Below are 72,089 nucleotides of genomic sequence, written 5' to 3' on the forward strand. Positions count from 1 at the left end.
CGCTGGACTAGACGATGGGGACTTTGAACGTAATGTACAATCATGTGATTTTTATATAAATATAATGTAAAATCGTATTCAATTGTCAATCGTATTCAAACAAATGAACGCCAACTGAAATGTAAAGCTCATGATGTTCTTCCCAATGATTTTAGTGCTCCTCATACAATCCTCTGAGAAAAGGGAGAGAGTGACTCTTCAGCTAGACCTGAGTCACGATAAAGGAGGATGGTCCTCGAGTCCATTACAACTCTGAAAAGAGCAGCTGCAATCAAAGAAGGCTCAGTGGGTAATGGGATGGCTATGGGCCTGGGTCTCTCTGGAAAATGTTGTCTCATGACAGACTGGGCAATGTTCCCTGTAGCAGAGATCCAATTAGGACTGAGCCCGACGCACCTGGCCCCTCATCACGAGGGAAGTCATTAGCAAACCAATCTTATTCACTGTATCCCTTTAACATGGTAGATGGCACTACACGACGCTATACTCTCACTAAAAGCATGAACAGATGGAGAGAGAGATTGTATTTTCTTTTACAGTGTTATGTAAAGTGGGGAGAAGATGGTAATTGTGGGGCTAGCAGACATAACCCACTGGGCACAGACTTCAGTTCAATGTCTAGTTTTGATTTAAATTTGAAATCAACAAAAAGTGTCACCATGACGTTGGATTTAGATCAAAAGTTAGTTGAAAAAAAGACGAAACGCCCTTATGCTGATGACTTTTTGCAAATCCAATCAGTTTTCCACGTTGTTCCAACATCATCACATATATTTTTTGTGGTTGCAATTAAGTGGAAACAATGTTGATTTAACCAGTTTTTGACCCGTGGGAATATGGCTTTTAACATACTTTTCACCGTCTTAAAAGAATGTTTAATCTGTGGAAGAAACCATTTCTGATATAACTTTGCCTGAAACGTTCCAGCTAATGAAGGTGGTTTAATTAAACGTAGCTCCACTCACTAGCTCTATGTCATCGGGTGTATAAGAGGTGAAGTCAGGTGCAGGAGAGTAGCGTGAGGTAAACACGCACACTTTTATTTTAGTTCCAAAAACGAGAGCACTACATAAATCAAATGCGCTCAAAACACTGAACATAACAAAAGTAAAGCGCGTAATAAAACACCACAATAACATGAAACAATTACACACAAAACATGATGGGAAACAGAGGGTTAAATACAAGTAGATTGATTGGGGAAATGAAAACCAGGTGTGTATGGAAACAAGACAAAATAAGTGGATATACGAAAAATGGAGTGGCGATGGCTAGAAAGCCGGTGACGTCGATCGCAGAAAGTCGCCCGAACAAGGAGAGGAGCCAACCTCAGCGGAGATCGTGAACCTCTATTACAAAAGCCAATAGACTCACTTCCTAGAGTCTTTATTCTTAAGCCAAATGACTTATCAAAGAAATTGTAGAGTGCCGTCGGAAAGTATTCAGAACCCTTTACTTTAAAAAAAATGTTGTTACGTTACAGCTTTATTCTGAAACTGATTAAACAGTTCCCCCCCTTATCAATCTACACACAATACCCCATAATGACATCACAATACCCCATAATGACATCACAATACCCCATAATGACAAAGCAAAAACAGGTTTTTGCTCATTTATAATTAAAAATAACTGATATCACATTCACATCAGTATTCAGACTCTTTACTCAGTACTTTGTTGAAGCACACTTGGCAGCAATTACAGCATTGAGTCTTCTTGGGTATGAAGCTACAAGCTTGGCACATCTGTATTTAAAGAGTTTCTCCCATTCCGCTGTGCAGATCCTCTCAAGCTATGTCAGGTTGGATGGGGAGGGTCGCTGCACAACTATTGTCAGGTCTCTCCAGAGATGTTCGATCGGGTTCAAGTCCGTGCTCTGGCTAGGTCACTCTAGGACATTCAGAGACTTGTCCCAAAGCCACTCTTGCGTTGTCTTGGCTATGTGCTTAGGGTCATTGTCTTGTTGGAAGGTGAACCTTTTCCCTAGTCTGAGGTCCTGAGTGCTCTGGAGATCAAGGATCTCTCTGTACTTTGCTCTGTTCATCTATCCCTCGATCCTGACTAGCCTCCCAGTCCCTGCCGCTGAAAAACACCCCCACAGCATGATGCTGCCACCACCATGCTTCACCGTAGGGATGGTGCCAGGTTTCCTCCAGACGTGATGCCTGGCATTCAGGCCAAAGACTTCAATCTTGGTTACATCAGACCAGAGAATCTTGTTTCTCTTCTCTTGGTCAGAGATTTTTAGGTGCCTTTTGGCAAACTCCAAGTGGGCTGTCGTGCCTTTTACTGAGGAGTGGCTTCTGTCTGGCCACTCTACCATGAAGGTGGTTGTCCTTCTGGAAGGTTCTCCCATCTCCACAGAGGAACTCTGGAGCTCATTCAGAGTGACCATCGGATTCTTGGTCACCTCTCTGTTCAAGGGCCTTCTCCCCTGATTGCTCAGTTTGGCCGGGTGGCCAGCTCCTGGAAGAATCTGGGTGATTCCAAACTTCTTACATTTAAGAATGATGGAGGCCACTGTGTTCTTGCGGACCTTCAATACTCCAGACATTTTTTGGAACCATTCCCCAGATCTGTGCCTCAACACAATCCTGTCTCGGAGCTCTATGGACAATTCCTTCGACCTCATGGCTTGGTTTTTTCTCTGACATGCACTGTCAACTGTGGGACCTTATATAGACAGGTGTGTGCCTTTCCAAATCATGTCCAATGAATTGAATTTGCCACAGGTGGACTCCAATCAAGTTGTAGAAACATCTCAAGGATGATCAATGGAAACAGGATGCACCTGAGCTCAATTTAGAGTCTTATAGCAAAGGGCCTGAATACTTATGTAAATTAGGTATATTTGTTTTTCTAAAATTTCTAAAAATCTCTTCACTTTTTCATTATGGGGTATTGTGGTGTCATTATGGGGTATTGTGTGTAGATTGATGAGGAACATTTTGTTTTATCCATTTTATAATAAGGCTGTCACGTAACAAAATGTAGAAAAAGTCAAAGGGTCTGAATACTTTCCGAATGCGCTGTACAGTTGTGGTCAAAAGATTTGAAAATGACACAAATATACATTTTCACAAAGTCTGCTGCCTCAGTTTGTATGATGGCAATTTTCATATACTCCAGAATGTTATGAAGAGTGATCAGATGAATTGCAATTAATTGCAAAGTCCCTCTTTGCCATGCAAATGAACTGAATCCCCCAAAAACATTTACACTGCATTTCAGCCCTGCCACAAAAGGACCAGCTGACATCATGTCAGTGATTCTCTCGTTAACACGTGTGAGTGTTGACGAGGACAAGGCTGGAGATCACTCTGTCATGTTGAATGAGTTTCAATAACAGACTGGAAGCTTCAAAAGGAAGGTGGTACTTGGAATCATTGTTCTTCCTTTGTAAATCATAGGCACCTGCAAGGAAACACGTGCCGTCATCATTGCTTTGCACAAAAACAGCTTCACAGGCAAGGATATTGCTGCCAATAAGATTGTACCTAAATCAACCATTTATCGGATCATCAAGAACTTCAAGGAGAGCGGTTCAATTGTTGTGAAGAAGGCTTCAGGGCACCCAAGAAAGTCCAGCAAGCGCCAGGACTGTCTCCTAAAATGATTCAGCTGCGGGATCGGGGCACCACCAGTACAGAGCTTGCTCAGGAATGGCAGCAGGTGTGAGTGCATTAGCACGCACAGTGAGGCGAAGACTTTTAGAGGATGGCCTGGTGTCAAGAAGGGCAAAGAAGCCACTTCTCTCCAAGAAAAACATCAGTGACAGACTGATATTCTGCAAAAGGTACAGGAATTGGACTGCTGAGGACTGGGGTAAAGCCATTTTCTCTGATGAATCCCCTTTCAGATTGTTTGGGGCATCCGGAAAAAAGCTTGTCCGGAGAAGACAAGGTGAGCGCTACCATCAGTCCTGTGTCATGCCAACAGTAAAGCATCCTGAGACCATTCATGTGTGGGGTTGCTTCTCAGCCAAGGGAGTGGGCTCACTCACTATTTTGCCTAAGAACACAGCCATGAATAAAGAATGATACCAACACATCCCCCAAGTGCAACTTCTCCCAACCATCCAGGAACAGTTTGGTGATGAACAATGCCTTTTCCAGCATGATGGAGCACCTTGCCATAAGGCAAAAGGGATAACTAAGTGGCTCGGGGAACAAAACATCGATATTTTGGGTCCATGGCCAGGAAACTCCCCAGACCTTAATCCAATTGAGAACTTGTGGTCAATCCTCAAGAGGCGGGTGGACAAACAAAAACCCACAAATTCTGACAAACTCCAAGCATTGATTATGCAAGAATGGGCTGCTATCAGTCAGGACGTGGCCCAGAAGTTCATTGACATCCAGGGCGGATTGCAGAGGTCTTGAAAAAGAAGGGTCAACACTGTAAATATTGACTCTTTGCATCAACTTCATGTAATTGTCAATAAAAGCCTTTGACACTTATGAAATGCTTGTAATTATACTTCAGTATTTCATAGTAACATCTGACAAAAATATCTTTGTGGAAATTAATATTCGTGTCATTATCAAAACTTTTGGCCACGACTGTATGTGTGCCGTACGAACGCTGTAGGTTACATAATTGTGTGGCTGGTAGTGGCTGGTTTACTTCTGTATGGATCATGTAACTTTGCAAGATGAAGCCCTGTAACCCGAAGGTCCTGCCACAGTCCGTGTCCAGTCAGTGTCCAAATCTAAGGATTAGTGAGGTCTGTAACAGAGAACCAGTTAGGTGAGGTAGGGGCATGGGGTTAAGGGGATTCTCATTATTTCACCTCAACACAAAGCCCTGCTACACAAACTCACTTGATTCCAGCAAAATCTGTCGAAACAGGTTAAATCCTTGCGTGAATCCTGTCCATTTGTCCCTTCTTGCTCTGTAGAAGTAAACATAACGGTGGGCAAATGCCCTAACTCTAGCTTGGAGAACGAAAGAGCAAATGCCCTAACTCTAGCTTGGAGAACGAAAGAGCAAATGCCCTAACTCTAGCTTGGAGAACGAAAGAGCAAATGCCCTAACTCGAGCTTGGAGAACGAAAGAGCAAATGCCCTAACTCTAGCTTGGAGAACGAAAGAGCAAATGCCCTAACTCTAGCATGGAGAACGAAAGAGCAAATGCCCTAACTCTAGCATGGAGAACGAAAGAGCAAATGCCCTAACTCTAGCTTGGAGAACGAAAGAGCAAATGCCCTAACTCTAGCTTGGAGAACGAAAGAGCAAATGCCCTAACTCTAGCATGGAGAACGAAAGAGCAAATGCCCTAACTCTAGCATGGAGAACGAAAGAGCAAATGCCCTAACTCTAGCTTGGAGAACGAAAGAGCAAATGCCCTAACTCTAGCTTGGAGAACGAAAGAGCAAATGCCCTAACTCTAGCTTGGAGAACGAAAGAGCAAATGCCCTAACTCTAGCATGGAGAACGAAAGAGCAAATGCCCTAACTCTAGCTTGGAGAACGAAAGAGCAAATGCCCTAACTCTAGCTTGGAGAACGAAAGAGCAAATGCCCTAACTCTAGCTTGGAGAACGAAAGAGCAAATGCCCTAACTCTAGCTTGGAGAACGAAAGAGCAAATGCCCTAACTCTAGCATGGAGAACGAAAGAGCAAATGCCCTAACTCTAGCTTGGAGAACGAAAGAGCAAATGCCCTAACTCTAGCATGGAGAACGAAAGAGCAAATGCCCTAACTCTAGCATGGAGAACGAAAGAGCAAATGCCCTAACTCTAGCTTGGAGAACGAAAGAGCAAATGCCCTAACTCTAGCATGGAGAACGAAAGAGCAAATGCCCTAACTCTAGCTTGGAGAACGAAAGAGCAAATGCCCTAACTCTAGCTTGGAGAACGAAAGAGCAAATGCCCTAACTCTAGCTTGGAGAACGAAAGAGCAAATGCCCTAACTCTAGCTTGGAGAACGAAAGAGCAAATGCCCTAACTCTAGCTTGGAGAACGAAAGAGCAAATGCCCTAACTCTAGCATGGAGAACGAAAGAGCAAATGTGAGGCCTTATCCCAGACTATGCATCTCTCTGACTCAATGAGCTCTGACATTACTGCTGTGTGGGGTGAAGACAAAGCTGACATTACCGCTGTGTGGGGTGAAGACAAAGCTGACATTACTGCTGTGTTGGGTGGAGACAAAGCTGACATTACCACTGTGTTGGGTGGAGACAAAGCTGACATTACCACCGTCTCGGGTGAAGACAAAGCTGACATTACCACTGTGTTGGGTGGAGACAAATCTGACATTACCACCGTCTCGGGTGAAGACAAAGCAGACGTTACCACTGTGTTGGGTGGAGACAAATCTGACATTACCACCGTCTCGGGTGAAGACAAAGCTGACATTACCGCTGTGTGGGGTGAAGACAAAGCTGACATTACTGCTGTGTTGGGTGGAGACAAAGCTGACATTACCACTGTGTTGGGTGGAGACAAAGCTGACATTACCACCGTCTCGGGTGAAGACAAAGCTGACATTACCACTGTGTTGGGTGGAGACAAAGCTGACATTACCACCGTCTCGGGTGAAGACAAAGCTGACATTACCACTGTGTTGGGTGGAGACAAAGCTGACATTTCCACTGTGTTGGGTGGAGACAAAGCTGACATTACCACTGTGTTGGGTGGAGACAAAGCTGACGTTACCACTGTGTGGGGTGAAGACAAAGCTGACATTTCCACTGTGTTGGGTGGAGACAAAGCTGACATTACCACTGTGTTGGGTGAAGACAAAGCTGACATTACCACTGTGTTGGGTGGAGACAAAGCTGACATTACCACTGTGTTGGGTGGAGACAAAGCTGACATTTCCACTGTGTTGGGTGAAGACAAAGCTGACATTTCCACTGTGTTGGGTGGAGACAAAGCTGACATTACCACTGTGTTGGGTGGAGACAAAGCTGACGTTACCACTGTGTTGGGTGGAGACAAAGCTGACGTTACCACTGTGTTGGGTGGAGACAAAGCTGACATTACCACTGTGTTGGGTGGAGACAAAGCTGACGTTACCACTGTGTTGGGTGGAGACAAAGCTGACGTTACCACTGTGTTGGGTGGAGACAAAGCTGACGTTACCACTGTGTTGGGTGGAGACAAAGCTGACGTTACCACTGTGTTGGGTGGAGACAAAGCTGACGTTACCACTGTGTTGGGTGGAGACAAAGCTGACATTACCACTGTGTTGGGTGGAGACAAAGCTGACGTTACCACTGTGTGGGGTGAAGACAAAGCTGACATTTCCACTGTGTTGGGTGGAGACAAAGCTGACGTTACCACTGTGTTGGGTGGAGACAAAGCTGACATTACCACTGTGTTTGGTGGAGACAAAGCTGACGTTACCACTGTGTTGGGTGGAGACAAAGCTGACGTTACCACTGTGTTGGGTGGAGACAAAGCTGACATTTCCACTGTGTTGGGTGGAGACAAAGCTGACATTTCCACTGTGTTGGGTGAAGACAAAGCTGACATTACCACTGTGTTGGGTGAAGACAAAGCTGACATTACCACTGTGTTGGGTGGAGACAAAGCTGACATTTCCACTGTGTTGGGTGAAGACAAAGCTGACATTACCACTGTGTTGGGTGAAGACAAAGCTGACATTACCACTGTGTTGGGTGGAGACAAAGCTGACATTTCCACTGTGTTGGGTGAAGACAAAGCTGACGTTACCACTGTGTTGGGTGAAGACAAAGCTGACATTACCACTGTGTTGGGTGGAGACAAAGCTGACATTTCCACTGTGTTGGGTGAAGACAAAGCTGACGTTACCACTGTGTTGGGTGGAGACAAAGCTGACATTTCCACTGTGTTGGGTGGAGACAAAGCTGACATTTCCACTGTGTTGGGTGGAGACAAAGCTGACATTACCACTGTGTTGGGTGAAGACAAAATTCTCTGGGGATATATACCAGGACCTCACAGCAGCTGAGCAGGTCTGAGTAGACCGTCCATGTGATTCACTGATATGAAAGGAGAATGTTAATATAAATGTTTGTAAAGCAGGATAAATGATGTTGATGCTTAATACTACCTGGTGTCATTACGCATGAGATGCTATTGTCATTACAGTAGTAGCTGCCATACAATGTCACATTCTCTATAATTATGTAGCAGAATTTGAAGTGTCTCATCACTCTGAATAATAGTGTGACTACTTGTCTTAGCCTACTAAACCTGCTATTTCAGAATGTAATTTAATATCTGTGCTCTCGCATTGTCTTATATTTGAGTTTCTCATATGATATATTCATGGCTCATTTTCAAACTACACTACATGACCAAAAGTATGTGGACACCTGCTCGTTGAACATCTCATTCTTCTGTATGTTCTTCTGTGGTCCTTCTGTAGCTCAGTTGGTAGAGCATGGCGCTTGTAACGCCAGGGTAGTGGGTTCGATTCCCGGGACCACCCATACGTAGAATGTATGCACACATGACTGTAAGTCGCTTTGGATAAAAGCGTCAGCTAAATGGCATATATTATATTATTATTCTAAAATCATGGGCATTAATATGGAGGTCATCCTCCCCCTGGGCTGCTGTAACAGCCTCCACTCTTCTGGGAAACCTTTCTAATAAATGTTGGAACATTGCTGCGGGGAATTGTTTCCATTCTGTCAGAAGAGCATTAGTGAGGTCGGGCACTGATGTTGGGCGATTAGGCCTGGCTCAGAGTCAACGTCAGAGCTCTGTGCAGGCCAGTCAAGTTCTTCCACACCGATCTCAACAAACCATTGCTGTATGGACCTCGCTTTGTGCAAAAGTGATATTTTTATACTGAAACTATAAAGAGCTTTCCCCAATCTGTTGCCACAAAATTGGAAGCACAGAATCGTCTAGAATGTCATTGTTTGCTGTAGCGTTAAGATTTTCCTTTACTGGTGGTTCGGGCATGGCCCGAATGAAAAACAGCCCCAGACCATTATTCCTCCTCTACCAAACTTTACAGTTGGCACTCCTGGCATCTTCCAAACCCACATTCGTCCATCGGACTGCCAGATAGTGAAGTGTAAATCATCACATCGGATTACTCCAGAGTCCAATGGTGGCGAACTTTACATCACTCCAGCCGACGCTTGGCATTGCGCATGGTGATCTTAGGCTTGTGTGTGGCTGCTCGGCCATGGAAACCCATTTCATGAAGCTCCCGGCGAACAGTTCTTGTGCTGACGTTGTTTTCAGGGGCAGTTTGGACCTCAGTTGTGAGTGTTGCAACCAAGGACAGATAATTTTTACGCGCTTCAGCACTCGGCAGTCCCTTTCAGTGAGCTTGTGTGGCCTACCACTTCGCAGCTGAGCCGTTGTTGCTCCTTGAAGTTTCCACTTCACAATAACGGCACTTACAGTTGACCGGGGCAGCTCTAGTTGGGCAGAAATTTGACAAACTGACTTATTGGAAAGGTGGCATCCTGCCAAAAGCTTCCTTTCTGACCTTATTTCATGTCTACGAAAATAAATTAAAATGGCTGCCATAAGATATAGTCACCTGAGGGTTTTCTGTCTCGACTCATTCCTCCATGATGACCACTACAAAACCCTGTGACCCTCCATACCTGACTATTCCAGATATGAACAACAATATGACTATTCTCACTTGGTGCAACTTTGTTGAGCAATGATGAGATGGTGGTGAGTTCCATGTGTGAAGAAAAGTGTAGGGAAGACCTAGGAAAACATTGGGGGGGGTAATTGTTGCCTTGTGAATCTCCAGCTGTAATCCACATGTTGTTAGAGGAACATCAGCATGCATATAGTGATTATCTTGACATACTGCTATACAACATACAGTTACAATAACAGAACAGCCAGAATATGGAATATATTCATACATACCACCTTACCTTCTCCCACGTGGATTACTTTGTAATACCAGGGATTTGCTTTCTACTCCACTGATAGAATGAATCAAACCTGGCATGAAATTGCATATCTCTTTTCTTACCTTTCTTTTGCATAATTTGCTGTTTTTTTTTGTATTCATGCCCACGGCTGGTTGAATACCATAATACAGGAGTGAAATACAGTGGGGTATGTAAGAAGAACTGATCTGGTGATGTCAACATTTGTTCTTGCATCTTTCACTTCCATTCTCTGAAATCAGAATCTTTGTGACATTTCACAACACCTCTCCTCTCTCAAACAGGTGAATAGTACACAATAACAAGTTCCATTACAGACCCCAGTGCCTTTGCCAAGTTATACCAGTGAGACCTTGGATATAGTGACAGCCATCACTACAGACATGAATCAGACTCTTCTGTAGTTCTGTAGTTGGCCTGCTGTATGTCTTCAAGCCAAAACGTATCCCATCATTAGCCACTTCAAAACCACAAATCATGACTTCTTTGTTTCTCTAACAGAACAGATTAAAGGTTTGAGGGAACCAAAGGTTAGTCTCCTCTTGTATACTGAACAAAAATATAAACGCAACATGGAACAATTTCAGATTTTACTGAGTTACAGGTCATATAAATTGAAATGTATTAATTAGGCTCTAATCTATGGATTTCACATGACTGGGAATACAGATATCCATCTGTTGGTCACAGACACCTTAAAAAAAATAGGTAGGGGCATGGATCAGAAAACCAGTCAGTATCTGGTGTGACCACCATTTGCCTCATGCAGCGTGACACATCTCCTTCGCACAGAGATGATCAGGCTGTTGATTGTGGCCTGTGGAGTGTTGTCCCACTCCTCTTCAATGGCTGTGTGATGATTAGTCTCCTCTTGTAGGTGTAACTTTCTAGTGAGGCACGGAGAATTTCAGTTTCCAATGTTATTATTGACAGATTGCAGCTTTGCAGTTTTTTTTATACATTATTTAAATGAGTTTAGGGCATTACAAAAGCACAGGTACCAGAGACTAGAACGTTGTTCTATTTTCTCCTTCCTCTCTTATCATTTTAAGGAGGTCGTTAATTTCTTCCGCAGGTGAATAAAGAGGGCAATTATGACTTCGGGTCTGCTCTGATGCATACAAGAGCTTATTTGCCTTAGTTAAGGACTGCACGCATGCACATATACAGGTCTTCTTAAAAGGGAGGCTGAACAAATGTGACCTTCAAGTAAACATCTGTGCTGGGATTTGATCTCTGAAAGATGGAAAGCTACCTCCTTGTCCGACTCCTGTTAAATAATATATACATACAGAACAGTGACAATGAGATCAGCGGATCCTTTTACATTCAGACAAGGAGGCATTTTAGATGCTTTGTCATTTTACCGTATCTGGGTTGACCTTTAAGAATCATCCAGCCGTTGTTTTTCAGAACACCAGTTTGTATGTAGCCTACTCCCCGTTGAAATCATATGTCATTTTGAGCAAATGAAGTAAACAAAAACAAACATTTGGATATTCCAGAAAAGCAATCTGAGATGCACCAAACCATATAACAAGCTAAGGCTGTCTATGATTCTGGCCAATATACTGAGGATAGAGAGGAGTTATTGTTCTATATATTGAATTTAGACCAGGGTTGCAGGTCTGGTAATCAGACCTAAATGTTTTGTTGTGATATGCTGTATTGGGTGCCTCTAGCTAAAGGGTAGAAGCTATTGTTAATGGATTTCCCTCTAACCTTAATCCTATCTTTCTGTACGTGCTGTATTTTGTATTGAGGACCTACAAACCAGTGGTGGACCCTTGCTGTATTTGATCGTCCCTATGGCTCACGGGACTCCTGCAGTCAGTCATTGGTAGCTTTGCTTTAAGACTGGGTGGTAGGGTCTATAGCACATTCACAATCCTCTCCTCAACGAACCTCCTCCATCTACTGTGCGCCGGCCTCAGACTGAAGAAAGTGGGTGTTTACAGACAGCGGAACATGTGGACTGTGATTGATTTAGAGAGAAGAGTAACTCTTGCTTGAGATGACAGTTCATAATTGAGGCGTTTCATCAAAATTAGGTACACAGAACATTTGGCGGAGCGAGAAGTGCTTTAAAACTTGAATACTGTATATTGTGCTTGAACAAGTAGCTAGCTGTCTTTTATTTTCCCATATCATCCAATTCTCCCTGTGTTACAAAACAGACATGTTTTTTCAGACCAAGTCACAGTAGGGTCACATGAGGTCACATTGAGCTTCCAGATAAAAATGAGGTGCAAATCTGCATCCTACTCCTCCTCGGCTGTGAAAACATATATTTTGTCCAGGAAATGAACGACTGATAAATTGGATAATATATCTCTTCTCTTGGCAGGCCCATGCACCCCTCCTTCACTGTTGGGAGCAGATGCATTTTCAAGACCACAGTTGAGGATTTGGGAGAAAGGGACAGGCAGTGATTGTGATTCCCCCTATTGCCACCCCTATCCATCTGGCTTCACATGTTTCTGGTGATATAACTGTATGGCATGACAGTGGTCATGGCAGCACCTTTCTGAAATCAGCTAAAAGAGAGATGTTTTGTTTTAAGAGTCTCTGGGTCAATGAAAAGCTCTATATAAAATCCATGTATTGTGTATAATCGAACCACTTTCTCAATTTCTCAATCTTAAATCCTCTATGTGCTATTTTCACACTTTAACTAAGCTAGAGTAAACATGGTTGTTAATGGTTGAGAGATGGGGTGCCCTAGGAATAATGATGTGAGGGTGTGATGGGGAGAGGGAACAGTCAGGTGAAAAGGTTTAGTCCACAAAGCCCACTAGGCATTAACCTGTGGGTAACGTTATTCAACGCTACGAGGAAGTCAGAATACAGACAATGTTATGGAAGGCCACGCAAAAAAGGGGAAATGGTCAGTGATCATCACTCATGTCATTTTTTCCCTCTTTAGTATTAGTATAATCTGGTTGATGTATACATGTCAGGGTTATTACACTGGTTATTAGGCTTATAACAGGGTTATTACACTGGTTATTAGGCTTATAACAGGGTTATTACACTGGTTATTAGGCTTATAACAGGGTTATTACAACTGGTTATTAGGCTTATAACAGGGTTATTACACTGGTTATTAGGCTTATAACAGGGTTATTACAACTGGTTATTAGGCTTATAACAGGGTTATTACACTGGTTATTAGGCTTATAACAGGGTTATTACACTGGTTATTAGGCTTATAACAGGGTTATTACACTGGTTATTAGGCATATAACAGGGTTATTACAACTGGTCCGATGAATAAATCCTTGTTGTAACCTTTTCCTCTGCTGACACACTGACTAAAGTCTAGACTGACTATTAGCTACACACACATCTGAGGAGAGGTGGCCAGACCGGCTGGCGGTACATATTTGGCACAGTTGGGCTAATCATACGTGGTATAAATCACTAATTTTGATGTATTTATTTAACCTTTATTTAACTAGGCACTCATAAGGCTGTGTGAGTAGGATGTCAAGGCGTATGACCTTGCCTCCACACAGCTCAGGCTCTGACGGGCTTGACTTTATCACTCCAGAAATCCCATAGATTTTTCCAACCTCGTTAAATTTTAATGTCTGAAAATATTGAGTGAACGTCCTTTGAAAATAGCACTGCTAATCCATATATCAGAATGGATTAATTACTTTTCATTTTACCTTAATGAAAAAGTGAGGATTTATGTCATCAACCTCCACTCCCATAGCCTCATCCTATTAAATACCCCACCAAACTATGCCATAAATATCAAACCTATCCCAAAAATCACCATTTTGATTTTCCATCGCAGAAAAAACATCATAATAACCAATAACCTTGGTAACTTCCAGACACATCATGTTGTACAGCAAGTGACTCCTTATCAATAGTCACTATGCCTTGTACATGGGGTTCAACTTTAGTCTACTTGACCCCTCTGTCACTAGGGCTACATAAAACAGACATGGCCGTTTATGACATCTGCCATGTCATTATCATGATAGTTTTACATAGCTCAAGTTGTGTTACCCAACAAGACTAGGCTGACATGATTACATGAGGCTCAGATGTCAGACCGCACAACATTGACTACTCTTCTGTTCTGCCTTTATGGAGTTACCTTCAGCAGAGCACTGGGAAAATCTAGCACTAATTCTGCCTCAATTTAGCACTAGGGCTTTGAAGTGAGGTGGGATACAGAGAGAGAACAGGAAGCAAAAGAATCTTCCAGAACAGCAAGAGCTTCTTTCGAAAAATGGAAAGGAAACAACAGTTGAGTTTTCCATTGCTCACCTCTCCCAGAGCAGAGCTCTAGAACATGAGATCAACAGACATCGCTGTGGTTACTACTGAGTACAGGAAATTCCCCATCTAATTTGTACCTGTACAGTAGGTAGGGGTGAAATGACTATGTATAGATAATAAACAGTGAGTAGCAGCAGTGTACAAAACAAATGGAGGGGGGGGGGGGTAGAAGCTGTTAAGGAGCCTTTTGGTCCTAGACTTGGCGCTCCGGTACCGCTTGCCATGTGGTAGCAGAGAAAACAGTCTATGACTTGGGTGGCTGTAGTCTTTGACAATTTTATGGGCTTTCCTCTGACACCACCTATTATATAGGTCCTGGATGGCAGGAAGCTTGGCCCCAGTGATGTACTGAAAAGATTTGGCATGGGTCCCCAGATCCTCAAAAAGTTATACAGTTGCACCATCGAGAGCATCCTGACCAGTTGCATCACCGCCTGGTATGGCAACTGCTCGGCAGCAGCACTACGGAGGGTAGTGCGTATGGCCCAGTACATCACTGGGGCCAAGCTTCCTGCCATCCAGGACCTATATAATAGGTGGTGTCAGAGGAAAGCCCATAAAATTGTCAAAGACTACAGCCACCCAAGTCATAGACTGTTTTCTCTGCTACCACATGGCAAGCGGTACCGGAGAGCCAAGTCCAGGACCAAAAGGCCCCTTAAACAGCTTCTACCTCCAAGCCATAAGACTGCTGAACAATGAATCAAATGACCACTGGTCTATATTTGGTTTGTACACTGCTGCTACTCGTTGTTTATTATCTATGCATAGTCACTTCACCTACCTACATGTTCAAATTACCTCTAACCTGCACACTGACTCAGTACCAGTACCCCCTGTATATAGCCTCCACACTGACTCGGTACCGGTACCCCCTGGATATAGCCTCCACACTGACACGGTACCAGTACCCCTGTATATAGCCTCCACACTGACACGGTACCAGTACCCCTGTATATAGCCTCCACACTGACACGGTACCAGTACCCCCTGTATATAGCCTCCACACTGACACGGTACCAGTACCCCTGTATATAGCCTCCACACTGACACGGTACCAGTACCCCTGTATATAGCCTCCACACTGACACGGTACCAGTACCCCCTGTATATAGCCTCCACACTGACACGGTACCAGTACCCCCTGGATATAGCCTCCACACTGACACGGTACCAGTACCCCTGTATATAGCCTCCACACTGACACGGTACCAGTACCCCCTGGATATAGCCACCACACTGACACGGTACCAGTACCCCCTGGATATAGCCTCCACACTGACACGGTACCAGTACCCCTGTATATAGCCTCCACACTGACACGGTACCAGTACCCCCTGGATATAGCCTCCACACTGACACGGTACCAGTACCCCCTGGATATAGCCTCCACACTGACACGGTACCAGTACCCCTGTATATAGCCTCCACACTGACACGGTACCAGTACCCCCTGGATATAGCCTCCACACTGACACGCTACCAGTACCCCCTGGATATAGCCTCCACACTGACACGGTACCAGTACCCCTGTATATAGCCTCCACACTGACACGGTACCAGTACCCCCTGGATATAGCCTCCACACTGACACGATACCAGTACCCCCTGTATATAGCCTCCACACTGACACGGTACCAGTACCCCCTGGATATAGCCTCCACACTGACACGGTACCAGTACCCCTGTATATAGCCTCCACACTGACACGGTACCAGTACCCCCTGGATATAGCCTCCACACTGACACGGTACCAGTACCCCCTGTATATAGCCTCCACACCTGACACGGTACCAGTACCCCCTGGATATAGCCTCCACACTGACACGGTACCAGTACCCCCTGTATATAGCCTCCACACTGACACGGTACCAGTTCCCCTGTATATAGAGGCAGTCTACTGCAGAGATAGCCTGCAAAGTAATGTCATACTTTCCAGGTCCATACCCAAACAGTTTGAACTACTAATTTTGAAAATTACTCTCTCCAGAAACAAGTCTCTCACTGTTGCCGCCTGCTACCGACCCCCGTCAGCTCCCAGCTGTGCCCTGGACACCATTTGTGAATTGATCGCCCCCCATCTAGCTTCAGAGTTTGTTCTGTTAGGTGACCTAAACTGGGATATGCTTAACACCCCGGCAGTCCTACAATCTAAGCTAGATGCCCTCAATCTCACGCAAATCATCAAGGAACCCACCAGGTACAACCCTAACTCTGTAAACAAGGGCACCCTCATAGACGTCATCCTGACCAACTGGCCCTCCAAATATACCTCCGCTGTCTTCAACCAGGATCTCAGCGATCACTGCCTCATCGCCTGTATCCGCCACGGAGCCGCAGTCAAACGACCACCCCTCATCACTGTCAAACGCTCCCTAAAACACTTCTGTGAGCAGGCCTTTCTAATCGACCTGGCCCGTGTATCCTGGAAGGACATTGACCTCATCCCGTCAGTTGAGGATGCCTGGTCATTCTTTAAAAGTAACTTCCTCACCATTTTGGATAAGCATGCTCCGTTCAAAAAATGCAGAACCAAGAACAGATACAGCCCCTGGTTCACTCCAGACCTGACTGCCCTCGACCAGCACAAAAACATCCTGTGGCGGACTGCAATAGCATCGAATAGCCCCGTGATATGCAACTGTTCAGGAAGTCAGGAACCAATACACGCAGTCAGTCAGGAAAGCTAAGGCCAGCTTCTTCAGGCAGAAGTTTGCATCCTGTAGCTCCAACTCCAAAAAGTTCTGGGACACTGTGAAGTCCATGGAGAACAAGAGCACCTCCTCCCAGCTGCTCACTGCACTGAGGCTAGGAAACACGGTCTCCACCGATAAATCCATGATTATCGAAAACTTCAATAAGCACTTCTCAACGGCTGGCCATGACTTCCGCCTGGCTACTCCAACCTCGGCCAACAGCTCCGCCCCCCGTAGTTCCTCACCCAAGCCTCTCCAGGTTCTCCTTTACCCAAATCCAGATAGCAGATGTTCTGAAAGAGCTGCAAAACCTGGACCCGTACAAATCAGCTGGGCTTGACAATCTGGACCCGCTATTTCTGAAACTATCTGCCGCCATTGTCGCAACCCCTATTACCAGCCTGTTCAACCTCTCTTTCATATCGTCTGAGATCCCCAAGGATTGGAAAGCTGCCGCAGTCATCCCCCTCTTCAAAGGGGGAGACACCCTGGACCCAAACTGCTATAGACCTATATCCATCCTGCCCTGCCTATCTAAGGTCTTGAAAGCCAAGTCAACAAACAGGTCACTGACCATCTCGAATCCCACCGTACCTTCTCCGCTGTGCAATCTGGTTTCCGAGCCGGTCACGGGTGCACCTCAGCCACACTCAAGGTACTAAATGATATCATAACCGCCATCGATAAAAGACAGTACTGTGCAGCCGTCTTCATCGACCTCGCCAAGGCTTTCGACTCTGTCAATCACCAAATTCTTATCGGCAGACTCAACAGCCTCGGTTTTTCGGATGACTGCCTTGCCTGGTTCACCAATTACTTTGCAGACAGAGTTCAGTGTGTCAAATCAGAGGGCATGCTGTCCGGTCCTCTAGCAGTCTCTATGGGGGTGCCACAGGGTTCAATTCTCGGGCCGACTCTTTTCTCTGTATATATCAATGATGTTGCTCTTGCTGCGGGCGATTCCCTGATCCACCTCTACGCAGACGACACCATTCTATATACTTTCGGCCCGTCATTGGACACTGTGCTATCAAACCTCCAAACGAGCTTCAATGCCATACAGCACTCCTTCCGTGGCCTCCAACTGCTCTTAAACGCGAGTAAAACCAAATGCATGCTTTTCAACCGATCGCTGCCTGCACCCGCATGCCCGACTAGCATCACCACCCTGGATGGTTCCAACCTTGAATATGTGGACATCTATAAGTACCTAGGTGTCTGGCTAGACTGCAAACTCTCCTTCCAGACTCACATCAAACTTCTCCAATCAAAAATCAAATCCAGAGTCGGCTTTCTATTCCGCAACAAAGCCTCCTTCACTCACGCTGCCAAGCTTACCCTAGTAAAACTGACTATCCTACCGATCCTCGACTTCGGCGATGTCATCTACAAAATGGCTTCCAACACTCTACTCAGCAAACTGGATGCAGTCTATCACAGTGCCATCCGTTTTGTCACTAAAGCACCTTATACCACCCACCACTGCGACTTGTATGCTCTAGTCGGCTGGCCCTCACTACATATTCGTCGCCAGACCCACTGGCTCCAGGTCATCTACAAGTCCATGCTAGGTAAAGCTCCGCCTTATCTCAGTTCACTGGTCACGATGGCAACACCCATCCGTAGCACGCGCTCCAGCAGGTGTATCTCACTGATCATCCCTAAAGCCAACACCTCATTTGGCCGCCTTTCGTTCCAGTACTCTGCTGCCTGTGACTGGAACGAATTGCAAAAATCGCTGAAGTTGGAGACTTTTATCTCCCTCACCAACTTCAAACATCAGCTATCCGAGCAGCTAACCGATCGCTGCAGCTGTACATAGTCTATAGGTAAATAGCTCACCCTTTTTCACCTACCTCATTCCCATACTGTTTTTATACTGTTTTTATTTATTTACTTTTCTGCTCTTTTGCACACCAATATCTCTACCTGTACATGCCCATCTGATCATTTATCACTCCAGTGTTAATCTGCAAAATTGTATTATTCGCCTACCTCCTCATGCCTTTTGCACACATTGTATATAGACTGCCCATTTTTTCTACTGTGTTATTGACTTGCTAATTGTTTACTCCATGTGTAACTCTGTGTTGTCTGTTCACACTGCTATGCTTTATCTTGGCCAGGTCGCAGTTGCAAATGAGAACTTGTTCTCAACTAGCCTACCTGGTTAAATAAAGGTGAAAAAAAAATAAAAAATAATAAATATAGCCTCCACACTGACACGGTACCAGTACCCCCTGTATATAGCCTCCACACTGACACGGTACCAGTACCCCCTGTAAATAGCCTCCACACTGACACGGTACCAGTACCCCCTGCATATAGCCTCCACACTGACACGGTACTAGTACCCCTGTATATAGCCTCCACACTGACACGGTACCAATACCCCTGTATACAGCCTCCACACTGACACGGTACCAGTACCCCCTGTATATAGCCTCCACACTGACACGGTACCAGTACCCCTGTATATAGCCTCCACACTGACACGGTACCAGTACCCCCTGTATATAGCCTCCACACTGACACGGTACCAGTACCCCCTGTAAATAGCCTCCACACTGACACGGTACCAGTACCCCCTGTATATAGCCTCCTCACTGACACGGTACCAGTACCCCTGTATATAGCCTCCACACTGACACGGTACCAGTACCCCCTGGATATAGCCTCCACACTGACACGGTACCAGTACCCCCTGGATATAGCCTCGCTATTGTTACTTTATTGTGTTCGTTTTCATTTTTACATTTTGTTTATTTGGTAAATATTTTCTTAACTCTTCTTGAACTGCACTGTTGGTTAAGGACTTGTAAGTAAGCATTTCACTGCATATGCTCGGTCTGTACACAACATGCCTATTTTACTTGGTTTTTCAAAAGCCTGTTATGCAGTCCTGTGCATGCAGTTCAAATGTACATCAGGTTCCGCCAATGATCATGTCATGCTGTTAGTAATTCAAAGAACTCAAGCAAACACACCCTAATAAGTAAAATCACAGCGTCATTGTAGATATTGGGCAATTCTATATAGGAGTTTCCTACCCTGCTGGCCTGTTAGACCTAATGGCCACACATTCCAGAAAGAGTGAGTCAGAGCGGCCGACACATAAGGAGGAATTACCTCACCAAATAGATCCACCCCAGGATGACAGACTACTGTTAAACAAAGAAACCCATATTGTGTGTGTGTGTGTCTGTGTTTGTGTGTGTGTGTTTTGTCTTTGTGTGTGTCTTTGTTCGTACGTGCATTGCTAACATGCATCTGACAGGACAGGCCTACTGGACTTCACAGCCTGGGTGACCAATCAAATACACACTCCCTCACACACTACACTGACACTAAACCCACACACATTCACACACAGTGTATACGTACACACACACTCATACCGACACAGCACAAACACACATACACACACAGTGTATACGTACACACACACTCATACCGACACAGCACAAACACACACAGTTTTATTTACACTCATCATATGCTGCTGTCCTCCTGCCCCACTTCATATCTTCTTCCCTTTTCCCTTGTTGGCTTTGTTTGTCTGTATCCTCTCCTTCTCCCTCTTCTTACCACTCCTTCCTCCCCCACACCATCTCAGAGGAGTCTCTATTTCTCTTTATTGCTCTCTCTCTCTCTCTCTCTCTCTCTCTCCCCCTCTCCCTCTGTGTGTGTTTGCACACTCACACAGTGCCTGCAGACACCCAGATTCTAATCTGCGGTCACTTGATCCATGGCTATGACAGCCCCACCAGGACCCTAGGCTAGTCTGTAGCCCACCAGTGGGTCTCTGTGAAAGCTGACTAGCAGCCAGACAGGAGTAGACCCTGCGGCTGCAGCCATTTAAGCTAGCTCCAACACATGGAGTGTAATTGAGAAAGCATATGAGGTGTGAAAATAACAGGCTACCAAGTTAATGTGGTTTAACAACACAACTATTGATCTGGTTTATGGTAATATAGGGTTTATTTTCCCTGAGGTGGTTAATTTAATGTTTGACAGTAGCTTAAAGAGAGCTTTGAAGAAGTGCAACCTTCTCAACTCAACCTTCCTCAGTCTGTGAGCAAAAACATAAAGCCAATTTAATATAATAACACTTGAGAAGGTTGGGGAAATGAAAAAGCAGTATTCTTCTCCTCAACACTGAGACAAAGGGGAACCGATGATGACAGCATCTGTCTGTCACACCTTGTCCATGTAATACCTGTTTCTAGCAGGTGGATGCCATTGCACATTGCCAGGACCCAATACATATAACTGTGAACTGTTGTGAAGTGTTATCTGCAGTGGCGACCCATCATTCAGGGCAGATGGGACAGAGCCCCACCTGTTTCCACATTTTTTTGTTAACAAAATAACAGGTTTGCCTGTTTTGCATGTTGTTTTGGCATTAATACATGTCACATATCAGTTTGCAAACAATGTAAAACATTTTTTTATAATCATTGAGTTAATACAGCTGCATAAAAACATGGTCTCTTCTTTACTTTCTTGAGTAAGGCAGCTCCAAATACAGGTGTTTCAGCTTAGCTCAGTGCTTTCTGTGGTGGTGGGACAGCTCCAAAATGCCGATGTTTCAGCCTAGCTCAGTGCTTTCTGTGGTGGTGGGACAGCTCCAAAATGCAGGTGTTTCAGCCTAGCTCAGTGCTTTCTGTGGTGGTGGGACAGCTCCAAAATGCAGGTGTTTCAACCTAGCTCAGTGCTTTCTGTGGTGGTGGGACAGCTCCATAATGCAGGTGTTTCAACCTAGCTCAGTGCTTTCTGTGGTGGTGGGACAGCTCCAAAATGCAGGTGTTTCAGCCTAGCTCAGTGCTTTCTGTGGTGGTGGGACAGCTCCAAAATGCAGATGTTTCAGCCTAGCTCAGTGCTTTCTGTGGTGGTGGGACAGCTCCAAAATGCAGGTGTTTCAGCTTAGCTCAGTGCTTTCTGTGGTGATGGGACACCTCCAAAATGCAGATGTTTCAGCTTAGCTCAGTGCTTTCTGTGGTGGTGGGACAGCTCCATAATGCAGGTGTTTCAGCTTAGCTCAGTGCTTTCTGTGGTGATGGGACACCTCCAAAATGCAGATGTTTCAGCTTAGCTCAGTGCTTTCTGTGGTGATGGGACAGCTCCATAATGCAGGTGTTTCAACCTAGCTCAGTGCTTTCTGTGGTTGTGGGACAGCTCCAAAATGCAGATGTTTCAGCCTAGCTCAGTGCTTTCTGTGGTGGTGGGACAGCTCCAAAATGCAGGTGTTTCAGCTTAGCTCAGTGCTTTCTGTGGTGATGGGACACCTCCAAAATGCAGATGTTTCAGCTTAGCTCAGTGCTTTCTGTGGTGGTGGGACAGCTCCATAATGCAGGTGTTTCAGCTTAGCTCAGTGCTTTCTGTGGTGGTGGGACAGCTCCATAATGCAGGTGTTTCAGCTTAGCTCAGTGCTTTCTGTGGTGGTGGGACAGCTCCATAATGCAGGTGTTTCAGCCTAGCTCAGTGCGTTCTGTGGTGGTGGGACAGCTCCATAATGCAGGTGTTTCAGCTTAGCTCAGTGCTTTCTGTGGTGGTGGGACAGCTCCATAATGCAGGTGTTTCAGCTTAGCTCAGTGCTTTCTGTGGTGATGGGACAGCTCCATAATGCAGGTGTTTCAGCTTAGCTCAGTGCTTTCTGTGGTGGTGGGACAGCTCCATAATGCAGGTGTTTCAGCTTAGCTCAGTGCTTTCTGTGGTGGTGGGACAGCTCCATAATGCAGGTGTTTCAGCTTAGCTCAGTGCTTTCTGTGGTGATGGGACAGCTCCATAATGCAGGTGTTTCAGCTTAGCTCAGTGCTTTCTGTGGTGATGGGACAGCTCCATAATGCAGGTGTTTCAGCTTAGCTCAGTGCTTTCTGTGGTGGTGGGACAGCTCCATAATGCAGGTGTTTCAGCTTAGCTCAGTGCTTTCTGTGGTGGTGGGACAGCTCCATAATGCAGGTGTTTCAGCTTAGCTCAGTGCTTTCTGTGGTGGTGAGACACCCAGCGGAAAAAACGGAGCGTATGTGTTCTCGCCATGATTAGCTGTGTTCTGTCACTCGTGGGGACAGTATGTCACCGCCAAGTCTAAGGTTAGACCTCGAAAACCCAAGCCCCTTGGGAGCTGCCATAGATGTTGCAATATAGGTGCCCATCCAAGAAGTCTCAAGGTCATTGGCCACAGATAAAATGACGTTAAATCCCGTTGTAGCTACAGTAGCTTTGATTGGACTGTCAACATGTCGACATCATACTTTCAAAATCTTAGCTAGCAGTCATCATCATCAATCAAGTCGACAATCTACTGGCAAATTCTTCTTAATCCTTGTCATATGAAGAGAAATAATCAAGAGAAATTATAGATGAAACATATCGGTGCTCATCGGCCATAAACATGACACAAGTTGGAAATCTCAAAATCAACAATGAGTGGTTTGGAAGGAATCAATGACAGTGGCTAACTGCAAGAATTGCGGAGCAATCACTAGCCTGCTATTCAGTGGAGTGGCTGTGTGGTCCCAAATCTGGGATTAAGTGTCTCTTTTCCAAGTTTAAAATGATAAACATTCAACATTGGCCATGCTGTTAACTCGGAACTGGGGGGGTCAATGTAATAGTCCGGTGGCCATTTGAGTAACTGCTCAGCAGTCCTATGGCTTGGGGGTAGAAGCTGTTAAGGAGCCTTTTGGTCCTAGACTTGGCGCTCCGGTACCGCTTGCCATGTGGTAGCAGAGAAAACAGTCTATGACTTGGAGGACTGGAGTCTCTGACAATTTTATGGGCTTTCCTCTGACACCACCTATTATATAGGTCCTGGATGGCAGGAAGCTTGGCCCCAGTGATGTACTGAAAAGATTTGGCATGGGTCCCAAGATCCTCAAAACGTTCTACAGTTGCACCATCGAGAGCATCCTGACCAGTTGCATCACCGCCTGGTATGGTAACTGCTCGGCATCAGCACTACAGAGGGTAGTGCGTACGGCCCAGTACATCACTGGGGCCAAGCTTCCTGCCATCCAGGACCTATATAATAGGTGGTGTCAGAGGAAAGCCCATAAAATTGTCAGAGACTCCAGCAAAAACTTGACTTGAGTTCAAGACAATTGGGAATTCCGGAAAAAAAATTGCTCTGATTGGGGAAATACGTTTTGAACGGACATCCAACCCGGAATTGTAAGTCTGGAACTCGGGCCTCTTTCTAGAGCTACGACCTGAAGATCAATGACATTATCATGATTAATCATCTGCGCAATCCACAAAGGCACGAAAGCCAAAAAAAACACACAGCACAGGTACTCACACGCACCAACGGACATTGTAACAATAATCGACCAAGACAAATGGAACAGTGGGCACATATATACAAATAGAATCAGTTGGAATAGGGGCCAGGTGTGCGCAATGAAAGTTCCAGTGGGATCCGTGACACGTCCGTCCTCGCTCACTCATTAATGTCTTAATCACAATTGCGGATCGCCTCTTATCCTCTTGTCGTCCCCTTATGCTATAGTTTGTACATCTTAATTCTCATTATAAACCACATTTGTTTAAGCAAGTCAGCCATATCAGCTACATTTCTTGACCAATATACCACAGGCTAAGAGTTGTTCAAATGCACGACACAACGCGGAATGCCTGCACACAGCCCTTAGCCGTGGTATATTGGCCATATACCACAAACCCATGAGGTGCTTATTGCTATTACAAACTGGTTACCAATGTAATTAGAGCAGTAAAAATACATGTTTTTTCATACATGTGCTATATGGTCTGATATACCACGGCTGTCAGCCAATCAGCATTCAGGGCTCGAACCACCCAGTTTATAATTCAGATTGACTTGCACTGCTTCCCACCGATGGAAATCAATAGCATCAAACTATGAGGGGCATTGCAGTAAACTGTATCATAATTCTCCTTTTCTCACTGTTTTGTTTTTGCACAGTAGTTTGGTCAGTTTATGTTCATCAGTGATTTTGGAAAGGGGGATACCTAGTCAGTTGTACAACTGAATGCATTCAACTGAAATATGTCTTCTGCATTTATCCCAACCCCTCTGAATCAGAGAGGTGAGGGGGGCTGCAATCGACATCCACGTCTTAGGTGCCCAGGGAACAGTGGGTTAACTGCCTTGCTCAGGGGCAGAATGACAGATTTTGTAACCTTGTCAGCACAGGGATTCGATCCAGCAACCTTTCGGTAACTGGCCCAACGCTCTAACCACGGTGGTGGTGGTGGTGAATATTCCCAGCTCTCAGCATCTAATCACACACACTAATATTTCTTCATATTTATATCCCCCATTTACAATGATTAGCTTATTCAGGAAATGACAGACCGCATGTTCTGTGAGACCGCATGGTGAACATCATTAGCAGTAGTCGACACCATTAGTGGCTAATTTGAATGAAGAGGAGGGGAGGGAGGGGGAGGGGCTAAATGTTGGGGCCCCAGGGCAATGCTGCAGAATGAAGTGCTTTCCTTAAACCCAAAGCAGAATCCTCTCCCTTATTTAGAGCCTCGTTGTGTGTTTACTATGACGAACAGCTGCAGGGCAAAGTCAAAGGAACTCATCATATCTCACAATAAGTGCTGCTCAGAGAGAAAGTGTCTGTGTGTGTGTGTGTGAGAGACGTCGTTTCCTCCATCGTGCTACAGAAGAACACACTGACTGATGGTGAGATAGGTGAGAGACAGCAGATGTTGCCTATGGGCTCTGTCATCATTCATATTAATCTCCTCTTCTGCACAAGAACACAGTCCCAGGAAATGTCCTTTAAAAGAGTAGACCTTTAAAAGAGTAGACTTTTATAAGAGTAGACCTGTTGTGGTTGTTTACATTTTACATTTACATGTTAGTCATTTAGCAGACACTCTTATCCAGTGTGACTTACAGTTAGTACATTCATTTTAAGATAGCTAGATGGGACAACCTGTGAAATAAAGGTCCCTGCATATTTTTCTCATGTTATTTATTAATGTGTCCTTTCATTCATTCATACACTGCATTCAAAGTATATTCCATTCACGAATTACATTCATCACCCATCTCATCCCTAATGGGCCTACTTAACCCAAAACAAATGTAATTTCCCTCCCTCTTAATCTTGAACCACTCCAGTGTCCTTCATCTCAAAGTGAATTGAATTAATCTCACTGCTTTCCCTTGCCCGAACCCAAGGGAGGGGCGGGAAAACACAGGTTTAGCCTGTTGTTACCAGAGGCAGACGCAGACCAACCAGAAGTGAAGAGTCTCTTCATACATATGGCTGTTTCGCCCTGGGGGCAGCCACATGTTCTAAACACGAGTTATGTGAGCATTAGTTCACCACATGTTGAACAAACACCTTGTTCCAGCCTTCCAGGTATTTCTGCTGAATTACATAATGGACCGTTTAGTTCATTAACTTTATTAATACCTTCATCCCGACTTGTCCCACTTATTCAGCCACAGTGATAATGACTTATTTTTGTTTTACTATCAGGTGAAATAAACTTGCTGGCTTCTTTTAATCTCTGAACATGTCTCTATGTTCTGCTCCTCTGAGATCCTGAAATACCAAGAAATAGAGGGCGCTGTCCTCGTGGTAATGTTGATTGCCTCCACGAGGGAGAAAGGGGCGGACTACTGCTTCACAAAATTACCAGGGAAAGCGATTGGTTCACCGGCGGCCCATATATACACCCTCGTACGCATCGCTGGGCATTAGCCACAGTAGTTTTTCAGTGCAACGAGGACGCGTGTGAATTAAAGGCTAAACAATATCACAGCACAGGAGCAATTGTTATGGAGGATCTGATTTCTATGCGGAGTTTTTCTCTTTGAAGTCGGCAATCTACATACATTTTAAAAAGTCAATGAAGGATACAGGATCCAGTCAAAAGCTTTCACCGAAATCCGGGATGGATCCTAACCAGAGCGTGAAGCGTAAAATCGTGGTCGTTGGGGACAGTCAGTGTGGAAAAACTGCTCTTCTTCACGTCTTTGCGAAAGATTGCTTTCCTGAGGTATGTTGTTGGATGTCGTTTGGGTAAATGCAAATAAACGTGCGGGTTTGTAAGGCGTTAGTTACCCGGGGAAGTGTTGGAAAAGAATATCGAACTTTCGTGTGCGCTTTAGTACCTGCCAAGTCTTCCATTATTCAAATGATATGCTTGCAGCGTTATGGATCAAATTGTGATGGAATTTTTTTTCATTTTAACATTGTTGAACAATTGTGTGTGTGTGTGTGTGTGTGTGAGATCGACAATAATGCGTTGTAAATTCTTTATAGAATTATGTCCCAACGGTGTTCGAGAACTACACAGCCAGTTTCGAAATCGACACGCAAAGAATAGAACTCAGTCTCTGGGACACTTCAGGTGAGTAACTTTGCATTACAATGTTTTATTTAATCTCTATAGAATTTCTTAAATATGACAGTGTCACCAGGGAAGGAGTCCGACTGGAATTTGGATTGGAACAGTGAGCGTTCGATCAACATTTCTTAACATTTGAATTTGTGGGGAATTAGACTGCGCTCTGCCTGAAATCTTAATTTGACGGGTCATTAATATATTAAACAACCCCAGTGAGTGGAGACTCTACAGAGATTGAACCCAGTGACGCATCTCTAGCATGTTGGGATGGACCGCTGTAGCGCGAGGATTTGTCTTCAATGTGCAGTGTTTACGTTCACACCTCTCGGTGCATCTAGGTCCAGAGCTGAGTAAAAACAGATGAAGCCATTTGGCTCTCAGTTGCGGTACCAGCTAAGAAAACACAATTAATTATTTATATTGTGAGTTTTGAATATCACAGCATTTAGAAAAAGCCCTGATTGGGGACAGCAACAGGCTAACTGAACTTAAAATCACTCGGCTGCCATTTCGAATAGTTTCTGACTCAATAAATGCTGGCACATTCCTTACACCTGTTCTTGCTAAAAACATTTCCCCACATAGAGGTCCCGGGAGATCTAGCCCTAAAGGCGTTCGCATAGTAGGTTCATTTTGCTCCTAACAGAACTCGGCTAGGCGAAGTGAACGTATGTGCCTCGCATACTCTTAAAATAAAAACAAGAGAAGCGGCTTAGTACTTACTGTCTGTTCGTCTTGATACACCGTAGCTATTTAATTTAAAGTGTAAATTAATATAAAAACGTACATTTATTACAGGTTTATTGAGTTACCGAGGAGGTCTCCGTCTTCAATTTTACATTAACTAAGATGTTTGGTCCGTTATTTCTCAAGTGAAATAATTTGCATGACAACGAGTAGACTCGTTGATGACTAACTCACTGTAGGGGGCGTAGAATTTGGCTTCCGAATTTAGGCTTGCCTCAAGAAAAAATGGGTGCATGAACAGCCGAAAGCCCTTGTCAAAGACCATTATATAACTGTTTCGGATGGGAAGCATGTGGACAACCCTAAGGCGTCAGTATGCTTCAGTTCGGCTGCACTCAGCCGCACTCATCTAGGCGAACTGAACGAATGTGCTCGCATGCTCTCTTAAAAAAAAAAAAAAAACTTTCGTTTAAAAAACGACAAAGCGGCAATAGTACTATTTGTCCATTTTGACTCGCCATAGCCAGTATACGCTTCCTTGAAATAGTCAGAATTAACATGGCACAATAAATCTGTCATTCATTTTCTAGTTTTTGAAGACTAGATCTAAATAGCGCAATTTTACATCAAGCGAAGGACTTGAAGTATTTGTAAGAAAATGTTCATGAAAACAATTCATATCATTGAATGACAAGACTTTAATTGAAGAATCCCTACTGTTGCCCAATAACCGACGAACGGGCGTAGACTACCTATGTCTGTTTGCCTCGAGTCGAAAATAAAACCTTACCGAAGTCCAAAACGAACGAAAACGTAACAATGTCATACAGTATACATTCCGTCTTCTGAAGTGTTTCGGCTGGGAAGCATGCGGACGCCTTTAACCCAGGTGGTAATAATTTCCTATCTACAGCCTCTGAATCAGCCTGGACTGGTTGGGGGATTGGGCTGCTCAACTCCCACGGCTGGCTGCTGTAGGGGGAGGAAGAGCTGTGGGCTGCTTCTCCAGCTGGGGGGATACGAGAGCTCTGGGCACCTCCCCTCCTATGTCCACCAGCTGATTGTAGCTTCCCATGTGTCTGTCCAGGACATTACTCCGTGACTACACCACAGCTTCAGGAAAAGCTCAGCTCACCACACCAGGCCTGATATGGGTGATGTTGGGGCCTGCCTTAGCTACACTGGGCAATATTATTTTGCAAATGTAATCTTATAGCAGAAGCTGTTCATGAGGGATATTTCTGTCCAGCACTACGAGAAGCCTGATGTTTTAGTGTCTTGTGCTAATGTTAAAGCAGTTTTTTGGGGGAAGCGTCACTATATATTGTATGATACTGGATCTCTGTTCTAGCCATTAGAGCAGATGGTTGCAGGTACCTGGCACACAGCAAGTGTAGGTTTCTCAGCTGTCAGTTGTCTCACCTCTTAGCCTCAGGCTCACCACTACACTGTTACTATCTGTGCATACGAAATGAGGTCCTGTTTGTTATTGAACCCACCGTTATCACCCAGTGTAATGAATGGGATAGTTTGTAAAGAGACACTGACTCGCAATCAGGTACAGGAAGAAAGCGGGGCACCGCCCACCCTCTATTGCTGACTGGGTCCATCTTTATTTTCTTTATGCAGTGGTGTTTGATTAGAGGCTTATTTCAAACTGGATGTCCATGTTGGGGCAGCAGGGTAGCCTAGTGGTTAGAGCGTTGGACTAGTGACTGGGAGGTTGCAAGTTCAAACCCCCGAGCTGACAAGGCACAAATCTGTCTTTCTGCCCCTGAACAGGCAGTTGTTCATTCACCTCTTGGAGGAGCAGGTCGAAGGAGTGCCCGGGGGGCAGGTGAGGGGCTGTTCTGGTGTTTAGGTAGGATGTAGTAATCAAGCACACACAGCATTTGGTCATTGTTGTCGCTTGTTTGCAGCTTCTTGATGTCTTTAGTCTAATGAGACAAAGGACAGCATGTTTATAAGGCCACCTGGCTTTTTAAGGATTTCATGATTTTGTAGTTCAGCCCTTTACCGATATGGCTGGGCTGCCCTCTAATATGGTAGCATTGGCAGAGCTCTTGCATCTGGGTTGAGTGAGTTTGAGCTGCATGCATCACAAGAGGCTGGATCTATTCACAAACACCTCATTGTTTGCAACGCTTTATTTTATTTATTAAGCTCGTTTTCAAAACTCTGCCTATATTGTGAGCAAAACATTCTCACCTTTCTATATCTGAAGTACAATGCCTTTGGGGAAACTATTCAGACCCCTCAACTTTTCCCACATTTTGTTACATTTTAGAATAACGCTGTATTGTATTAAATAAAAAATCCTCAGCAATCTACACACTACCCCATAATGACAAAACGAAAACTAGTTTTTAGAAATGTTTCTGAAAGTGTTACACATACCTTTTATATAAATAACTATTCAGACCCTTTGCAATAAGACTTGAAATTGAGCTCAGGTGCATCCTCTTTCCATTGATCATCCTTGAGATATTGTTTCAACTTGATTGGAGTCCACCTGTGGTAAATACAATTTGATTGGACATGATTTGAAAAGGCACACATCTATACACTGTCAACTGTGGGACATAATATGTCAGAGCAAAAACCAAGCCATGAGGTCACAGGAGTTGCCTGTAGAGCTCTGAGACAGGATTGTGTCGAGTCATAGATCTGGGGGGGTGTGTCTGCAGCATTGACGGTCCCCAAGAACATAGTGGCCTCATCATTCTTAAATGGTTTGGAGCCACCAAGACTCTTCCTAGAGCTGGCTGTCCTTGGTCAGGGAGGTCACCAGTCGGGGATAGTCATCTCAGTGTTTTTAGAGGTCCCCGGAGACCCTTCTATGTAGAAACATGTCCTCCATCATACAGGGATGGCTAAGGAGGAGATGGGTACGTGGCTGTCGGAATCAGGGGACTGAACAAGCCTCAGGGCTGCACTGAAATGGGGCTAATGAGCTGTCCGTCAGCAGTGCCATCGATCCTCACCTTTTTCCTGTGCGCCTGTATTATCAGTGTCCAAGTCGCTCTGGATAAGAGCGTCTGCTAAATGACTTAAATGTAAATGTAAATGTATTTAACGAGGCAAGTCAGTTAACATTCCTATTTATCCTCAGTGACTACTGTTTGTTTCTTTTATAGTACATTTAACAAGCCGTCTCCATGAGCATTGTATACGTTTGCTGAATCTATTCAATGCCGTTAAACACTCCTATCTTCATTCTTTAGCTGATCAATGAGCAGTCCCATTGTTCAGAAGGGTAAAGTCCAGGGAAGGGCCACGTGTCATCGCTGAGTTATCAGGTCAGACAAACCAACCAGGGTGGTCCCCCTAACAGACCAGTTAGGGGGGTGATTGTATGCTGGGGGGCACACGCAACTCTTCTGTTTGGCGCTCTCAAAGGATCTCCCAGACGTGCTTGTAATCTCACGAAACAAATATTCCTAGTATTCTTGGCATAGCATTCCACATCTGTAAGCTCAATGTTCCACTGCTAGTCATCAGACTGTACACGTATTGTTGGGCTTTAAAGAAGTAGTCACTATACGCTGTCCTATTCCAAATTCAGTTTGTGGAATCTCAGATGTCTTGCTTTTTACATGTGGAATACCACCTCTACTGGATAATAAGTAAAACAATTTGTCTTGTTTTTACCTGACTTTGTTGGTGACTCCTCCGGGTGTTATTATATTAGTGTGCAGTAAAATTGAGGAAATTAAAATGCATGTGGAAAGATGCTTCAAAGAAATGCAAAATAATGATATTTATGTTCCAATCTAGCCTGCTCCTAATCCATTGCCCAGTCTCCCTTTTTACATTGAGACACTCTGGGGGGTGATAACTGGTGGGATCTCATGTACTGTACAGCAGTGACCAGGGACGGGAGTGTATAATTTTGTTTCTTAGATGAAGCTTTGAATAGCTAACCTCATCAGTGAAACCCTCCTCCCTTATCTGCTCCACTTGGAAGAGGTCTCATGTCCTAATTCTGACTGAGGGCTCTGGGCTGGGTATGAATGGACGCCAGAGCGCCGAGCAAAGAGCGCGCGTGGGAGAGCTCTACGAGCATATTAAATGATTACACCAAGCTGTTACTATGGATGTCTCTAGGTGTTGACTCGCACAGTGACATGGTGTCAGGGAGTAAGTTTGCTATCCCTGGGTCATTCTAACACATGCACTGTATAAAATCTATGTCTGTAACTGATGAAATGTTAGTTTTAGCACAGTTACCGCACAGAGCTGAGGAGATGTGATGGTGTATTAATTTGACCTTGTTTGCATATTTTGACCTTGCTCTTATGCTTGTCTTTGCAGGTTCACCATACTACGACAACGTGCGACCTCTCTCCTACCCGGACTCTGATGCAGTCCTCATCTGCTTTGACATCAGCAGACCAGAGACCCTGGACAGTGTACTGAAGAAGGTGTGTTTCAGTGCTTGTATGTCCTGTATGTTGTAAACTACCTCTGCTTTGCCCCTGAATTATAGTAGGAAGTGGCTTGTCCCACTAGAATTTCCAATCAGCCCCCTTGACCCTCTCCAAAAGTCTTCTTTGTTACTGGGTAAAGTGGCTTTTCAGAAACCCCAGCGCTCCAAATTACTTTACCGGGCTGTACCAATGAGGGGACTAGAACTAGGGTTGTACCATTTGAGAGGAATGTGAAAACAAACTCACGTGAGGCTCAGCAGTAGTCCAACCGGCCTTGTTCACACATGGTCGCCCAGATCCCAGACACGGCTATTGTGGGTCTCGGTGCCCTTTGACCTGTAACGTCACCAACGCTCGGTATTGCACCAGCTGAGAGGCGTGTGGTCCTGTGTGTTGAACAACTCTGAGGGGAAACATGATGTTCAAGGCTCTGAGTAAGCCTGGAAAAGTGGAAGAGGGTGTTTTCCATTACTTAAGTTGCGGGACACAAAGCTAGCGCTGTCAGCAACTTTTTTCCCCAACGATGATCGCATGATAGAAAGACAACGAGAGGGTGTGTGGGTGGTTGACTTGTTGAGATGCTCCAGTGCATCAATACAGCCCTTTATGCACATGTTTTACTCACAGAAGCCCAAATCTTAACTTGATCTGTGCGCATAACAAAAAGTCACGTTATCCACCTAAAACTCATTTTGGGTTGTCTGGCGCTGAATATAAACCAATCCTGTAAAAGCACAACTTTTTTTTTTGTACTATAAGTGTTGCTGATATCTCCCGTTCTCTTTCCTCCGTATAGTGGAGAGGAGAGATCCAGGAGTTCTGTCCCAACACCAAGATCCTGCTGGTGGGATGCAAGTCAGATCTCCGCACAGACCTCACCACACTGGTGGAACTATCCAATCACAGACAGACACCCGTGTCATATGATCAGGTAGGCGCTACATGCATTTTTCTCGTACTTTGACACTCACTAAGATGCAGTTCATAGTTTTTATTGGACTTGTACTGTATGGCTTTCACTTGGCACTATTAGTGAATAAATGTGGCATCTGTTTACAGCTTTAAAAAAGAAATGTTAAGTCTGCTAAAATGCGCAGATTTTCAATACTGAAATATGCTTGAGTTCCAGACTCTTTGTTAATCTCTCCCCCTGATTCTGTCTCAGGGCTCTAACATGGCCAAGCAGATCAGTGCTCCGTACATCGAGTGTTCGTCTCTGCAGTCTGAGAACAGCGTCAGGGACCTCTTCCACGTGGCCACGCTGGCCTGCGTCAACAAGGGCAACAAAAACGTCAAACGCAACAAGTCCTCCAGGAGCACCAAGAGGATCTCGCACATGCCCAGTAGGCCCGAACTAACCGCTGTCACATCAGACCTTCGCAAAGACAAGGCCAAGAGCTGTACAGTCATGTGATTGCTCTAGACTAGGGTGACTGACTGTTATGGACTGGGAGGAGCAGGTGGGTGGTGAGGACTGTGCATAGAGCCCCTCTCCTCCTTCTAGACATGCATGCAAAGCAGTGGGAAGGCAGGTTATCGCCGCACATTAAATCATCAACCCCCTCAAAAAAACTGTACCAACCTACATCTAGCTGCCCTACTCTGTCATAGGAGAAGTGCACCGGAGAGACTGAGGCCACTGAACTTAAAGGTCTTCAGTTTATTTATTTTTAAAGGTCAATAAACTAATCCACAAAGAGGTGTGGACTTCTTGTCAACATTTCTTCACCCGCGGAAATGACGTGCACTTTTTTTGGTCCGGGACCTGGACAGTAAAATGCGCTAATCTGGTTTCAGGTTTTGACTTTTGTTTTCAAAGAGAAAAGTGTACTGTGGATTCACCACTGAGTGAGAAGATCCTTGTTCAGATGCGAGAGACCGCTACTGTGTTCTGCTCAGTAAAATGGTTTACGAAGAGAAATGGAGCTCTTGCGCTGGCCCCCAGGTCTCGCACTTACAGCCAGAAGTTCAAAGGACTGCCTGTTTGAGTTTTGTTTTGTTACTGCCTTGAGTTTGTCAAATGGAAATGGGATGTTTGTGTATAAACTGTTGCACACTGTTACGACAGAGCTGAAAGCCTTTTTAATGTGTTTTAGTACATTGCATATTGTTCTAGCGCTGTTTTCGATCAGCATTGCCTGCTTCCCCCTTGTTTTGCTGTCTTTTTAAGTTTACAACCAAAGAAAAGCTTGACAGTGGCGATATCGCTCAGAGCAACAGTTGCCGACTACTGTTGTGACTGGCTGCATAACGATCATGGCCAATGATTTGAAAGGATGTGCTAAATCTCTTTGAGGACGTATCCTACACCCTGGCTCCTCTGTCACTGGGTAGATTTCAGCGGTGGTGTCTAGCCCCGAAGCCAGTCACTCCGTAACTGTAGGGGTGAACACCCACGCCAAGTTTTACATGCAGGATGGGGTTAACGATGCCAGTGCTGAGAAGGTCACTGAGCTCAAATCCATTATTGCACGTATTCTTTTTAAGGATGTCCTCAGCTATGCAATGCACAGATTCTGATGACCAGTGTCTAGTTTTCAATGTTAGCTGGTTGGAGGACTGTACAGTGCTGTTTGCTTTGTGTGGTGCTCTAGTGCAGGCTACACACTACTCAGTCGATCTCTGGTGCAAGTGCACCAAAATCCATAAACTACTTTCATTCAAACGCATATCTCATAGCTAGTATCATTGTTTGGTCCTAGGCTTTGACTAGTTCACTGGGTCAGTAGGCTAAGTCAAGTAGCTAAGTAGAACTAGCCTGCAGACGCTGTAGCTATAGATACCTCCGCCCTCTCCAAGCAGCTGCTGGTGAAGTAGTTCTAAATCTAACAGCTGCAATTTTATTTTCTGTTCTGTCATCATAGTACTTTGGTGTTTTCCAATTTCTCACAACTGGAGAAGTCTGAACTGCTTTGAGCCAGCGGGTGTAGCCTCTGTATGAAAATGGTTTAAATTAACGGTCAGTGTTAGCTGTAGAACATCAACCTCATTTTTAAATTTAAGTCCATTTGTGCGTCTGTATGATTGTTACCACAGTATTTATTGAAGTTCTATATTTTCCTTTTGACAATAAAGTTCAGTGTACAGTACAAGGTCCATTTCTGTCTTGACTAAGACTTGATTTTTGTCAAACTGTCTGGAATCCCACAGATTCTGCCTGGATATTTTTATCAGAACACATTTCAGCCATTTTGTTTTTCTTGCTGCATCCTCAGTCTCCTTGCAGTAAAATAATTGCTTCGCTTGGGATAATTAAAACATTGATTAATAGTCAATTAAATATTTCATCCTTCTGGCACATTAATAATCTGAGAACATCATGGACATGGTAACCGCAGTCTTTTCAGAAATAGAAATGCTGTTTGATGAAATTGTTCTCATCTACTTGGCCAGCTTGCACTTTCTCACCAGGTTCAAACGACTGCCTCTTAAGATGACAATTAGGTTCGACTCCCGTAGATATGCTTTCACTCGCAAATTAACAGAATTAAGGCAAATGTATGCAGTTTAGTCAGATACTCCATGATAGATTAGTCAGTTTCTAGTTTGAGTTTCTCATTTTGTATAACATCTTGACTTATTTCAAGACTGGCTGTAGGCTACAGTGTTACTTTGAGTGTCTAGGTAACCACGGTTACCCAGGAAATTCATCTGACAACCTTCCCTGAGATGCAATAAGTAGCTATGTTTCGTTACATTTTTTGCTAAAACTAAATGTGGTTGGAGTGTTACCGTTACTCAACACATTAAATTGGTGACCCCCTCCCCGCTACATGTAGACCGCAAAAGCCCGGATGGATAGAATGCAATAACTAAGACTTGCCATTCTAATAAATTGGCTACCTAGGCTAGTCCGTGCCATGGTGGAACATGTACTCCTGTAGCTCTGAAACAATTGGCTGGTGAAAGTTGCCAGCCAACCAGAAAAGCAAGGTGAAGCATTCTTGAAAGTCAGGCAAATCCTTGTGCTGCAAAGAAACAATTTTATTATTTTTCAAAGCAGTAGGTATTTAGAATTAAATGGAGTGAATCTTAGATATCACGTGGCCTGCATACCTTAACTTTACGGTTGTCAGCAATCATTTGTCAAATCGTTACAATTTTTCGCAATTAAGTTTGACAAAATAAATCTACCACGTCGAACGAATGATCTTTAGAAAATGTTTATCTGCCATTTCCATTACATGTGGCAATGATATATTTTTTTGGGGAGAGCCATTGCTTTTGTGGAAACCTGCCTACTGAATGTGATTCAGACATTCTACAGAACCATGCAGGACAGAACGGTGGCTGTTATGCTCATCAAATCACAGATGGAAGCGTTGATCCAGTGGGTGTACATCAGTCTTCTCTGGTGAAAGAAGTTGGACCTGTTCCAAAAAGGATCAGGGATTTCCTCCCTGGACCCTACCTGAATAAATTGTTTTAAAGGGAAATGTAAAAAAAAAAAAATGAAAAATCAGCTTCCTCTCCAGCACCACATGTGAAAATGGCACGTTTTATAGTAAAAGATGGGAGAGAAGTGTTTCCAATGTCATCAACCAATGAATTGGCAATAACTAGTCAAAATTGGTTAAAATCACGATGCACACCGATGTCATTGGAAACACATCTTCTGCCATCTTTTGTACTAAACATAAATGTGTCATTTTCACATTTGTTGATGTTGGGGTGGTGCTCGAGATAATGAATATGAAGTAGATTTAAAAAATATTTTTTCACATTTCCCTTGAAATATGGAGACCCGGTTTGAACGAACCCGAGAACAACCAGACCCGGCACCGTATAGACCCGGTGTGATCCAATCAGAGTCAGGGAAGCAGCTGAAGATGTATCATTTTTTAGATATGCTATTAATTAAAACTGTTAATGCCCGCATCGAGAGAAAAAGGAACAGACTTGGCAGCAGGCCAACGTTTGTGAAAAGAAGCTTGCAGCATAAATTAGTTATCTTTCTACTGCAGCAGTCAGGTTCAGGTCTGTACAGGTCCTTACCGGCAAATCAGTTCTAATTACACATACCCAAGAACCGTGACAATCAAATCTGTTCCAACCCGGATCCGATGGGCAACTACAGAATTTCGGACCTGGTCGGGTCTCAGGTCGACCCTGGGTAATCAGGTTCGGGTGGACCCATGAAGACCTCTACTGTACATGTCTCTGTGTGGAATGCACAGCATCATGATGGATTACGTGCTGATATCGCAGTTGTTTGCCAAGCTGAATTTCTTTTCCCACCCCCTCCCTTCCTTTCCTCACCAGTGAGCAGTTCTTCAGGCAGAACCCCTGGTAAATTTGTGACACACAAGTATAACACATTTGTCATCAGCAGCAAGGCATGTTGATTGCAGACCATTTGCCATGTGCATTGTGAATGCATAGTAATTATATCTGTAGGGGTCTTGTCACATGCACTAACTCCGTGAATGTCCCCCTAACCATGTAATGCTTTAGTTTTTTTTTTTAAACAATCTTATATATCACTTGCTGGTCAATCAAGGTTACAGCTCAGATGACCCCTCTTTCCCTACAGCCCCAGTAGTCCCTAAAGAACCCGTGTCCTTGAACCCTAGAACATCTGCTGTACAGTCATTGGCCTATCCTGTAATATTCCACGAGGTATAGGGAGCATGATGCATGACAGTTCCTCAGGTAGTATGAACTACACTACAACAATCTTAATGTGTTGTGAAAAGTGTTATTAAATGTCATGTAATATTTGAAATTGTATATAACTGCCTTAATTTTGCTGGACCCCAGGAAGAGTAGCTGCTACCCTGGAAGCAGCTAATGGGGATCCTTAATGAATACAAAATACAAATCTCCCTTTGACCTCCTCCACCTGATGACCTTTTGGCAGTTCAACATAATACTGTTTTTCAGCTTGTGTGTACACTGTTTGGGAATAAAGAATGTGTATTTCGGTTTAGTGTATGCATAGTACTTGGTTTAGTAATAAACAAAGCAAATATTTATGCCCTGCTTTTCCTCCAGTTGCGCATGGCACCTAATGAAAGAAAACTTGTGCATCAGTAGTTATGTCCCAGGAATCCAATAGAGACAATGAATTTCTATTATCTTTTGATGTGTGTGTGTGTCTGTGACTAGCTTGTGACAAAGTGGCCCCTGCTTGACTATAGAGAGAGAGAGGTGGAGGAGGGAAATAGAGGATAGGCTTTAGGGAACATTCTAATCCCCAGAAACAATTGGCCAGATTGTGAAGACGGCTACACACCAGCTCAAGCAAAGAATATTAACAGACTTCTAAAGTGCTTTAGAAAGAGACAGTGAATTCAAAACAGTGTATTCCTCCCCTGTTCTATATTCAGCTTGATGGCAATTTCATGTTTTTTTTATTTCAGGGTTCAAAGCGTAGACATATTCAGTGTTTCTGCACATCAGCTTTGATCATTTAGTACACAAACACAGGTTGGTGGCACCTTAATTGGGGAGAACTTGCTTGTGGTAATTGCTGGAGCAGAATAAGTGGAAAAGTATCATTCCATTTCCTTCGCTCCAGACATTATTATGAGCCGCTCTCCCCTCAGCAGCCTCCTGTGTCGCAAAGATACAAAAAATGTATGCAAAGTTGAATCACAGACTTTCTAAACCCAGAGACGCAACATCACGAGACTTCCGGAAACGCTAACGAAACAGAACAGGCGACCAAGTAAAACAAATATTCCTTAATTGTTTCTCTATAGTCTGGTTTACACCAGCTCTCGAACTCTTCTCGCTGTCTGGTCACGGGTCAGACAGGCTACATTTTTCTCGAAATACAACCTAGGTTACGTTTCAAACTCAAAGTAGACAACCCTCGGCCCTAAACCCTCAGCCCGTGAATGACATTTTGCATTGTCACATCCTTAAATGTCCCTTGCCCAAGCGAGGGAAAGTGATGATCGAAGAGGCAACGTCCTTGGTGAAAATCTTCAAATTGAGCTTAAAAACAACCAACCTAAAGCTATGAATGTACCTAGTAAGCTAACACATCTAGCTAGCACTCATGTCAGGTAGCTAGCTACAGTTACCCATAGCTGGCTAACTAGTTTTATATTTTGGTCATTTATTCCAATACATTTCAGAATTGCAAAAACATGTTTATGAATCTAGCAACATTTTATAGGCTCCTCACTACGAGACTAAGCCAATTTGCCAACGCTAAAATCAATGTGTATATATATATATATATATTATATATTTTAGCAAGCTAGAGTCATACTTTTTTCTGACATGCTGAAAATGCAGCCTTGTTGATTATATTTGACACTTCGCGGCCATCAGAGTTTGATATGTGACTACAGTTGGAATTGAATTGTGGGTCATATCCAGTAGTGATTTTAGCATGTAAATCTTGGTGGGTCAAAAAAAGATGGTGGTATGCATACCAGCAAAGCCACACTAAACAATACATTAATTGCACTATAAACGGTGCCCACCAACTGTTCGGGTCTACATAAAGCTGTCCCATCACCTTACCTACCACTGCTACACCTGGCTTTCAGTGTAGCCTTGTCTAGCAGCTAAACAGTTCATTCAGCATCATTTACTGCCTTTTAAAATGCTTCTTATTTTTTTTGCTAATATGGCTGACTTGTTGAAACAAATGTGGTTTCTACTGACAATTGAGATGTACAAACTATGGCATAAGGGGACGACAAGATGGTCCTTCTGTAGCACAGTTGATAGAGCATGGCGCTTGTAACGCCAGGGTAGTGGGTTCGATTCCAGGGACCACCCATACGTAGAATGTATGCACACATGACTGTAAGTCGCTTTGGATAAAAGCGTCTGCTAAATGGCATATATTAAGAGGATAAGAGGCAATCCGTAATTTCGATGAAGACATTAATGAGCGAGCGACGACGGACGTAGTCGATACAACTATTTGTTTAGCACATTTGAAATGTACAGCGACATAATTCAGAACATGGGCCGTTCTTACAGTGTCCTACTCTCAGCAGCACTGTCAAAGCTATACACAAAAAGTTTGCAAACAAGCACACACCGGCCACGAACGATCTGTTTTACAATAGACCAAATTATTAGGCACATGGGCTACTAACATACACTTAGTATTACTTTCTTAGCTACAGTATACATATCTCTCTGGCATCCTACGTAATTTATGAAGCAGCAAAACACATTTTTGGACTCACGTTGTTGTGATGTGCTTGAACAGGAAAGTGACGCGATGGTCCTTTGTGTGCACATTTTGTCAACAAAGAGAAATATGCCGGATTTACAATTCCGAGTTGAATGACCATTCAAAACGTATTATTCCCGACTTCCCAGTTGCAATGCTTGCAGTTAGCCACTGTCACCAATTCTTTACAACCCACTCATTGTTGAATTTGTGATCTCCAAATTGTTGTGTAATGTTTATGTCCATGAGCACCAATACGTGTTATCTATATTTTCTCTTCATTATTTCTCTTCATATGACAGGGAATAAAAAGGATTTGCCAGTATACTTGATTCATGATGATGACTGCTAACTAAAATTGCGAAAGTAAAATGTTGACATGATCAGTCCAATCACAGTGATATATAATGTGATTTGACGTCATTTCTGTGGCCAAAGACCTTGAGCCTTCTTGGAAGGGCACTTCTATTGTAACTCTGTGGCAGCACCCAAAAGGCTCACATTCTTGATGTCTACCCTTACTAAAGGCGAGTGACACTGAGCCAATCATGGTGCAATGCTCTTATTTTCTGCTGGCCTGCCCTACCACCACAGAAAGCACTGAGCTAGGCTGAAACACCTGCATTTTGGAGCTGCCTGTTTGTATGCAGCTTTATTAACTCACTGATATATATATAAATATATATATATATTTTTTACATTGTTTGCAAACTGATATGTGATACATATTAATGCCAAAATAACATGCAAAACAGGCTAACCCACCCCCCAAAAAATATTTCAAAAATCATATATATATATATATATATATATATATATATATATATATATATATATATATATATATATATACACATGTATTTTAACAGGTGGGGCTCTACAGGCCAAATTGAGGGTCGAGGGGGCAACGTTAGTGAATTGGACCTCCACCTAAGATTGCAATCAAACTACATCCGGTTTCGATGGGGATTCCCCCGAGGGAAAGTGGATAGCGCCAGGGCTAAGGGGGTTAAAATAAGGTGCCCTAGATTCGAACCAATGTCTTATGCTGCGTTCAAGTGCTAGTCGGAACTAGGAAACTTGCATTAGCAAGTTAGAAATTTCAGAGTTTCCTAATGCAGCATTAAGTAATTGAATATGTTATTTCTTGTGAAAGTGACAAACTGACACGTATACATTTTCTTCAAAATCAACTTTATATCGAACAAGTGCCTTTGATTTGACCGCCTGCTCTCATCCACAGTCTGACTCGAGATGACTGTTAGACCCAGCGACGTGTTTCTCTGAACATGAGCTTAGCTACAAGCATTATCAGGGATTTACATGTTTTGGTTAATGTTATACTTCATCTTATGTCTTTTCAGGATCTTTGTGAAGGAGTGTGAGCTGGAGGAGCAACTGTCACCTGCATGGGTGAAAAAGAAGTGGAGGAACCTCAGGCTTAAACAAAAATAAACTGCATCTTTGTGCTCCTCTCCCTCCCAGAAGGGTCCAGATGTGGAGGCTGGAGAAGGAGGTGACTGCCATGTTCTACTATTTTTGGTGAAGTCCTCTTTTTTCCAAACCCAAATTTAGATTTCTGTTTTCTCATTGAAAAGGGTTTCTTGTAATAAACATTTTGATTTGATATTGGCACATCTACTGTTGGTGTTTTACTTTCAACATTAAAAAGTCACTCACACATCTGACATATCTTGTTGCAAACACATCAACCACATGTTTGATTCCATTGACTCCATTCCAGCCATTATTATGAGCCGTACTCAATTCAGCAGCCTCCACTGGTAGGCAACTACAACACCCGACAGTGCAAAATAACAAACCAGGAGGGAAAGGCAAAGGGTTTCTTCAAAATGTCCCTCTTTTGTCCTATCTGTTGTTTAAACCAATATGTTTTCCTCAAATACAACATGCAAGTTAATTGTAGTGATTCAGTATGTTGCTATCTGTCCAGTGTTTTAGACCATGTGGTAAAGTGGTAGCATACCAAATCATAAAAAAATGGGTAGGCTACAAAACGTTCTCTCCACAGTTGTAACTCACATGCCACTTTCCACATACTCAGTGCTGTAATCGGTAACCATGGTATATATAGGACTTCCTAGCAACAAAGGCCTTGAGGCATCAAAAACAGTAATCATAATATCCTCTATGATTAAAGCAGTAATGTGAGAAAAGTTAAATCTTATTTGAATTGTATTCGGCACTGATGCAGCAATATTCCACCCATCACATATTTCCACTTCACTGTACCCCTCGAGACCTCTTCTCTTCCCTACTGCTCTGCTTTGGTGAAATCTCCCAGGATCCTCCACTGTGTGGCTAAATTGCACTGCAGGCTCCTGTTCCTCTTGTTGGGAGACTGTAGTTTAATCAGACTGCACCAGCAGAGAGAGGCTATAGATCTACTGTACACACACACACACACACACACACACACACACACACACACACACACACACACACACACACACACACACACACACACACACACACACACACACACACACACACACACACACACACACACACACACACACACACACACACACACAAAAGCACACACACAAAAGCACACACACAAAAGCACACACATAAACTAACCCTTGTTCTATCGAAACAATCACATTTCTTTTCACATAGTCACATACACTTTGAGGCAAATTCCTGACTGGAGTTGCCGTCCCTCCCCCCAGTCTGTTTCATATAGGATTGATGTCATAAAACAAAGGTCTGTTAGTGATTATATGTCAGCATCTCTCTGTAGGGAATCCTCCTCATCTCTGTTGGAATCAACAGCAACACTACAGAAGAATAGAATCTCTCTGCAGCCATCTGCAGACAACACAGTGTCTCCTTATACCACCAACAGATATTACACCGGGCTGAAATAATAATAAAAGAAACTCCAGCTCATAAGAATATGATCGATATAGAGATGTATCTCTTTGTGACAGGGGATGCAACTGCAAGTGGCTGTGCCACTGAAATACAAGGCAATGGAATATGATATGAGTGTTGCTGGCAATACTAACGTTATTCACTTTGTCATTGATATTGTGCTCGGATCAAATCAAATTGTATTAGTCACATGTGCCGAATATAACAGTGAAATGCTTACTTACAAGCCCTTAACCAACAATTCAGCGTAAAAAATATGAATAAGAATAAGAAATGGGAAGACTGAATCTGCAAGGCTCTCCAGAGGGTAGTGAGGTCTGCACAACGCATCACCGGGGGCAAACTACCTGCCCTCCAGGACACCTACACCACCCGATGTTACAGGAAGGCCATAAAGATCATCAAGGACATCAACCACCCGAGCCACTGCCTGTTCACCCCGCTATCATCCAGAAGGCGAGGTCAGTACAGGTGCATCAAAGCTGGGACCGAGAGACTGAAAAACAGCTTCTATCTCAAGGCCATCAGACTGTTAAACAGCCACCACTAACATTGAGTGGCCGCTGCCAACACACTGACACTGACTCAACTCCAGCCACTTTAATAATGGGAATTGATGGGAATGATGTAAATATATCACTAGCCACTTTAAACAATGCTACCTTATATAATGTTACTTGCCCTACATTATTCATCTCATATGCATACGTATATACTGTACTCTATATCATCGACTGCATCCTTATGTAATACATGTATCACTAGCCACTTTAACTATGCCACTTTGTTTACATACTCATCTTATATGTATATACTGTACTTGATACCATCTACTGTATCTTGCCTATGCTGCTCTGTACCATTACTCATTCATATATCCTTATGTACATATTCTTTATCCCCTTACACTGTGTATAAGACAGTAGTTTAGGAATTGTTAGTTAGATTACTTGTTGGTTATTACTGCATTGTCGGAACTAGAAGCACAAGCATTTCGCTACACTCGCATTAACATCTGCTAACCATGTGTATGTGACAAATACATTTGATTTGATTTGATTTGAAATAAAAGGAACAAATAATGAAAGAGCAGCAGTAAAATAACAATAGCGAGACTATATACAGGGGGTACCGGTACAGAGTCAATGTGCGGGGGTACCGGTTAGTCGAGGTAATGCCTCCTGTAAGACCCTACAGTGGGGCAAAAAAGTATTTAGTCAGCCACCAATTGTGCAAGTTCTCCCACTTAAAAAGATGAGCGAGACCTGCAATTTTCATCACATGTACACTTCAACTATGACAGACAAAATGAGAAAAAAAAATCCAGAAAATCACATTGTAGGATTTTTTATTAATTTATTTGAAAATTATGGTGGGAAATAAGTATTTGGTCACCTACAAACAAGCAAGATTTCTGGCTCTCACAGACCTGTAACTTCTTCTTTAAGAGGCTCCTCTGTCCTCCACTCGTTACCTGTATTAATGGCACCTGTTTGAACTTGTTATCAGTATAAAAGACACCTGTCCACACCTCAAACAGTCACACTCCAAACTCCACTATGGCCAAGACCAAAGAGCTGTCAAAGGACACCAGAAACAAAATTGTAGACCTGCACCAGCCTGGGAAGACTGAATCTGCAATAGGTAAGCAGCTTGGTTTGAAGAAATCAACTGTGGGAGCAATTATTAGGAAATGGAAGACATACAAGACCACTGATAATCTCCCTCGATCTGGGGCTCCACGCAAGATCTCATTGGGGTCAAAATGATCACAAGAATGGTGAGCAAAAATCCCAGAACCACACGGGGGGACCTAGTGAATGACCTGCAGAGAGCTGGGACCAAAGTAACAAAGCCTACCATCAGTAACACACTACGCCGCCAGGGACTCAAATCCTGCAGTGCCAGACGTGTCCCCCTTCTTAAGCCAGTACATGTCCAGGCCCGTCTGAAGTTTGCTAGAGAGCATTTGGATGATCCAGAAGAAGATTGGGAGAATGTCATATGGTCAGATGAAACCAAAATATAACTTTTTGGTAAAAACTCAACTTGTCGTGTTTGGAGGACAAAGAATGCTAAGTTGCATCCAAAGAATACCATACCTACTGTGAATCATGGGGGTGGAAACATCATGCTTTGGGGCTGTTTTTCTGCAAAGGGACCAGGACGACTGATCTTTGTAAAGGAAAGAATGAATGGGGCCATGTATCGTGAGATTTTGAGTGAAAACCTCCTTCCATCAGCAAGGGCATTGAAGATGAAACGTGGCTGGGTCTTTCAGCATGACAATGATCCCAAACACACTGCCCGGGCAACGAAGGAGTGGCTTCGTAAGAAGCATTTCAAGGTCCTGGAGTGGCCTAGCCAGTCTCCAGATCTCAACCCCATAGAAAATCTTTGGAGGGAGTTGAAAGTCCGTGTTGCCCAGCAACAGCCCCAAAACATCCCTGCTCTAGAGGAGATCTGCATAGAGGAATGGGCCAAAATAACAGCAACAGTCTGTGATAACCTTTCGAATACTTACTGAAAACGTTTGACCTCTGTCATTGCCAACAAAGGGTATATAAGAAAGTATTGAGATAAACTTTTGTTATTGACCAAATACTTATTTTCCACCATAATTTGCAAATAAATTCATTAAAAATCCTACAATGTGATTTTCTGAATTTTTTTTCTCATTTTGTCTGTCATAGTTGAAGTGTACCTATGATGAAAATTACAGGCCTCTCTCATCTTTTTAAGAAGGACAACTTGCACAATTGGTCGCTGACTAAATACTTTTTTGCCCCACTGTATGTACTGTACATTTTGGTAGAGATATATAAAGTGACTATGCATAGATAATAACAAAGAGTAGCAGTGGCATAAAAGAGGGGGTGGGGGGCAATGAAAATAGTCCGGGTAGCCATTTGATTAGATGTTCAGGAGTCTTATGGCTTGGGGGTAGAAGCTGTTTAGAAGCCTCTTGGACATAGACTTGGTACTCCGGTACCTCTTGCCTTGCGGTAGCAGAGAGAACAGTCTATGACTAGGGTGGCTGGAGTCTTTGACAATTTTTAGGGCCTTCCTCTGACACTGCCTGGTATAGAGGTCCTGGATGGCAGGAAGCCCTGCCCTATTGATGTACTGGGCCGTACGCAGTACCCTCTGTAGTGCCTTGCGTTCAGAGGCCGAGCAGTTGCTATCCCAGACAGTGATGCAACCCGTCAGGATGCTCTCGATGGTGCAACTGTAGAACCTTTTGAGGATCTGAGGACCCATGCCAAATATTTTCAGTCTCCTGAGGGGGAATAGGTTTTGCCGTGCCCTCTTCAAGACTGTCTTGGTGTGCTTGGACCATGCTTGTTTGTTGGTGATGTGGACACCAAAGAACTTGATGCTATCAACCTCCTCCACTGCAGCCCCATCGATGAGAATAGGGGCGTGCTCGATTCTCCTTTTCCTGTAGTCCACAATCATCTCCTTTGTCTTGATCACATTGAGGGAGAGGTTGTTGTCCTTGCACCACACGTCCGGGTCTCTGACCTCCTCCCTATAGGTTGTCTCGTCATTGTCGGTGATCAGGCCTACTACTGTTGTGTCATCGGCAAACTTAGTGATGGTGTTTGGCCGTGCAGTCATGAGTGAACAGGGAGTACAGGAGGGGTCTGAGCACGCACCCCTGAGAGGCCCCCGTGTTGAGGATCAGCGTGGCGGATGTGTTGTTACCTACCCTTACCACCTGGGGGTGGCCCTTCAGGAAGTCCTGGGTCCAGTTGCAGAGGAAGGTGTTTAGTCCCAGGGTCCTTAGCTTATTGATGAGCTTTGAGGGCACTATGGTCTTGAATGCTGAGCAGTAGTCATTGAACAACATTCTCACATAGGTGTTACTTTTGTCCAGGTGGGAAACGGCAGTGTGGAGTGCAATAGAGATTGCATCATCTGTGGATCTGTTGGGGCGGTATGCAAATTTGAGTGGGTCTAGGGTTTCTGGGATAATGGTGTTAAGGAGAGCCATGACCAGCCTTTCAAAGCACTTAATTGCTACAGACGTGAGTGTTACGGTGTGGTAGTCATTTAGGCAGGTTACCTTAGTGTTCTTGGACACAGGGACTATGGTGGTCTGCTTAAAACATGCTGTTATTACAGACTCGGACAGGAAGAGTTTGAAAATGTCAGCGATGACACTTGCCAGTTGGTCAGCGCATGCTTGCAGTACACATCCTGGTAATCCATCGGGCCCTGCGGCCTTGTGAATTTTGACCTGTTTAAAGGTCTTACTCACATCAGCTGTGGAGAGAGTGAGTCGTCCGGAACAGATGGTGCTTACATACATTTTACAGTGTTATTTGCCTCAAGTCGAGCATAGAAGTAGTTTAGTTTGTCTGGTAGGCTCGTGTCACTGGGCAGCTCTCAGCTGTGCTTCCCTTTGTAGTCTGTAATGGTTTGCAATTCCTGCCACATCCTACGAGTGTCGGAGCCGGTGTGGTACAATTCGATCTTAGCCCTGTATTGACGCTTTGCCTGTTTGATGGTTCATCGGAGTGCATAGCGGGATTTCTTATAAGCGTCTGGGTTAGAGTCCCACTCCTTGAAAACAGCAGCTCTAGCCTTTAGCTCAGTGCGGATGTTGCCTGTAATACATGGCTTCTGGTTGGGGTATGTAGGTACGGTCACTGTGGGGACGAAGTCATTGATGCACTTATTGATGAAGGCAATGACTGAGGTCGTGTACTCCTCAATGCCATCGGAAGAATCCCGGAACATATTCTAGTCTGTGATAGCAAAAAAGTCCTGTCGCTTAGCGTCTGCTTCATCTGACCACTTTTTTATTGACCGAGTCACTGGTGCACTGGATGAGAAAGCTTGTGAGTTATGGGCATGGTTCGAGAAAACATGCTCATGTTCGTTCATGTTGTTTGCCTTTTTTTCCTTCTTTTAATTCACCTTTATTTAACCAGGTAGGCTAGTTGAGAACAAGTTCTCTCTTTTGACTTGTTAGAAGGAGATAATATATTACCACTGAATTTTAATATACAATCTGCTTGTATCGTAATGTTTAATGTCAGAGGCTGGAGCCAGTGGAAATATAAGGTGGGATATTTCTTATTGTTATCCAATGAATATATTTTTCACAACCAGTTCTATTGGAAGCGAGCCGTCTTGTGGAGATGGAGTCAGATTGTTGAAGATGTATGTATTCAAACTGAACCGATACAAAATAGAGAGAACGTAGTAGCAACCCCTCGACCAAATATGGTAATTTACATACCATTATACTACCCTCTCCCCCACACATGAAATTAGCTGGAAGATCAAACCCGTTTTCAAGGAGAATTAGCCTTTTATTATTAATGTAGACAGCACGAGCACTTGAGGAATGCCCATCCCGAACCATGTTTGTGACACAAATGGCACCCTATGCCCTATATAGTGCACTACAATAGACCAAGACCCATCGGGCTCTGTTTCAAAATAGTGCACTATTTAGGGAATAGGGTACTATTTGGGATGCACCCTGTGTTAGATCTCAATGTGCAGTACTCTCTGTTCCAGACCAAGCTGAGCTGTGCTGACGGAGCTGTGGACCATCAAACTCACTCTGTCTGGCAGAGAGATGATCTCTAGATCTGGAGCTGAAGCTCAGTCAAAATCATGTCCTGTAATGTCCTGCATTAGACAGACAAAGGCCATGTGTCCCAAATTCCCCGTATAGTGCACTACTTTTTACCAGAGCATTATAGGACCTGGTGACAGGTAGTGCACTATCAAGGGAATAGGGTGCCATTTGGGACGCACTCAGTCTGAGCAGGCCTGGAAGTGAGATCATCAACACGGACAGTGCAGCTGTGGATCAACCAGTATCGATATCACCCCAGGGCAGGGACTAACAGGAGAGGCTCCAGCACAGGACCGAACTGTACACGTTAGAGATATACTGAGTAGACATTATCCGTCAAGCCTGGACCCAGAGGGCAGGGTTATTGAACTCCGTTCAGAGTATTTGGAGAACGGAGAAAAAGATAGAACAGCCAACAGGCTGTGGTAAACGGTCCATGTTGAACCGGTCCATGTTGAACCGGACCATGTTGTTGTTGCCTACTGCTCTGTGTGTCAGTGTTTTCGTCTGACGAGCACTGCCTCGGGTGACTGACTCAGCGGTGGTGAATGTCAGAGTGTGAGGGCAACATTAGTCTCGTAACACACCCTGCCTTTCTAGTCTTGACTGCCTTGTTTAGACAGAGCCTCCTGTTAGTGCAGAGTTGGCCTGTCTGAGCACCATTTCTGCAACAGACCTGCAATTCTTCAGATATGTCCTCCAGCGGACTCTTCAGCTATGTCCTCCAGCGGACTCTTCAGCTATGTCCTCCAGCGGACTCTTCAGCTATGTCCTCCAGCGGACTCTTCAGCTATGTCCTCCAGCGGACTCTTCAGCGTTTTCCTGGAATACCCACAAATTCACCCCTGTTTCACTCACACACCCCTCCACACTACTCCTTGACCCTCCACCCCGACCTCCCCACCTCCTTCCACTTGAATTAGCATTACATATAACCTGTGTCATTTGTCATGATGAACCACCAGACTACTTTGTCATCCCTGAGTGGGGAGTTGATTGAAATGCTGTCCTCATCCCTTGGTGTCAGAGGGGTCACGGTGTTATGTAATGGTGATTATCAGGGGACAGAGGCTCCACTGAGGAGAGAGGAGAGAGAAAGAATGAGAGAGAGAGAGAGAGAGAGAGAGAGAGAGAGAGAGAGAGAGAGAGAGAGAGAGAGAGAGGGAGAGAGAGAGCAAAAGGGAGAGAGAGCAAAAGGGAGAGAGAGAGGGGGGGTCTGTCATCAAGAGGTAGGGAGAGAGAGAGAGAGCGAAAGGGAGAGAGAGTGAGGGGGTCAGTCAGTGAGAGGTATGGAGAGAGAGAGAGAGAGGGTCACAAAGAGATAGAGCGTGGTACACAACGTGTTACTGACCTGTCCAGATTAAACTCCCGGTCTTGACGCTGGCCCTCCTCCACAACAGGGGGCATTGTATTTAAATTCACACTTCACGTTGGGGTCAGTGCTCTCTTTCATCTCAGAGCGTCCCTATGGACAATTAACCTGACAGGGTGTCACTCTGAGGAGCATCAGACATCTCTGTGGACACATCAGACTCTCTGTGAGAGATGGCACTTCCTGTCCACTACTGACCAGTGACCAATAGGTCCTTAAAGGAGCTCATCTAACTCTAATAACCAAGGCCGGATTTAGAAATCATAGGCACTGGGGCTTTGTCTTTTTAAAAATATCAAATTGGGAGTTGTTGAGAAAATAGTTTTTCTGTTGGTTCTACAGATAGACTAGTCTTCTCTCATCAGCAGTAGGCATTCTCTTTCCAAAATGTGCGTTTTTCCCGCGATTGTATTTAGAAATCTGCAAACGGCAAATTGACAGCCACAATCAACCATCGAAATATAATCCATAGATTGTAGTTCCCATTCAAGTCATATGACTGGCATTGTTTGCTAGTGTCCCCATGAGTTTAACAGTCTAATTGCCAGGGTAAGAGGTTACAGAAACTCTCTATAGGTTATATGTCTATGGCCACAACACAAAAGCTGTAGCCTGTATTTGGAGCTCATGCTGCCCAAACTGAGGCGTTCCTGACTGTAGGCATACCGTAGCTGCCAAAATAAAGTAAACACTTCAGTAAATGTTCTTGGCATGGTTTATTAGGTCCGCTTGTAGAATCTATGCCAAAGTGCATTGAAGCTGTTCTTGAAGCTTCTGGTGGCACAGCATCATTTTAAGACACTTTAGGTTGGTGTTTCCTTAATTTTGTCAGATACCTCTATGCCCTTCTGATAAAACTTAGTCCACAGTTATTATTTATTAACTATTGATCCTCTGCAGCTAAATTATACCCTCTGGTGTATTTTGAACATTGAGAGCGGGCTCCTGTGGTTGGATAATATATATATTACATATTATATTATTACGTACGTTAATTACATTTTTGCCCGACTCACACAATTAACCAGTCACATGTATGTGTTATTCTGTTAATTTTTTATTTATTTTGTTAATCAGTTCCCCAATGAAGGCAGGGCCCCCAAGTTACCCAATCTAGGCAGGGCCCCCCAGTTACCCAATCTAGGCACAGAGAGAGAGGGCCCCCCAGAGAGAGAGAGGGCCCCCCAGTTACCCAATCAAGGCAGGCCCCCCCAGTTACCCAATCTAGGCAGGGCCCCAGTTATTCAATCAAGGCAGGGCCCCCCAGTTAGCCAATCAAGGCAGGGCACCCCAGTTAGCCAATCAAGGCAGGGCCCCCCAGTTAGCCAATCAAGGCAGGGCCCCCCAGTTAGCCAATCAAGGCAGGCCCCCCCAGTTAGCCAATCAAGGCAGGCCCAGTTAGCCAATCTAGGCAGGGCCCCCCAGTTACTCAATCTAGGCAGGGCCCCCCAGTTAGCCAATCAAGGCAGGGTCCCCCAGTTAGCCACTTGGCCCCACTACCTCCTCTCCTCCCCCCATCTGATGATTAGCAGAACGTCAGCAGGCTGCAGCAGGCTGTCTGTACTCATTGAGAGCAGTCACATGAGTCTTCCTGTGGTTGGCGGTTGCAGTAAAAATATATATATATAATATATACAACATATATAATATATTGTGCACAGTGGGGAGATCAAGTATTTGATACAGTGCCGATTTTGCAGGTTTTCCTACTTACAAAGCATGTAGAGGTCTGTAATTTTTTATCATAGGTACACTTCAACTGTGGGAGACGGAATCTAAAACAAAAATCCAGAAAATCACATTGTATGATTTTTAAGTAATTAATTTGCATTTTATTGCATGACATAAGTATTTGATACATCAGAAAAGCAGAACTTAATATGTGGTACAGAATCCTTTGTTTGCAATTACAGAGATCATACGTTTCCTGTAGTTTTTGACCAGGTTTGCACACATTGCAGCAGGGATTTTGGCCCACTCCTCCACACAGACCTTCTCCAGATCATTCAGGTTTCGGGGCTGTCGCTGGGCAATACGGACTTTTAGCTCCCTCCAAAGATTTTCTATTGGGATCAGGTCTGGAGACTGGCTAGGCCACTCCAGGACCTTGAGATGCTTCTTACGGAGCCACTCCTTAGTTGCCCTGCCTGTGTGTTTCGGGTCGTTGTCATGCTGGAAGACCCAGGCACGACCCATCTTCAATGCTCTTACTGAGGGAAGGAGGTTGTTGGCCAAGATCTCGCGATACATGGCCCCAACCATCCTCCCCTCAATACAGTGCAGTCGTCCTGTCCCCTTTGCAGAAAAGCATCCCCAAAGAATGATGTTTCCACCTCCATGCTTCACGGTTGGGATGGTGTTCTTGGGGTTGTACTCATCCTTCTTCTTCCCCCAAACACTGCGAGTGGAATTTAGACCAAAAAGCTCTATTTTTGTCTCATCAGACCACATGACCTTCATCCAGATGGTCATTGGCAAACTTCAGACGGGCCTGGACATGCGCTGGCTTGAGCAGGGGACCTTGCGTGCGCTGCAGGATTTTAATCCATGACGGCATAGTGTGTTACTAATGGTTTTCTTTGAGACTGTGGTCCCAGCTCTCTTCAGGTCATTGACCAGGTACTTCCGTGTAGTTCTGGGCTGATCCCTCACCTTCCTCGTGATCATTGATGCCCCACGAGGTGAGATCTTGCATGGAGCCGCAGACCGAGGGGGATAGACCGTCATCTTGAACTTCTTCCATTTTCTAATAATTGCGCCAACAGTTGTTGCCTTCTCACCAAGCTGCTTGCCTATTGTCCTGTAGCCCATCCCAGCCTTGTGCAGGTCTACAATTTTATCCCTGATGTCCAAACACAGCTCTCTGGTCTTGGCCATTGTGGAGAGGTTGGAGTCTGTTTGATTGAGTGTGTGGACAGGTAGGTCTTTTATACAGGTAACAAGTTCAAACAGGTACAGTTAATACAGGTAATGAGTGGAGAACAGGAGTGCTTCTTAAAGAAAAACTAACAGGTCTGTGAGAGACGGAATTCTTACTGGTTGGTAGGTGATCAAATACTTATGTCATACAATAAAATGCAAATGAATTACTTAAAAATCATACAATGTGATTTTCTGGATTCTGTCTCTCACAGTTGAAGTGTACCTATGATAAAAATAACAGACCTCTACATGCTTTGTAACTAAGAAAACCTGCAAAATTGGCAGTGTATCAAATACTTGTTCTCCCCACTGTATATATTTCCTTCGTATTTATTTTTTTGTTACTATTTTGTTGTTGCTGCCTCATAGGCCCCCCATGGGGACTGGGCACAGTGGCTTTCAGCCCTGGTAAACCCCTGCATTAATCTGACCCTGCTCATGACTGAAGGGGAGAAGGGGAAGATCTCCTTGTAGTAATGGGCGACCAAAGGTCAGGTCTTCTTGAATGGAAAAGAAAACACTGTCTTACGTCCCACCCTTCCACCTTTTAACCTCCTGTAACAGACACACATTAATCGGTTTGACGTAGGCTACTAACTGTTCTATAATTAAGAAATAAGGCCCAAGGGTGGTGTGGTATATTGACCATATACCACAAACCCCTGAGGTGCCTTATTGCTATCATAAACTGTTTACCAACGTAATTAGAGCAGTAAAAATAAATGTTACACGGTCTGATATACCACGGCTGTCAGCCAATCAGCATTCAGGGCTCATACCACCCAGTGTATAATGGAGTCTGGAATCGACTGACTAAGGAGTCCAGTGGAGTGAAGGAAAGTTTGACTGGATTATTATCAATGTGTTGAGCTCCCCCCTAGTTATGAGCATTTAGATGGAGTCAGATGCTTCATTTCTTCCGTGGTGGGTGTCCTTATCTCATTTGCTCTCTGCTGGAGTCTTGTCTCTGGCATGTACACCTCCATTATTCATCTCCCCGACACAGATGGGGGGGACCCATGAGGCAGGAACGCTGGTTTCTGGTTCCCTGTAACAGCACACACACACAGACACATATGGATAATGTTGCCATGACAACGGGTACAACAGGCACTCTTTACATTTGCAGGAGAATGAATGTGAATTGTGAGTCCCCCCCTTCTGCTTTTACCTCAGTTCAAATGGGTTTGTTGATGGAGGATAGTGAATGAATTACACACTTAGGAAGATAAAAGCATTTTGGTCCTGTTTCCCTGTGTTACCCCCCTGTGTTGTCTGTGCTTTTCCTCACAATACTTATGGTACTACCTCTTCAAGGCCTCCAAAATGTTTATGGCCCAGTGCGTATTCATTTTTAGAGCAAAGAGCTGGCTGTTGCTACAGTTACTATGTGAGCACTCTGAATACAGTATCAGGTCTATAATGAGTGACTGGGGGGTTCGGTGTCTGGGAACAAAGAGGAGATGCTCTTGAGTATGTGTCTGCTACTGAGAGTCCCTCCTCTATGGACTAACTACAGTCTCTGGTTGCTGCTGGGAAGAACAACCATCCTCCCCAAGCTCCTTATAGGAACACATTTAATACTGTATGTGATATTAGGCAATATCCCATTAGCGACATGAATGATTTTTGATACATTTGATACGCGTAACAGAACACACTTGATACAGTACTTCAAGATGTTTGGGAAAATAGAATCAACATGACAGTTTTCATGGAAGACTGTTGTATATATGTTTTTTCATTGAAGATAAGATTTTACCCAAGGCGCAGATTTAGCCCACCAACGGTGTTCAGATTAAGTTAGGATACAGTACATGATAATGTCGTATGACAAAAGTTTGTAAATGATATTACGGACGCCTACCATCATTTTTTTATTATGTCAGCCTTAACATGTGGCTGAAATTAGTCTTCACACGTGTGTAACTAAATCCCATCTCATTCAAATGTATTACATCTAAGGAAATACGTGAATGAGGGCTTTAATGTTCTCAAATGTTTTGGGGAAAGACCAGGTGTGTAAAATCAGCACAAATCTACAGCAGCCTTGAGCCAACAGGATATTACATAGCAGCACTGCAAACACAGGATGCTGGCTGTGTGAGTATAATCTATTATAGCTTGTTTTCATCAGTCTATATGGGTTTGGGTTATATTTAGTTTGGACTAATTCAATCCATGGGTCCTTGGTTCTGCTCCACCTGTTGAGTGACTCACAGAGGTTCTGAACCTGAGAGGAAATGACATCATTCATCTACATTCACTCACCATTGCTCTCCTAGCGAGTCAACACAGTGGCAGGTTACGTTCTACAGTGTGTAGACATGATTATTTTACTGCACTCTACATATAATATACTCCCGATGTTGTAATGAGTCATTTCCATAACATAGTAACAATCACAATCTTGTTTAATTTGACATTTGATTAGCTGATTGTATTTTGTGTCATTCTGGTGTAATATGAACCTGTGCAAACAGATAAGACCGACTCAGAGTGAAAACTCCGGAGATGATAACAAGCAGGAATCAAGAGAATTAAACTGTGTAAAATAACATCCCCACATTATCATGCATCAGTTAAGACCAAAGCCAGAGTCTAATGTTGAGTTCTATTGTCTCTGCTGCTACAGATATTCTCTGGGATTACTGAATCAATAGTCTGGTTCAGGTTTTTAATTTGTGGCTTGATGAACCCATTATCCAAAGGGTGCCTTAATCAGATTTACAGTAGTTGTTGACCTTCGAAACGATGCTGAAAGTAATTAAGCCAACACATTGGTCTGATTTCTCATGGGAGGTGGGAGGGAGGTAGGAAGGGAGAGAGAGAGGAAGGGAGAGCGAGAGGAAGGGAGAGAGAGAGAGGAAGGGAGTGAGAGAGAGGAAGGGAGAGAGAGAAACCATGCTGGGGTGGATGACATACCATATGGTACGGTATATTGGAAATTGAAAAATTGAGATTCTGTCAGCGTTAAATTGATTGGGCATGATGGGGAGTTTAATTGTGTTAGAGGACTAACCTTGTCATACAGTACACCACTGTTACTTTACATTAATTGAAGATGGTACATGTAGCACTAGGCACTATTTGTAGCTGATGTCATCTTATTTTATACATGTTGAAGTACATTCTGTAACTGCATGTCACACTTGAAGTGAACTTCAGTGGTGCATGAATGACATGATTCTCTTTACAGCTATACTGCTCTGTCAGTGTAATTGTTTTCACCAGTACATGGTTTGAAAATTAACCGCCCATTTCCCCATTTATAGAACATGCTCCAATAGAACCATACAAACCTTCTTGTTGCTGTTGAATACCTGCTTCTTTCTGTCTTATTGCTCATTCATAGAAGCTATGTTTATACCTGGTGCTAACATGTGTCCTTTGTCCTGATCTTGTCAACATTCTGACTATGCCCTGATTATGCATTTACACATGGTATTAAAATGTGTCTCTTATCCATCCACTGTGTCCGCATTGTGACCAGATTTAATGGTCCCTTCCTGTATTTTCATGTGTAGGCGCATATTATTGCGTCATGACTGCAAGATGTCCCGATATCTTTTCCAACTGTCTCGATATCTATTTAAATTCTCCCTTTATCTGGTTTTAATGTCCAATCTAAAATGCCCTTCCAGCCAATCAGAAACGAATATTCAACAATGCTGTGGTATAATTTAATAAATAATATGTATTTATTTTAAGACACAATTTGATGCCATAAATCAATGGTGCCACCTGTAAATGATGTTTGATGGTGGGATAAGGATGATTTAAAGGGGTTCACTGTCCAGATCCTTCTACACTAGATATTCAGACAAAATGTGTGCCTGACCACCTCCAGTTGAGGTCAGGAAGATCTGACCACATTTAGATCACACCTGTCCAACGGTTTGGGCACCATAATGATGTGGACAAAATCAGGACAAAGGATACATGTTAGAACCAGGTATAAACAGGGCTAGTGTCTCATGTATAAATAGTTTTTTGTTGTTGTTTATTAACCTTGAGACACAGGAGCAGTGTGTGCTTTCTCAGTACCCTATGTGTGATGGATGTGTGAGAAATGAGTGGGACTAGATTGTGAATCTATCTCTAATTGGTTTCCATGTTAAAACGTTCCTCTGGAGCTGGAGTCACTGTGCAGAGTGATGTTCAGGTTGTGGACATGCCTTTTGCCTTTTGTCATTTTTAAATATAATTAACATTTACATTTTACATTTAAGTCATTTAGCAGACGCTCTTATCCAGAGCGACTTACAAATTGGTGCATTCACCTTATGACATCCAGTGGAACAGCCACTTTACAATAGTGCATCTAAATCTTTTAAGGGGGGGTGAGAAGGATTACTTTATCCTATCCTAGGTATTCCTATTAACAGTTATTTGAAAAGAAGTAAACCTTAATTATAGAGGAATTGGCTCTATATATATATATATATATATATATATATATATTTTATTTTTTTTTTTACATCTAAAGAGTTAACAAATAATTGCTCTTAATTGACCATGAAATACATAAAGTTCCTCATTTGTAGTAGAGAAAGCTGAGTAGCTAAAGGTAATGTTGAACAGATGTGTTTAGTCTGACCTGCCTAAATGTTTTGGGACCAGCATTACTTACACACACAGTCAGACCAGTGGTTTCCAACTCCAGTCCTCGTGTGGAATCAGGTTTTTTGTTGTTGTCTGTGGCTACAACACAAATGTGTGTGGTTCAGGTAGTCGAGGACTGGAGTTGGAAACCACTGCTTTAGACACCCACACACAGACAGGGCCCAAGCCCACCTCCTCCTCCTTGTTGTTGAAACATGACAATTAATGACATTTGGCTTGTGGACCAGCCAGCTACCCAGCCACCCCGAGCTGACCTCCATGTTACCAATAGCCAATGGCTGGTCTTTACGTTCTACTTCCTGTGCCGACCCAATGGGGGCAAAGGTCATATCTCTGGAGCTCTGGAGGGGTGTGCTGTCCCTCGCTATCTAAGCCAAATATAATTTCCTGATTTCTGTAACTGTGTGAGATCATCTCTTTGTGCTCCCAACCCTGGGCCTTTGACCTCTCTGTGTGCAGTCTGTCTCTTTCAGATATTCCGTTGGTAAATAAAGATGGCAAATTGAAACCACAAATGTATGATAAGTCTCTAAGGATGAAAGAAATATGGACACCAGAACACTGTTGAATGCTCCCACAGTTTTATTGAGTGCAATGTTTCAAGCCAAAGGTCTTCATCAGGCCACTAAGGAGGCGCTGGGGAAGACCAGTCTCAACAGTTGTCTCAGCCTCCACCTCTAACCAGTGTCCACATCTCCAGGCTCTGTGTGTGTTGCTTGGCTCTGGCCCTCTTCTCTCATCTCTAGTCTCCTCTCTCTATATGCTGGGTCCTCTGGCTGTGCTGTGCTCAGACCAGGCTCTGTCTTCTATCTCTGGACCCATCTGGTCCCCTACTTTTTGTTTTCTTTCTCTCGCTTTCTCGGAGGAGCTCCGGTTCCTAGCGGTCCTCCATAGAAATGGAAATTATTCCAGGAAAGTAGAAACCACAGGAAGCCCACAGGCCTCAACTCGCCTGTGTCTGTTAATGTGCCTGTACATAACCATCCCGCCGCACCACAAAGACATCAGTGTGTATGTTGTCACTGTGTTTATTTCGCAGGCTCCCACCCACCCTTGTGCACCAACAGGGTGTGAGTCTTAGCGTGAGACTGTGTGCTATCCCTCTCTCAGTGTGTGTTGTTATTCAACAAATCCCCTCGGCCGGACGGAGTAAGAGTGAAAAATGGCGTCACCTCTCTGTAATGGCCCCAGCAATAGTCTATAGAAGGGCTAAATCTCTGTCTCATCTGTTTCTATAAAAACACACCCCTACTGTGACTCTTTCCGCGCAGACTGTAATTTATTTAGATTTATTTGCAGGACAAACAGCCAGCCAGCGCCCAGACCCTCACAGTCACTAAAAGGCGGATAGCTGGGATGCGGGGAGTGAGGGGTGCGGTGGGGAGGGGGGAGATATACTTCTATAGCGATTAGACCTCTGTGGGGGGTGGCACAGCTGGGGTGGAGAGGTGTGTGGGAGGGGTGCGGGTGCTGCATGTGACGATTGTCCAGCGGCAATCCGATTATGCAGAATTGAAGGGTGATATCGTCTCTGACATCGCTCCACATATGAAGCCTCAGAATCCCCATGCATCTCTATGCATCCACCTGTATAATTACACTTCCCACCCAGCTATCTGTGTTTTAATGAGCAATTACAGCTGGGCTAGTACAGTGCAAATTGTCCATTTGTCTGGTGTGATTAAAAGAGCCAGTCTCTATGTTGTGGCTGTGTAGGATCCTGCAAAGCTACAATACTGTTTGGGCCCCATTATCTGTGACCTTTTAGGAAATTGAAAAAAATGTGCCCCGATGTTCAGGGACCGGGAGTGTAGGGAAGCCTTTTGTTTGTTATTCAACTACAATAAAACAAAGATAATACATAAAAGATGAGCAAATCTACATGGGTGATTTCTGCGATGGAATAATGAAGAGTTTAATGAGCACTTCTACATCATTATAATGGCTATTGAGGAGAAATATAACCTTCATTTAGCTGTTGGAAAATGTAACAGACTGACCCCATCACTCAATCCCAGGCCAAACACCTGAATTGATCCTGAGGTTGAATGAATTGCGTGTGATGGTCAGTGTCTTCGTATGGATCAGTTGGGACTTGACCTTTTCCCTAAGGAGATAGGGGCAATTTACAAAGACAATCAATCCCCATTAACTCTGTTCTACTGAGATGCCTTCACCACTTGATTCCACGTCCCTGGAAAAAGTAATGCAGTAGGCATCAACCAACAGCTGTGATAGCATCAAATGCAATTGACATGATCTACAGTTAGAACACTGTTCATGATGGCCTAGATTCAGATTGGTTTGTGTTGTATTGACAACTGATATGACAGTGACCACAGGGGATGGCAAGACTTGGGGTTACATTTACATGTCAATAGTTGTGCATACATATTTCATTTTTTAATTTTGTAAAAATGTATTTCACCTTTATTTAATTTAACCAGGTAGGCTAGTTGAGAACCATAGATGTGCAGAAGATGAATGTGCAAGTAGAGATACTGGGGTGCAAAGGAGCAAAAAATAAATAAAATAAATAACAATATGGAAATGAGGTAGTTGGATGGGCTATTTACAGATGGACTATGTACAGTACAGGTGCAACGATCTGTGAGCTGCTCTGACAGCTGGTGCTTAAAGTTAGTGAGGGAGATATGAGTCTCCAGCTTCAGTAATTTTTGCAATTCGTTTCAGTCATTGGCAGCAGAAAACTGGAAGGAAAGGCGGCCAAATAGGAATTGGCTTTGGGGGTGACCAGTGAAATATACCTGCTGGAGCGCGTGCTACAGGTGGGTGCTGCTATGGTGACCAGTGAGCTGAGTTAAGGCGGGGCTTTACCTAGCAATGACTTATAGATGACCTGGAAACAGTGGGTTTGGCGACAAAAATGAAGCGAGGGCCAGCCAACAAGAGCATACAGGTCGCAGTGATGGGTAGTATATGGGGTTTTGGTGACGAAATGAATGGCACTGTGATAGACTGCATCCAATTTGCTGAGTAGATTGTTGGACGCTATTATGTAAATGACATCGCCAAAGTCAAGGATCGGTAGGATAGTCAGTTTTACGAGGGTATGTTTGGCAGCATGAGTGAAGGATGCTTTGTTGCGAAATAGGAAGACAATTCTAGATTTAATTTTGGATTGGAGATGTTTAATGTGAGTCTGGAAGGAGAGTTTACAGTCTGACCAGACACCTAGGTATTTGTAGTTGTCCACATATTCTAAGTCAGAAACGTCCAAGGTAGTGATGCTGGATGGGCGGGCAGGTGCGGGCAGCGATCTGTTGAAGAGCATGCATTTAGTTTTACTTGCATTTTAGAGCAGTTGGAGGCCATGGAAGGGGAGTTGTATGGCATTGAAGCTTGACTGGAGGTTAGTTAACACAGTGTCCACAGAAGGGCCAGAAGTATACAGAATGATATCGTCTGCGTAGAGGTTGATCAGAGAATCACCAGCAGCAAGAGTGACATCATTGATATATGCAGAGAACAGAGAATTGAACCCTGTGGCACCCCCATAGAGACTGTCAGAGGTCCGGACAACAGACCCTCCGATTTGACACACTGAACTCTGTCTGAGGAGTAGTTGGTGAACCAGGCAAGCCAGTCATTTGAGAAACCAAGGCTGTTGAGTCTGCCGATACAAATGTGGTGATTGACGGAGTCGAAAGCCAAGGCCAGGTCAATCGTTGGCGGTTATGATATCGTTTAGGACCTTGAGCGTGGCTGAGGTGCACCCATGACCAGCTCGGAAACCAGATTGCATAGCGGAGAAGGTACGTTGGGATTCGAAATGGTCGGCAAATCTGTTTGTTAACTTGGCTTCCGAAGACCTTAGAAAGGCAGGGTAGGATGGATATAGGTCTGTAGCAGTTTGGGTCTAGAGTGCCTCCCCCTTTGAAGAGGGGGGTGACCGCGGCAGCTTTCCAATCTTTGGGGGTCTCAGAAGATATGAAAGAGAGGTTGAATAGACTAGTAATTGGGGTTGCAACAATTTAGGCGGATAATTTTAGAAAGAGAGGGTTCCAGATTGTCTAGCCTGGCTGATATGTAGGGGTTCAGATTTTGCAGTTCTTTCAGAACATCAGCTATCTGGATTTGGGTGAAGGAGAAATGGGGAGGCTTGGGCAAGGTCCTGTGGGGGGTGCAGGGCTGTTGACCGGGGTAAGGGTAGCCAGGAGGAAAGCATGGCCAGCCGTAGAAAGATGCTTATTGAAATTCTCAATTATCGTGGATTTATCGGTGGTGACAGTGTTTCCTAGCCTCAGTGCAGTAGGCAGCTGGGAGGAGGTGCTCTTATTCTCCATGGACTTAAAAGTGTCCCAGAAATGTTTGTGCTACAGGATGTAAATGTCCTACTTTTAGTTTTTCTCCTCTGTACTGGTCCCCCCGTGGGAATCGAACCGACAACCCTGGCATTGCAAGTGTCATGCTCTACCAACTGACGGGTTGCATGTCATTCAGTGGCAGAGCATCTGGTTGTGTTTTCAGTGTAGACATGTTTAACCATGTGCTCTACCCACAATGTCAACAGTAGAAACCACTGAATGGTGTGAGAGCCACCAAACACCAGTTAATTAAACAAATACATCAGTCACTTCTGGTCAACACTGTCTAGTTGTCTTCATTGTGGTGAGCTGCAATACACTTTTGTGGTGAAGAAAAACAAAATAAATGTATCATGAATGCAACGTTGCCCAGATACAGTGTTTACCTAAACACGTCATATTAAGTGTTATGGTTGACCTCGTGTTGGATACTACTGTTCAACTATTCTACGGTATCTCATTCACATTTACATATCTGGCATTACTCATCTCATATGTATATACTGTATTCTATACTATTCTACTGTATCTTCGTCCATTCCGCTCTGACATCACTCGTCCGTATGTATATAGTCTTAATTCATTTCTGCTGAGATTTGTGTGTATTGGGTATATGTTGTGTAATTTCTTAGATATTACTTGTTAAATATTACTGCACTGTCGGAGCTAGAAGCACAAGCATTTCGCTACACTCACAATAACATCTGCTGATCACGTGTATGTGACTAATATAATTTTATTTGATTTGAACAGGGTTCTTCAAGGTTGTTTTTCCGTTCATACTGTATCAACTATTGACAGTTTTTATTGTTTATCCTCTAAAGAAAATCTGTTTCACTGGTTGTCAAGGGCTTGTCTTCCACTTCGACATACCATTGCTCTGTTAGTGCCCTGACGCCATTTTGTTCTCTCCTCCATTAAGGGCCAGTGAACAAATCTGCTCTCTGAGGAAATATGTCTTTCCATTCCTACTTACTACAGGATTCCTCTATGTCTCCTTCTGTTTCTGAGACCTATCTAACGTCTCCCATCCTTGGTGAGCTCAGAGAGAGCGGAAGAATATGCAAACCTGTCCCTAGGCATTGAATTCCATTACCAAGAAGCCCCTTGTTAATCATTGTAATCAACGGTACTAGATGTAATGGGCACATAGCCTAGCCCATAGCTACAAGGGCTCTCTCACTCTGACAACGACCACAACAACAGCAGAAACCCTGTGACAGCCATGTTGTCACTAATGGAGTGTGTTCACTGTTGTTCATGGCAACAGTGGCCTTAGGTTATGTGGCGATGTTCTTACTGCAGCTCTTTGACTTGCTGTTTGGAATCCATTTTGTGGTAAATGCATTTAGGCGACTGCAGGTATGAGATGCTCTTATCAACATTGTTTTCAGCTTCACCAGGCCTTGCGCCTAAGGACAAAAGGTCCATTCTGACAACATTTGACTAGTCAAGTGAATTTCTCTGTTTCAGCATGGTGGTTGTGTGCTGTGGATATGTCCCGCCACCCAATGTTTGTTGTCATTCATTGCAGACGTAGGCTTAGATTCAATGCGATAGCCGACACCTGCATAGCTGATGTTTGGCAGTGTCGGAGGTTTGTAGCTGTCAAACCAGTGAGCAGCTGCTCTTCTGATCATTGTCACAAAGCCACACCCCTCCCACTCAGGTTAGAAGTTCAGAACTAGAAAGTGTAGGCTATATAGAAGTAATGACACTCTAATTGAAAATCACTAAACAAAATGATGATTTCTATCAGCCGAATCGAGGTGTAGATTACATCTCACGTTCCAGTGTACAAACTTGCAAACACGGCTGCATGGGATTTCTCTTAATGCAACTCAGTGCAGCCAAAGACAATGTCCACTGGTGGATCTGACAGCTCAAACACAGTTCCACCTCCTACACCACCAAAACAACCGCTTTGCGGATGTCGGCTAAAGTTGATCTGATGGAATAGAGCCCTTTTGCTTGATCCCAGAACAAATTGAATTACTTAATATTTGAAATTGCTCCGTTTTTAAAGCAACAAACGATACATCATCTTGACATTTTGTCAAATTTATTTATTTACACAATTAAGATAAAAGCGTTTACTCTGTGAAATCAGAGGAAGTGATGAAAAGCCATAATTTAGCAGACAGCTCATTAAATTGACAGCGAGAGCTCATATTTCAAACAGCACAGTAACGAGGACTTGATCATTTTCACAATGATGGGAATGTGTTTGAATAGTAATGACTGGAATGTCTCAGTGTTATTCTAAAAACACATGAGTGAAATGCATAGAGAAGGAGCCTCACATTTATTGTCTGAAAATGGTCTTATTGAAACATCACCCAGTTGCTATGGAAGTATTCCGAGCTTGTTCAATTATATTCTAGTCCTCCCCACATGAAGAAATACTATAGTTTCCATAGAATACTACACTACCTATTCTAGAATTCTGTAGTAAACTGTAGTATACTGTAGAATACTATACTACGCGTTGTAACATACCTTCATTATGTGTAGTTCTTACCAGAGGTGGGACCAAGTCATTGTTTTTCAAGTCACAAGTAAGTCTCAAGTCTTAGCTCTCAAGTCCCAAGTCAAGTCCCAATCCAAAACAGGCAAGTCCGAGTCAAGTTTCAAGTTAAGACCGTCAAGTATCAAGTCAAGTCTCAAGTCCTAAACTTTGAGTTTCGAGTCCTGAACAAGTCATAATGTGCTCTTCACCAAATGTAATACCATTTCATATTTTTAACAAGAGTAATAGTATATTACATTTGCGCAAATCATGAATGCTTTTGAAAATATCTATATATTTATTACTTTCCAAATAAACTTTATATTTCCATGGATATACACCGGTAGCCATGAGAAAAAAATATATAGCTGTTGGCTATATTAGCCACGACTTCCCGTTCTTTGTGCAGCTTCAAATGTCGGAAAAAGTTGGAAATTGTTGCGCCTCTGTCTGTAATTTTCTTCCTTTCTCAGCTGGCACAATTTGATTGGCTACTGTCCGATTCAAACTGCAATCCGTTAAATGAATTGTTGATGCGCTGCACACTTTTTTTAATAGCATACTTTTTTATATTTGAGCTTGGGGAGGGTATCAAGTCAGTTCGAGTCATAAGGCTCAAGTCCAAGTCAAGTCACGAGTCATTGGTGTTATTAAAGTCAAAGTCGAGTTGCAAGTCATCATATTTGTGACTCTGGTTCTTACTATAGAATGTTATACTATGTAGGGGGTTTGGGGTATATGGCCAATGTACAGCGGCTAACGGCTGTATACAGGCACATTGCGTCGTACTTAACAACAGCCCTTAGCCGTGGTATATTGGCCATACCATACCCCTTCGTGCCTTATTGCTTAAGTATATTACAGACCGCAAAACACTACAGTAATTGCTTTAGTATTGTCACGCCCTTACCTTAGAGAGCCTTTTTATTTCTCTATTTGGTTAGGTCAGGGTGTGATTAGGGTGGGCATTCTAGTTTTTCTATTTCTTTGTTCGCTGGGTATGGTTCCCAGTCTATCGTTGTCTCTGATTGGGGATCATACTTAGGCAGCCTTTTTTCCACTTTTAGTTTGTGGGATCTTGTTTGTGTGTAGTTGCTTTCTGCACTGCATGTAGCTTTATGTTCGTTTTTGCATTTTGTTGTTTTTTTCGGTGTCATTTAAAATAAAGTAAAATGTACGCCTACCACGCTGCACCTTGGTCCAATCCATCTCTAATCGATCGTGACAAGTATATTCTTCCTCAAGGACAAAGCCCCCACTACTATGTCAAAAATAATAAAACAAAAACACTATAATAAATACTACAGTAATGTCTGCAAAAAATACTACAGTAAATACTATAGTATACAAAAACACTACAGTAAATATTACAATCCCCAGAAACACTACAGTAATGACAATAGTATACACTACAGTTTTTTTTCTCATACAGTATTTATAGTAAACTGTAAATACTACATTAAATAAACTGGGTGGTTCAAACCGTGAATGGCTGACAGCCGTGGTATATCAGACCATGTAACATTTATTTTTACTGTTCTAATTACATTGGTAAGCAGTTTATAATAGCAATAAGGCACCTTGGGGGTTGGTGATATATGGCCAATATACCACAGCTAAGGGCTGTATCCAGGCACTCCGCATAAGAACGCATAAGAACCGTGGTAAATTGGCCATATATCACACCTGCTCTGGTCTTATCGCTTAAGAATACAGTATTCACTGTAGTGCTTTTGCTGACTTTAGTCCACAAAAACACCAGTGAATACTACAGTAAAGTCAGTAAAATACTATAATATTTAACCATAGTATACTATAGTATATTTTCATGTGGGTCCTCTTTTCTGTCCATTCTCTCTGAGCCTGTCTCACCACTGTCTGGTTATGCCAAGGATAAGGAGGATGAGGAGAGGAAATGGAGGAGGAGTTGGATGTCTCTTCTTGTAACAGGACACACCTCAGGACCCAGAGATTGAACCAAACTCTCATTTGCCAGAGCAGAACAGCAGAATGTCAGAGGAAAAGAGAGATTGAGAGGTTTGACAGAATGTTGAAGGTTCATTTATTTGCCTAGCAGATGCCTCAGCTTTTACAGTCAGCAGAAATCCATATTTATCAAGTCTCCTGTAATGTCTTGTAGACCTTTAGTTGTTGATATACAATGAGTGTATAAAACATTGTGCTCTTTCCATGACAAAGACAGACCAGGTGAATCCAGGTGAAAGCTATGATCCCTTATTGATGTCACTTGTTAAATCCACTTCAATCAGTGTAGATTAAGCGGAGGAGACAGGTTAAAGTGTGGGGGTGCAACTCAATGCTAGGAAGGTGTTCCTAATGTTTTGTACACTCAGAATATATTTTCTTCCAGATTCTGATGGGGTATGAAAACGCTGCTTTTTACCCATTAGAAGATCCTGTTCTTTCATCTGAAGATTAGTCAGCTGCTGTAGGGGGAAAGGACTCATGGATTAAACTCACTTGATCCTGTAATAAAAGGAAGATATTTCTAGAGCAGCACTGAACCCCCATGGCAACACATTGGGTTCGGCAAGTATGGCGTGCTCTATAATTATACCATTGCATTGTATGGCAGGGACCTATAGGCTGGCTATGACTGACTGTGGTGTCCCTCGTGTGCACATTTTGATTGATCATGTAGCATGCATGGATTGTCACACTCCGGGGCAGATGTTTTTATTTATTTGCTGAGCATTTCAAGTCCTTTTGCAGCTAAAAAAACTGCTTTGTCAACAGTTTACTTTGTTTATCTCTGCGTACACAAACATTGCAATGGCTCAACAAATAAGTTGTTATTCAATTAAAGATATGGTAAAAATGCTGGTTTAGAAAGAGAGACATTTTATTTTGTTTACATAGCTTACACTTCAGAAAGATGAGTATCAACTGTGGTTTTGAAAAAGCTACATCTCAAAGGAAGCATCTACTGAAACAAATCAACAAACTGTATGCCCTTGTTAGTTCTGTTGGTGACAGCTGGTAAGGAATGTTGCTGAAAAACTTGACACAGAATTAAGGAGAATTTAGAGAGATTCTCAAGAGTTGTCGACTCTCGAAAGACATTATTGTAATGTAACATCACACTGCTCCTGTTAATGTTGTCAATGAGAAGAGCCTGTTAGCCTGAGGTTGGAAATAACAAAGCCTCTGTACTCAGCTACTCAGCTAAAGGCTTCGAGATCTCCTTGAGCAAACAATTTCAGACACAGTGTTTGTGTGTGTGCACATACAGTACCAGTCAAAAGTTTGAACACTCATTCAAGGGTTTTTATTTATTTATACTATTTTTTACATTATAGAATAATAGTGAAGAAATCACAACTAAGAAATAACACATATGGAATCATGTAGTAACCAAAAAAGTGTTAAACAAATCCAAATGTATTTTATATTTGAGATTCTTCAAAGGAGCCACCCTTTGCCTTGATGACAGCTTTGCACATTCTTGGCATTATCTCAACCAGCTTCATGAGGTAGTCACCTGGAATGTGCCTTGTTAAAAGATTATTTGTGGAATTTCTTTCCTTCTTAATGTGTTTGAGCCAATCGGTTGTGTTGTAACAAGGTAGGGTTTGCATAGAGAAGATAGCACTATTTGGTCCATATTATGGCAAGAACAGCTCAAGTAAGCAAAGAGAAACAACAGTCCATCATTCTTTTTTTCATTTAACTAGACATGTCAGTTAAGAATAAATTCTTATTTAAAATGACAGCCTTCCAGGGAACAGTGGGTTAACTGCCTTGTTCAGGAGCAAAATGACAAATTTTCACCTTGTCAGCTCAGGGATTCGATCCAGCAACCTTTTGAATACTGGCCCAATGCTCTAACCACTAGGCTACTTGCCACCCCATGAAGGTCAGTCAATCCGAAAAATGTCAAGAACAGTTAAAGTTTCTTCAAGTGCAGTCGCAAAAACGATCAAGCGCTATGATGAAACTTGCTCTCGTGAGGACCACCACAGGAAAGGAAGACCCAGAGTTACCTATGCTCCAGAAATTGCAGGCCAAATAAATGCTTCACAGAGTTCAAGTAACAGACACATCTCGGGCCGCCCAGGTGATCTCGGGCCTCCCAGAGACTCTGGGTTCGCGCCCAGGCTCTGTCACAGCCGGCCGGTCCATGGGGCGACGCACAATTGGCCTAGCATCGTCCGGGTTAGGGAGGGTTTGGCCGGTAGGGATATCCTTGTCTCATCGCGCAGTGGCGTGCCGGGCGCAGTGCACGCTAACCAAGGTCGCCAGGTGCGCACGGTGTTTCCTCCGACACATTGGTGCGGCTGGCTTCCGGGTTGGATGCGCGCTGTGTTAAGAAGCAGTGTGGCTTGGTTGGGTTGTGTTTCGGAGGACGCATGGCTTTCAACCTTTGTCTCTCCCGAGCCCGTGTAACGGATGTGAAACGGCTAGCTTAGTTAGTGCGCGCTAAATAGTGTTTCAATCGGTGACGTCACTTGCTCTGAGACCTTGAAGTTGTAGTTCCCCTTGCTCTGCAAGGTTCGTGGCTTTTGTGGAGCGATGGGTAACGATGCTTTGAGGGTGACTTTTGTTGATGTGTGCAGAGGGTCCCTGGTTCGAGCCCGAGTATGGGCGAGGGGACGGTCTAAAGTTATACTGTTACATTGATGCTGTTGACCCGGATCACTGGTTGCTGCGGAAAAAAGGAGGAAGGTCAAAAGGGGGGTGAGTGTAACGGATGTGAAACGGCTAGCTTAGTTAGCGGTGCGCGCTAAATAGCGTGTCAATTGGTGACGTCACTTGCTCTGAGACCTTGAAGTAGTAGTTCCCCTTGCTCTGCAAGGGCCACGGCTTTTGTGGAGCGATGGGTAACGATGCTTCGTGGGTGACTGTTGTTGATGTGTGCAGAGGGTCCCTGGTTCGAGGCGAGGGGACGGTTTAAAGTTATACTGTTACACCCGTACGGGAGTTGTAGCGATGAGACAAGATAGTAACTACTAATAATTGGATACTATGAAATGGGGGAGAAGAAGGGGGTAAAAAAATAAAAATAAAAAATAGACACATCTCAACATCAACTGTTCAGAGGAGACTGCGTGAATCAGGCCTTCATGGTCAAATTGCTGTAAAGAAACCACTACCTAAGTACACCAATAAGAAGAAGAGACGTGTCTTTGTGAAACGTATGATCTCCACATTTGTGGTTCCCACCATGAAGGAGGAGGTGTGATGGTGTGGGGGGCTTTGCTGGTGATCCTGCCTGTGATTTTATTTGGAATTCAAGGCACACTTAACCAGCATGGCTACCACATCATTCTGCAGCGATACACCATCCCATCTGGTTTGCGCTTGGTAGGTCTATCATTTGTTTTTCAACAGGACTGTCATGACTCCCACCGAAGCTGCCTGTTCAGACGGTGCTCGGGGGTCGTCGTAGCCGGTCTACTAGCCGCCACCGATACATTTTTTCTTTTCTGTTGGTTTAGTCTTATTAGTTGCACCTGTTCCTTTTTGTGTTTCTTGATTTTTGGTCTATTTAAGCCTGTTAGGCCCGCTTAGGTTTGTGCAGGATTAATTTTGTTCTCTGTTGGTTGTGGATGTGTTCTCCTTTTCTCCGGACCGTTTGTCCTGTGTTTGAGCTGGTCAGTATTATGCGCCCCGCATTTGGTGCAACCGTTTTGTGCCGGAGAATAAATACTACAAATCACCGAACCTTCTGCTCTCTGCGCCTGACTCCTACCCACCACTCCTAGTAACCCCTCTGCTCTCTGCGCCTGACTCCTACCCACCACTCCTAGTAACCCCTCTGCTCTCTGCGCCTGACTCCTACCCACCACTCCTAGTAACCCCTCTGCTCTCTGCGCCTGACTCCTACCCACCACTCCTAGTAACCCCTCTGCTCTCTGCGCCTGACTCCTACCCACCACTCCTAGTAACCTGTGACACAGGACAATGCCCCATCACACCTCCGGGCTGTTTAAGGGCTAGTTGACCAAGAAGAAAAGTGATGGAGTGCTGCATCAGATGACCTGGCTTTCACAATCACCCCGACCTCAACCCAATTGAGATGGTTTGGGATGAGTTTGACTGCCGCCAACAAGTGCTCAGCATATGTGGAAAACTCCTTCAAGACTGTTGGAAAATAATTCCAGGTGAAGCTGGTTGATATAATTCCAAGAGTGTACAAAGCTGTCATCAAGGCAAAGGGTGGCTACTTTGAAGAAATATATTTTGATATGTTTAGCACTTTTTTGGTTACTACATGATTCCATATGTGTTATTCCATTGTTGTGATGTATTCACCATTATTCTACAATATATAAAATAGTACAAATAAAGACAAACCCTTGATTGAGCAGGTGTCTCCAAACGTTTGACTGGTACTGTATGTGTTCCCACTTACAGTTGGTGTGTTGGTCATATTTGTGCATATGGGATGAAGAGGGTGCTTTCTGCAACGTGCGTTTCACACACAGCATTGAATTCTACTGGGAATGTAAAGTGTAAAACACCCAAAGAGATACAGTATAATAATAATAATATATGCCATTTATCAGACGCTTTTATCCAAAGCGACTTACAGTCATGTGTGCATACATTCTACGTATGGGTGGTCCCGGGGATCGAACCCACTACCCTGGCGTTACAAGCACCATGCTCTACCAACTGAGCTACAGAAGGACATACATATATATTTATATTCCGGACTCTGACATTACTAATTCTGATATTTCTTAATTTCTTAATTTTATTGTTGTGGATTTATATTTATAGATATTGCTGCACTGTTGGAGCTAGAAACATAAGCATTTCTTCTGCAAAATATGTTTGTGCGACCAATTCATTTGATTTGATTTGAATACCACTCTAGCCTCACAGTAATGTAAAAGCAGCATGTAATTTTCTATAGGCCCGTGTGGCGTTCCTATATCAGATTCCTCAATGACCCCAATTTTTCAAACACTGAATTGTGTCGCACTGTGACATTAATTGCATTTTGGAGTAAATCAAGGCCACAGTTGACTAGAGTTCATAAAATGCCCATGAAAGACGTACGGTGGAGCTGTTATCTAGCATAGTGCAGGCACATGTTGACACATGACACCTTGAGGATTCATGTCATAGAGCTGGGTAATCTGAGGGAGTTTGGATTTGGAAGAGGGTTATTTCAGTGAAATGCTTGATATTTCAGATTGACAGCTGTGCTGGGCTACTGTGCTGGGCCTGGTATCCATCTTAACCACAGGCAGTTGGTGGCACCTTAATTGGGGAGGAAGAGCCTGTGATAATGGCTGGAGCGGAATTAGTGGAATGGTATCAAATACACCAAACACATGGTTTGATGACATTCAATTTGCTCCAGCCATTA

At 43.7% G+C, this 72,089-nt stretch overlaps 1 protein-coding gene and 1 long non-coding RNA gene across 2 annotated transcripts; both read left to right on the plus strand.

Moving 5' to 3' along the window:
* Positions 1 to 26,558: 26,558 nt before the first annotated feature.
* LOC118386384 (rho-related GTP-binding protein RhoE) lies at positions 26,559 to 35,440 on the plus strand. Its single transcript, XM_035774110.2, has 5 exons — positions 26,559 to 26,876; positions 27,143 to 27,230; positions 32,229 to 32,338; positions 33,141 to 33,275; positions 33,510 to 35,440. Exons 1-5 carry the CDS (start codon positions 26,727 to 26,729, stop codon positions 33,756 to 33,758), a joined length of 732 nt encoding a protein of 243 aa, XP_035630003.1. The 5' UTR covers positions 26,559 to 26,726; the 3' UTR covers positions 33,759 to 35,440.
* Positions 35,441 to 38,918: 3,478 nt separating this feature from the next.
* Positions 38,919 to 42,125, plus strand: LOC118386533 (uncharacterized). The gene is made up of 2 exons (XR_004826248.1): positions 38,919 to 39,014; positions 41,855 to 42,125. It is a non-coding gene; the product is annotated as an uncharacterized LOC118386533 (long non-coding RNA).
* Positions 42,126 to 72,089: the final 29,964 nt, after the last annotated feature.

This window comes from Oncorhynchus keta, chromosome 7 (genome assembly GCF_023373465.1).
Source record: "Oncorhynchus keta strain PuntledgeMale-10-30-2019 chromosome 7, Oket_V2, whole genome shotgun sequence".
NCBI lineage: Eukaryota > Metazoa > Chordata > Actinopteri > Salmoniformes > Salmonidae > Oncorhynchus > Oncorhynchus keta.

Coding starts and splice junctions, on each gene's coding strand:
- LOC118386384 (XM_035774110.2), top strand. CDS start 26,727: ATGAAGGATACAGGATCCAGTCAAAAGCTTTCACCGAAATCCGGGATG. Junction 26,877..27,142: donor CGAAAGATTGCTTTCCTGAG/GTATGTTGTTGG, acceptor AATTCTTTATAG/AATTATGTCCCAACGGTGTT. Junction 33,276..33,509: donor CACCCGTGTCATATGATCAG/GTAGGCGCTACA, acceptor ATTCTGTCTCAG/GGCTCTAACATGGCCAAGCA.